Source organism: Somniosus microcephalus, unplaced genomic scaffold (genome assembly GCF_052327205.1).
Source record: "Somniosus microcephalus isolate GS21.2 unplaced genomic scaffold, FLI_Smic_1.0 unresolved_chr6, whole genome shotgun sequence".
Classification (NCBI taxonomy): Eukaryota; Metazoa; Chordata; class Chondrichthyes; order Squaliformes; family Somniosidae; genus Somniosus; species Somniosus microcephalus.
In genome coordinates this window covers 17,471,602-17,540,520 of record NW_028225184.1, presented here as the reverse complement: position 1 = coordinate 17,540,520, position 68,919 = coordinate 17,471,602, and positions in this window count along the sequence as shown.

The following is a 68,919-nucleotide window of genomic DNA, read 5'->3' as shown; positions in this document are numbered from 1 at the left end:
TTCACCTTCTCCTTCTCCTTCTTCTACTTCTTCTGATTCACCCTCCAGACTTCACCTTCTCCTTCTCCTTCTTCTGCTTCTTCTGATTCACCCTCCAGACATCACCTTCTCCTTCTCCTTATTCTGCTTCTTCTGATTCACCCTCCTGACTTCACCTTCTCCTTCTCCTTCTTCTACTTCTTCTGATTCACCCTCCTGACTTCACCTTCTCCTTCTCCTTCTTCTACTTCTTCTGCTTCACCCTCCAGACTTCACCTTCTCCTTCTCCTTCTTCTTCTTCTTCTGATTCACCCTCCAGACTTCACCTTCTCCTTCTCCTTCTTCTGCTTCTTCTGATTCACCCTCCAGACTTCACCTTCTCCTTCTCCTTATTCTGCTTCTTCTGATTCACCCTCCAGACTTCACCTTCTCCTTCTCCTTCTTCTGCTTCTTCTGATTCACCCTCCAGACTTCACCTTCTCCTTCTCCTTCTTCTGCTTCTTCTGATTCACCCTCCAGACTTCACCTTCTCCTTCTCCTTCTTCTGCTTCTTCTGATTCACCCTCCAGACTTCACCTTCTCCTTCTCCTTCTTCTACTTCTTCTGATTCACCCTCCAGACTTCACCTTCTCCTTCTCCTTCTTCTGCTTCTTCTGATTCACCCTCCTGACTTCACCTTCTCCTTCTCCTTCTTCTACATCTTCTGATTCACCCTCCTGACTTCACCTTCTCCTTCTCCTTCTTCTACTTCTTCTGCTTCACCCTCCAGACTTCACCTTCTCCTTCTCCTTCTTCTACTTCTTCTGATTCACCCTCCAGACTTCACCTTCTCCTTCTCCTTCTTCTACTTCTTCTGATTCACCCTCCAGACTTCACCTTCTCCTTCTCCTTCTTCTACTTCTTCTGATTCACCCTCCAGACTTCACCTTCTCCTTCTCCTTCTTCTGCTTCTTCTGATTCACCCTCCAGACTTCACCTTCTCCTTCTCCTTATTCTGCTTCTTCTGAATCACCCTCCAGAATTCACCTTCTCCTTCTCCTTCTTCTGCTTCTTCTGATTCACCCTCCAGACTTCACCTTCTCCTTCTCCTTCTTCTGCTTCTTCTGATTCACCCTCCAGAATTCACCTTCACCTTCTCCTTCTTCTACTTCTTCTGATTCACCCTCCAGACTTCACCTTCTCCATCTCCTTCTTCTGCTTCTTCTGATTCACCCTCCAGACTTCACCTTCTCCTTCTCCTTCGTCTGCTTCTTCTGATTCACCCTCCAGACTTCACCTTCTCCTTCTCCTTCTTCTGCTTCTTCTGATTCACCCTCCAGACTTCACCTTCTCCTTCTCCTTATTCTGCTTCTTCTGAATCACCCTCCAGACTTCACCTTCTCCTTCTCCTTCTTCTGCTTCTTCTGATTCACCCTCCAGACTTCACCTCCTCCTTCTCCTTCTTCTGCTTCTTCTGATTCACCCTCCAGACTTCACCTTCACCTTCTCCTTCTTCTACTTCTTCTGATTCACCCTCCAGACTTCACCTTCTCCATCTCCTTCTTCTGCTTCTTCTGATTCACCCTCCAGACTTCACCTTCTCCTTCTCCTTCGTCTACTTCTTCTGATTCACCCTCCAGACTTCACCTTCTCCTTCTCCTTCTTCTGCTTCTTCTGATTCACCCTCCAGACTTCACCTTCTCCTTCTCCTTCTTCTACTTCTTCTGATTCACCCTCCAGACTTCACCTTCTCCTTCTCCTTCTTCTGATTCTTCTGATTCACCCTCCAGACTTCACCTTCTCCTTCTCCTTCTTCTGCTTCTTCTGATTCACCCTCCTGACTTCACCTTCTCCTTCTCCTTCTTCTACATCTTCTGATTCACCCTCCTGACTTCACCTTCTCCTTCTCCTTCTTCTACTTCTTCTGCTTCCCCCTCCAGACTTCACCTTCTCCTTCTCCTTCTTCTACTTCTTCTGATTCACCCTCCAGACTTCACCTTCTCCTTCTCCTTCTTCTACTTCTTCTGATTCACCCTCCAGACTTCACCTTCTCCTACTCCTTCTTCTACTTCTTCTGATTCACCCTCCAGACTTCACCTTCTCCTTCTCCTTCTTCTGCTTCTTCTGATTCACCCTCCAGACATCACCTTCTCCTTCTCCTTATTCTGCTTCTTCTGATTCACCCTCCTGACTTCACCTTCTCCTTCTCCTTCTTCTACTTCTTCTGATTCACCCTCCTGACTTCACCTTCTCCTTCTCCTTCTTCTACTTCTTCTGCTTCACCCTCCAGACTTCACCTTCCCCTTCTCCTTCTTCTTCTTCTTCTGATTCACCCTCCAGACTTCACCTTCTCCTTCTCCTTCTTCTGCTTCTTCTGATTCACCCTCCAGACTTCACCTTCTCCTTCTCCTTCTTCTGCTTCTTCTGATTCACCCTCCTGACTTCACCTTCTCCTTCTCCTTCTTCTACATCTTCTGATTCACCATCCTGACTTCACCTTCTCCTTCTCCTTCTTCTACTTCTTCTGCTTCACCCTCCAGACTTCACCTTCTCCTTCTCCTTCTTCTACTTCTTCTGATTCACCCTCCAGACTTCACCTTCTCCTTCTCCTTCTTCTGCTTCTTCTGATTCACCCTCCAGACTTCACCTTCTCCTTCTCCTTATTCTGCTTCTTCTGAATCACCCTCCAGAATTCACCTTCTCCTTCTCCTTCTTCTGCTTCTTCTGGTTCACCCTCCAGACTTCACCTTCTCCTTCTCCTTCTTCTGCTTCTTCTGATTCACCCTCCAGACTTCACCTTCACCTTCTCCTTCTTCTACTTCTTCTGATTCACCCTCCAGACTTCACCTTCTCCATCTCCTTCTTCTGCTTCTTCTGATTCACCCTCCAGACTTCACCTTCTTCTTCTCCTTCGTCTGCTTCTTCTGATTCACCCTCCAGACTTCACCTTCTCCTTCTCCTTCTTCTGCTTCTTCTGATTCACCCTCCAGACTTCACCTTCTCCTTCTCCTTCTTCTACTTCTTCTGATTCACCCTCCAGACATCACCTTCTCCTTTTTTTCTTCTGCTTCTTCTGATTCACCCTCCAGACTTCACCTTCTCCTTCTCCTTCTTCTGATTCTTCTGATTCACCCTCCAGACTTCACCTTCTCCTTCTCCTTCTTCTGCTTCTTCTGATTCACCCTCCTGACTTCACCTTCTCCTTCTCCTTCTTCTACATCTTCTGATTCACCCTCCTGACTTCACCTTCTCCTTCTTCTACTTCTTCTGCTTCACCCTCCAGACTTCACCTTCTCCTTCTCCTTCTTCTACTTCTTCTGATTCACCCTCCAGACTTCACCTTCTCCTTCTCCTTCTTCTACTTCTTCTGATTCACCCTCCAGACTTCACTTTCTCCTTCTCCTTCTTCTACTTCTTCTGATTCACCCTCCAGACTTCACCTTCTCCTTCTCCTTCTTCTGCTTCTTCTGATTCACCCTCCAGACATCACCTTCTCCTTCTCCTTATTCTGCTTCTTCTGAATCACCCTCCAGACTTCACCTTCTCCTTCTCCTTCTTCTGCGTCTTCTGATTCACCCTCCAGACTTCACCTTCAACTTCTCCTTCTTCTGCTTCTTCTGATTCACCCTCCAGACTTCACCTTCTCCTTCTCCTTCTTCTACTTCTTCTGATTCACCCTCCAGACTTCACCTTCTCCATCTCCTTCTTCTGCTTCTTCTGATTCACCCTCCAGACTTCACCTTCTCCTTCTCCTTCGTCTACTTCTTCTGATTCACCCTCCAGACTACACCTTCTCCTTCTCCTTCTTCTACTTCTTCTGATTCACCCTCCAGACTCCACCTTCTCCTTCTCCTTCTTCTGTTTCTTCTGATTCACCCTCCAGACTTCACCTTCTCCTTCTCCTTCTTCTGCTTCTTCTGATTCACCCTCCTGACTTCACCTTCTCCTTCTCCTTCTTCTACTTCTTCTGATTCACCCTCCTGACTTCACCTTCTCCTTCTCCTTCTTCTACTTCTTCTGCTTCACCCTCCAGACTTCACCTTCTCCTTCTCCTTCTTCTACTTCTTCTGATTCACCCTCCAGACTTCACCTTCTCCTTCTCCTTCTTCTGCTTCTTCTGATACACCCTCCAGACTTCACCTTCTCCTTCTCCTTATTCTGCTTCTTCTGATTCACCCTCCAGACTTCACCTTCTCCTTCTCCTTCTTCTGCTTCTTCTGATTCACCCTCCAGACTTCACCTTCTCCTTCTCCTTATTCTGCTTCTTCTGAATCACCCTCCAGAATTCACCTTCTCCTTCTCCTTCTTCTGCTTCTTCTGATTCACCCTCCAGACTTCACCTTCTCCTTCTCCTTCTTCTGCTTCTTCTGATACACCCTCCAGACTTCACCTTCTCCTTCTCCTTATTCTGCTTCTTCTGATTCACCCTCCAGACTTCACCTTCTCCTTCTCCTTCTTCTGCTTCTTCTGATTCACCCTCCAGACTTCACCTTCTCCTTCTCCTTATTCTGCTTCTTCTGAATCACCCTCCAGAATTCACCTTCTCCTTCTCCTTCTTCTGCTTCTTCTGATTCACCCTCCAGACCTCACCTTCTCCTTCTCCTTCTTCTGCTTCTTCTGATTCACCCTCCAGACTTCACCTTCACCTTCTCCTTCTTCTACTTCTTCTGATTCACCCTCCAGACTTCACCTTCTCCATCTCCTTCTTCTGCTTCTTCTGATTCACCCTCCAGACTTCACCTTCTCCTTCTCCTTCGTCTGCTTCTTCTGATTCACCCTCCAGACTTCACCTTCTCCTTCTCCTTCTTCTGCTTCTTCTAATTCACCCTCCAGACTTCACCTTCTCCTTCTCCTTCTTCTACTTCTTCTGATTCACCCTCCAGACTTCACCTTCTCCTTTTTTTCTTCTGCTTCTTCTGATTCACCCTCCAGACTTCACCTTCTCCTTCTCCTTCTTCTGATTCTTCTGATTCACCCTCCAGACTTCACCTTCTCCTTCTCCTTCTTCTGCTTCTTCTGATTCACCCTCCTGACTTCACCTTCTCCTTCTCCTTCTTCTACATCTTCTGATTCACCCTCCTGACTTCACCTTCTCCTTCTCCTTCTTCTACTTCTTCTGCTTCACCCTCCAGACTTCACCTTCTCCTTCTCCTTCTTCTACTTCTTCTGATTCACCCTCCAGACTTCACCTTCTCCTTCTCCTTCTTCTACTTCTTCTGATTCACCCTCCAGACTTCACTTTCTCCTTCTCCTTCTTCTACTTCTTCTGATTCACCCTCCAGACTTCACCTTCTCCTTCTCCTTCTTCTGCTTCTTCTGATTCACCCTCCAGACATCACCTTCTCCTTCTCCTTATTCTGCTTCTTCTGAATCACCCTCCAGACTTCACCTTCTCCTTCTCCTTCTTCTGCTTCTTCTGATTCACCCTCCAGACTTCACCTTCTCCTTCTCCTTCTTCTGCTTCTTCTGATTCACCCTCCAGACTTCACCTTCTCCTTCTCCTTCTTCTACTTCTTCTGATTCACCCTCCAGACTTCACCTTCTCCATCTCCTTCTTCTGCTTCTTCTGATTCACCCTCCAGACTTCACCTTCTCCTTCTCCTTCGTCTACTTCTTCTGATTCACCCTCCAGACTACACCTTCTCCTTCTCCTTCTTCTACTTCTTCTGATTCACCCTCCAGACTTCACCTTCTCCTTCTCCTTCTTCTGTTTCTTCTGATTCACCCTCCAGACTTCACCTTCTCCTTCTCCTTCTTCTGCTTCTTCTGATTCACCCTCCTGACTTCACCTTCTCCTTCTCCTTCTTCTACTTCTTCTGATTCACCCTCCTGACTTCACCTTCTCCTTCTCCTTCTTCTACTTCTTCTGCTTCACCCTCCAGACTTCACCTTCTCCTTCTCCTTCTTCTACTTCTTCTGATTCACCCTCCAGACTTCACCTTCTCCTTCTCCTTCTTCTGCTTCTTCTGATACACCCTCCAGACTTCACCTTCTCCTTCTCCTTATTCTGCTTCTTCTGATTCACCCTCCAGACTTCAACTTCTCCTTCTCCTTATTCTGCTTCTTCTGATTCACCCTCCAGACTTCACCTTCTCCTTCTCCTTCCTTTGCTTCTTCTGATTCACCCTCCAGACTTCACCTTCTCCTTCTCCTTCTTCTGATTCTTCTGATTCACCCTCCAGACTTCACCTTCTCCTTCTCCATCTTCTGCTTCTTCTGATTCACCCTCCTGACTTCACCTTCTCCTTCTCCTTCTTCTACTTCTTCTGATTCACCCTCCTGACTTCACCTTCTCCTTCTCCATCTTCTACTTCTTCTGCTTCACCCTCCAGACTTCAACTTCTCCTTCTCCTTCTTCTACTTCTTCTGATTCACCCTCCAGACTTCACCTTCTCCTTCTCCTTCTTCTGCTTCTTCTGATTCACCCTCCAGATTTCACCTTCTCCTTCTCCTTCTTCTGCTTCTTCTGATTCACCCTCCAGACTTCACCTTCTCCTTCTCCTTCTTCTACTTCTTCTGATTCACCCTCCAGACTTCACCTTTTCCTTCTCCTTCTTCTGCTTCTTCTGATTCACCCTCCAGACTTCACCTTCTCCTTCTCCTTCGTCTACTTCTTCAGATTCACCCTCAAGACTACACCTTCTCCTTCTCCTTCTTCTACTTCTTCTGATTCACCCTCCAGACTTCACCTTTTCCTTCTCCTTCTTCTGCTTCTTCTGATTCACCCTCCAGACTTCACCTTCTCCTTCTCCTTCGTCTACTTCTTCAGATTCACCCTCCAGACTACACCTTCTCCTTCTCCTTCTTCTGCTTCTTCTGCTTCAACCTCCAGACTTCACCTTCTCATTCTCGTTTTTCTACTTCTTCTGCTTCTCCCTCCAGACTTCACCTTCTCCTTATCCTTCTTCTGCTTCTTCTGCTTCACCCTCCAGACTTCACCTTCTCCATCTCCTTCTTCTGCTTCTTCTGATTCACCCTCCAGACTTCACCTTCTCCTTCTCCTTCTTCTGCTTCTTCTGATTCACCCTCCAGACTTCACCTTCTCCTTCTCCTTCTTCTGCTTCTTCTGATTCACCCTCCAGACTTCACCTTCTCCTTCTCCTTCTTCTGCTTCTTCTGATTCACCCTCCTGACTTCACCTTCTCCTTCTCCTTCTTCTACTTATACTGATTCACCCTCCTGACTTCACCTTTTCCTTCTCCTTCTTCTACTTCTTCTGATTCACCCTCCAGAGTTCACCTTCTCCTTTTCCTTCTTCTACTTCTTCTGATTCACCCTCCTGACTTCACCTTCTCCTTCTCCTTCTTCTGCTTCTTCTGATTCACCCTCCAGACTTCACCTTCTCCTTCTCCTTCTTCTGCTTCTTCTGATTCACCCTCCAGACTTCACCTTCGCATTCTCCTTCTTCTACTTCTTCTGCTTCACCCTTCTGACTTCACCTTCTCTTTCTCCTTCTTCTGCTTCTTCTGATTCACCTTCCAGACTTCATCTTCTCCTTCTCCTTCTTCTACTTCTTCAGATTCACCCTCCAGACTTCACCTTCTCCTTCTCCTTCTTCTACTTCGTCTGATTCACCGTCCTGACTTCACCTTCTCCTTCTCCTTTTCTGCTTCTTCTGATTCACCCTCCAGACTTCACCTTCTCCTTCTCCTTCTTCTACTTCTTCTGCCTCACCCTCCTGACTTCACCTTCTCCTTCTCCTTCTTCTGCTTCTTCTGATTCACCCTCCTGACTTCACCTTCTCCTTCTCCTTTCTCCACTTCTTCTGATTCACCCTCCAGACTTCACCTTCTCCTTCTCCTTCTTCTACTTCGTCTGATTCACCGTCCTGACTTCACCTTCTCCTTCTCCTTTTCTGCTTCTTCTGATACACCCTCCAGACTTCACCTTCTCCTTCTCCTTCTTCTACTTCTTCTGCCTCACCCTCCTGACTTCACCTTCTCCTTCTCCTTCTTCTGCTTCTTCTGATTCACCCTCCAGACTTCACCTTCTCCTTCTCCTTCTTCTGCTTCTTCTGATTCACCCTCCAGACTTCACCTTCTCCTTCTCCTTCTTCTGCTTCTTCTGATTCACCCTCCAGACTTCACCTTCTCCTTCTCCTTCTTCTACTTCTTCTGATTCACCCTCCAGTCTTCACCTTCTCCTTCTCCTTCTTCTACTTCTCCTGATTCACCCTCCAGACTTCACCTTCTCCTTCTCCTTTTCTGCTTCTTCTGATTCACCCTCCAGACTTCACCTTCTCCTTCTCCTTCTTCTACTTCTTCTGCCTCACCCTCCTGACTTCACCTTCTCCTTCTCCTTCTTCTGCTTCTTCTGATTCACCCTCCTGACTTCACCTTCTCCTTCTCCTTTCTCCACTTCTTCTGCTTCACCCTCCTGACTTCACCTTCTCCTTCCCCTTCTTCTGCTTCTTCTGATTCACCCTCCTGACTTCACCTTCTCCTTCTCCTTCTTCTGCTTCTTCTGATTCACTCTCCTGACTTCACCCTCTCCTTCTCCTTCTTCTGCTTCTTCTCCTTCAACCTCCAGACTTCACCTTCTCCTTCTCGTTTTTCTACTTCTTCTGCTTCTCCCTCCAGACTTCACCTTCTCCTTCTCCTTCTTCTACTTCTTCTGATTCACCCTCCAGACTTCACCTTCTCCTTCTCCTTCTTCTACTTCTTCTGATTCAACCTCCAGACTTCACCTTCTCCTTCTCCTTCTTCTGCTTCTTCTGCTTCACCCTCCAGACTTCACCTTCTCCTTATCCTTCTTCTGCTTCTTCTGCTTCACGCTCCAGACTTCAGCTTCTCCATCTCCTTCTTCTGCTTCTTCTGATTCACCCTCCAGACTTCACCTTCTCCTTCTCCTTCTTCTGCTTCTTCTGATTCACCCTCCAGACTTCACCTTCTCCTTCTCCTTCTTCTGCTTCTTCTGATTCACCCTCCTGACTTCACCTTCTCCTTCTCCTTCTTCTACTTATACTGATTCACCCTCCTGACTTCACCTTCTCCTTCTCCTTCTTCTACTTCTTCTGATTCACCCTCCAGACTTCACCTTCTCCTTTTCCTTCTTCTACTTCTTCTGATTCACCCTCCTGACTTCACCTTCTCCTACTCCTTCTTCTGCTTCTTCTGCCTCAACCTCCAGACTTCACCTTCTCCTTCTCGTTTTTCTACTTCTTCTGCTTCTCCCTCCATACTTCACCTTCTCCTTCTCCTTCTTCTCCTTCTTCTGATTCACCCTCCAGACTTCACCTTCTCCTTCTCCTTCTTCTACTTCTTCTGATTCACCCTCCAGACTTCACCGTCTCCTTCTCCTTCTTCTGCTTCTTCTGCTTCACCCTCCAGACTTCACCTTCTCCTTATCCTTCTTCTGCTTCTTCTGCTTCACCCTCCAGACTTCACCTTCTCCATCTCCTTCTTCTGCTTCTTCTGATTCACCCTCCAGACTTCACCTTCTCCTTCTCCTTCTTCTGCTTCTTCTGATTCACCCTCCAGACTTCACCTTCTCCTTCTCCTTCTTCTGCTTCTTCTGATTCACCCTCCTGACTTCACCTTCTCCTTCTCCTTCTTCTACTTATACTGATTCACCCTCCTGACTTCACCTTCTCCTTCTCCTTCTTCTACTTCTTCTGATTCACCCTCCAGACTTCACCTTGTCCTTTTCCTTTTTCTACTTCTTCTGATTCACCCTCCTGACTTCACCTTCTCCTTCTCCTTCTTCTGCTTCTTCTGATTCACCCTCCAGACTTCACCTTCTTCTTCTCCTTCTCCTTCTTCTGCTTCTTCTGATTCACCCTCCTGACTTCACCTTCGCCTTCTCCTTCTTCTACTTCTTCTGCTTCACCCTCCTGACTTCACCTTCTCCTTCTCCTTCTTCTGCTTCTTCTGATTCACCTTCCAGACTTCATCTTCTCCTTCTCCTTCTTCTACTTCTTCTGATTCACCCTCCAGACTTCACCTTCTCCTTCTCCTTCTTCTGCTTCGTCTGATTCACCGTCCTGACATCACCTTCTCCTTCTCCTTTTCTGCTTCTTCTGATTCACCCTCCAGACTTCACCTTCTCCTTCTCCTTCTTCTACTTCTTCTGCCTCACCCTCCTGACTTCACCTTCTCTTTCTCCTTCTTCTGCTTCTTCTGATTCACCCTCCAGACTTCACCGTCTCCTTCTCCTTCTTCTGCTTCTTCTGCTTCACCCTCCAGACTTCACCTTCTCCTTATCCTTCTTCTGCTTCTTCTGCTTCACCCTCCAGACTTCACCTTCTCCATCTCCTTCTTCTGCTTCTTCTGATTCACCCTCCAGACTTCACCTTCTCCTTCTCCTTCTTCTGCTTCTTCTGATTCACCCTCCAGACTTCACCTTCTCCTTCTCCTTCTTCTACTTCGTCTGATTCACCGTCCTGACTTCACCTTCTCCTTCTCCTTTTCTGCTTCTTCTGATTCACCCTCCAGACTTCACCTTCTCCTTCTCCTTCTTCTACTTCTTCTGCCTCACCCTCCTGACTTCACCTTCTCCTTCTCCTTCTTCTGCTTCTTCTGATTCACCCTCCTGACTTCACCTTCTCCTTCTCCTTTCTCCACTTCTTCTGATTCACCCTCCAGACTTCACCTTCTCCTTCTCCTTCTTCTACTTCGTCTGATTCACCGTCCTGACTTCACCTTCTCCTTCTCCTTTTCTGCTTCTTCTGATACACCCTCCAGACTTCACCTTCTCCTTCTCCTTCTTCTACTTCTTCTGCCTCACCCTCCTGACTTCACCTTCTCCTTCTCCTTCTTCTGCTTCTTCTGATTCACCCTCCAGACTTCACCTTCTCCTTCTCCTTCTTCTGCTTCTTCTGATTCACCCTCCAGACTTCACCTTCTCCTTCTCCTTCTTCTGCTTCTTCTGATTCACCCTCCAGACTTCACCTTCTCCTTCTCCTTCTTCTACTTCTTCTGATTCACCCTCCAGTCTTCACCTTCTCCTTCTCCTTCTTCTACTTCTCCTGATTCACCCTCCAGACTTCACCTTCTCCTTCTCCTTTTCTGCTTCTTCTGATTCACCCTCCAGACTTCACCTTCTCCTTCTCCTTCTTCTACTTCTTCTGCCTCACCCTCCTGACTTCACCTTCTCCTTCTCCTTCTTCTGCTTCTTCTGATTCACCCTCCTGACTTCACCTTCTCCTTCTCCTTTCTCCACTTCTTCTGCTTCACCCTCCTGACTTCACCTTCTCCTTCCCCTTCTTCTGCTTCTTCTGATTCACCCTCCTGACTTCACCTTCTCCTTCTCCTTCTTCTGCTTCTTCTGATTCACTCTCCTGACTTCACCCTCTCCTTCTCCTTCTTCTGCTTCTTCTCCTTCAACCTCCAGACTTCACCTTCTCCTTCTCGTTTTTCTACTTCTTCTGCTTCTCCCTCCAGACTTCACCTTCTCCTTCTCCTTCTTCTACTTCTTCTGATTCACCCTCCAGACTTCACCTTCTCCTTCTCCTTCTTCTACTTCTTCTGATTCAACCTCCAGACTTCACCTTCTCCTTCTCCTTCTTCTGCTTCTTCTGCTTCACCCTCCAGACTTCACCTTCTCCTTATCCTTCTTCTGCTTCTTCTGCTTCACCCTCCAGACTTCAGCTTCTCCATCTCCTTCTTCTGCTTCTTCTGATTCACCCTCCAGACTTCACCTTCTCCTTCTCCTTCTTCTGCTTCTTCTGATTCACCCTCCAGACTTCACCTTCTCCTTCTCCTTCTTCTGCTTCTTCTGATTCACCCTCCTGACTTCACCTTCTCCTTCTCCTTCTTCTACTTCTTCTGATTCACCCTCCAGACTTCACCTTCTCCTTTTCCTTCTTCTACTTCTTCTGATTCACCCTCCTGACTTCACCTTCTCCTACTCCTTCTTCTGCTTCTTCTGCCTCAACCTCTAGACTTCACCTTCTCCTTCTCGTTTTTCTACTTCTTCTGCTTCTCCCTCCATACTTCACCTTCTCCTTCTCCTTCTTCTCCTTCTTCTGATTCACCCTCCAGACTTCACCTTCTCCTTCTCCTTCTTCTACTTCTTCTGATTCACCCTCCAGACTTCACCGTCTCCTTCTCCTTCTTCTGCTTCTTCTGCTTCACCCTCCAGACTTCACCTTCTCCTTATCCTTCTTCTGCTTCTTCTGCTTCACCCTCCAGACTTCACCTTCTCCATCTCCTTCTTCTGCTTCTTCTGATTCACCCTCCAGACTTCACCTTCTCCTTCTCCTTCTTCTGCTTCTTCTGATTCACCCTCCAGACTTCACCTTCTCCTTCTCCTTCTTCTGCTTCTTCTGATTCACCCTCCTGACTTCACCTTCTCCTTCTCCTTCTTCTACTTATACTGATTCACCCTCCTGACTTCACCTTCTCCTTCTCCTTCTTCTACTTCTTCTGATTCACCCTCCAGACTTCACCTTGTCCTTTTCCTTTTTCTACTTCTTCTGATTCACCCTCCTGACTTCACCTTCTCCTTCTCCTTCTTCTGCTTCTTCTGATTCACCCTCCAGACTTCACCTTCTTCTTCTCCTTCTCCTTCTTCTGCTTCTTCTGATTCACCCTCCTGACTTCACCTTCGCCTTCTCCTTCTTCTACTTCTTCTGCTTCACCCTCCTGACTTCACCTTCTCCTTCTCCTTCTTCTGCTTCTTCTGATTCACCTTCCAGACTTCATCTTCTCCTTCTCCTTCTTCTACTTCTTCTGATTCACCCTCCAGACTTCACCTTCTCCTTCTCCTTCTTCTGCTTCGTCTGATTCACCGTCCTGACATCACCTTCTCCTTCTCCTTTTCTGCTTCTTCTGATTCACCCTCCAGACTTCACCTTCTCCTTCTCCTTCTTCTACTTCTTCTGCCTCACCCTCCTGACTTCACCTTCTCTTTCTCCTTCTTCTGCTTCTTCTGATTCACCCTCCAGACTTCACCGTCTCCTTCTCCTTCTTCTGCTTCTTCTGCTTCACCCTCCAGACTTCACCTTCTCCTTATCCTTCTTCTGCATCTTCTGCTTCACCCTCCAGACTTCACCTTCTCCATCTCCTTCTTCTGCTTCTTCTGATTCACCCTCCAGACTTCACCTTCTCCTTCTCCTTCTTCTGCTTCTTCTGATTCACCCTCCAGACTTCACCTTCTCCTTCTCCTTCTTCTGCTTCTTCTGATTCACCCTCCTGACTTCACCTTCTCCTTCTCCTTCTTCTACTTATACTGATTCACCCTCCTGACTTCACCTTCTCCTTCTCCTTCTTCTACTTCTTCTGATTCACCCTCCAGACTTCACCTTGTCCTTTTCCTTTTTCTACTTCTTCTGATTCACCCTCCTGACTTCACCTTCTCCTTCTCCTTCTTCTGCTTCTTCTGATTCACCCTCCAGACTTCACCTTGTCCTTTTCCTTTTTCTACTTCTTCTGATTCACCCTCTTGACTTCACCTTCTCCTTCTCCTTCTTCTGCTTCTTCTGATTCACCCTCCAGACTTCACCTTCTCCTTCTCCTTCTTCTGCTTCTTCTGATTCACCCTCCTGACTTCACCTTCGCCTTCTCCTTCTTCTACTTCTTCTGATTCACCCTCCAGACTTCACCTTCTCCTTCTCCTTCTTCTGCTTCTTCTGATTCACCCTCCTGACTTCACCTTCTCCTTCTCCTTCTTCTACTTATACTGATTCACCCTCCTGACTTCACCTTCTCCTTCTCCTTCTTCTACTTCTTCTGATTCACCCTCCAGACTTCACCTTGTCCTTTTCCTTCTTCTACTTCTTCTGCTTCACCTTCCAGACTTCATCTTCTCCTTCTCCTTCTTCTACTTCTTCTGATTCACCCTCCAGACTTCACCTTCTCCTTCTCCTTCTTCTACTTCGTCTGATTCACCGTCCTGACATCACCTTCTCCTTCTCCTTTTCTGCTTCTTCTGATTCACCCTCCAGACTTCACCTTCTCCTTCTCCTTCTTCTACTTCTTCTGCCTCACCCTCCTGACTTCACCTTCTCCTTCTCCTTCTTCTGCTTCTTCTGATTCACCCTCCTGACTTCACCTTCTCCTTCTCCTTTCTCCACTTCTTCTGATTCACCCTCCAGACTTCACCTTCTCCTTCTCCTTCTTCTGCTTCTTCTGCTTCACCCTCCAGACTTCACCTTCTCCTTATCCTTCTTCTGCTTCTTCTGCTTCACCCTCCAGGCTTCACCTTCTCCATCTCCTTCTTCTGCTTCTTCTGATTCACCCTCCAGACTTCACCTTCTCCTTCTCCTTCTTCTGCTTCTTCTGATTCACCCTCCAGACTTCACCTTCTCCTTCTCCTTCTTCTGCTTCTTCTGATTCACCCTCCAGACTTCACCTTCTCCTTCTCCTTCTTCTGCTTCTTCTGTTTCACCCTCCTGACTTCACCGTCTCCTTCTCCTTCTTCTACTTATACTGATTCACCCTCCTGACTTCACCTTCTCCTTCTCCTTCTTCTACTTCTTCTGATTCACCCTCCAGACTTCACCTTCTCCTTTTCCTTCTTCTACTTCTTCTGATTCACCCTCCTGACTTCACCTTCTCCTTCTCCTTCTTCTGCTTCTTCTGCTTCAACCTCCAGACTTCACCTTCTCCTTCTCGTTTTTCTACTTCTTCTGCTTCTCCCTCCAGACTTCACCTTCTCCTTCTCCTTCTTCTACTTCTTCTGATTCACCCTCCAGACTTCATCTTCTCCTTCTCCTTCTTCTTCTTCTTCTGATTCACCCTCCAGACTTCACCTTCTCCTTCTCCTTCTTCTGCTTCTTCTGCTTCACCCTCCAGACTTCACCTTCTCCTTATCCTTCTTCTGCTTCTTCTGCTTCACCCTCCAGACTTCACCTTCTCCATCTCCTTCTTCTGCTTCTTCTGATTCACCCTCCAGACTTCACCTTCTCCTTCTCCTTCTTCAGCTTCTTCTGATTCACCCTCCAGACCTCACCTTCTCCTTCTCCTTCTTCTGCTTCTTCTGATTCACCCTCCAGACTTCACCTTCTCCTTCTCCTTCTTCTGCTTCTTCTGATTCACCCTCCAGACTTCACCTTCTCCTTCTTCTACTTCTTCTGATTCACCCACCAGTCTTCACCTTCTCCTTCTCCTTCTTCTACTTCTTCTGATTCACCCTCCAGACTTCACCTTCTCCTTCTTCTGCTTCTTCTGATTCACCCTCCTGACTTCACCCTCTCCTTCTCCTTCTTCTGCTTCTTCTGCTTCAACCTCCAGACTTCACCTTCTCCTTCTCGTTTTTCTACTTCTTCTGCTTCTCCCTCCAGACTTCACCTTCTCCTTCTCCTTCTTCTACTTCTTCTGATTCACCCTCCAGACTTCACCTTCTCCTTCTCCTTCTTCTACTTCTTCTGATTCACCCTCCAGACTTCACCTTCTCCTTCTCCTTCTTCTGCTACTTCTGCTTCACCCTCCAGACTTCACCTTCTCCTTATCCTTCTTCTGCTTCTTCTGCTTCACCCTCCAGACTTCACATTCTCCATCTCCTTCTTCTGCTTCTTCTGATTCACCCTCCAGACATCACCTTCTCCTTCTCCTTCTTCTGCTTCTTCTGATTCACCCTCCAGACTTCACCTTCTCCTTCTCCTTCTTCTGCTTCTTCTGATTCACCCTCCAGACTTCTCCTTCTCCTTCTCCTTCTTCTACTTCTTCTGCTTCACCCTCCTGACTTCACCTTCTCCTTCTCCTTCTTCTACTTCTTCTGATTCACCCTCAAGTCTTCACCTTCTCCTGCTCCTTCTTCTACTTCTTCTGATTCACCCTCCAGACTTCACCTTCTCCTTCTCATTCTTCTACTTCCTCTGATTCACCCTACTGACTTCACCATCTCCTTCTCCTTCTTCTGCTTCATCTGATTCACCCTCCAGACTTCACCTTCTCCTTCTCCTTCTTCTACTTCTTCTGCTTCACACTCCTGACTTCACCTTCTCCTTCTCCTTCTTCTTCTTCTTCTGATTCACCCTCCAGACTTCACCTTCTCCTTCTCCTTCTTCTGCTTCTACTGATTCACCCTCCAGTCTTCACCTTCTCCTTCTCCTTCTTCTACTTCTTCTGCTTCACCCTCCTGACATAACCTTCGCCTTCTCCTTCTTCTACTTCTTCTGCTTCACCCTCCTGACTTCACCTTCTTCTTCTCCTTCTTCTGCTTCTTCTGATTCACCCTCCAGACTTCACCTTCTCCTTCTCCTTCTTCTGCTTCTTCTGATTCACCCTCCAGACTTCACCTTCTCCTTCTCCTTCTTCTACTTCTTCTGTTTCACCCTCCAGACTTCATCCTCTCCTTCTCCTTTTTCTGCTTCTTCTGATTCACCCTCCAGACTTCTCCTTCTCCTTCTCCTTCTTCTACTTCTTCTGCTTCACCCTCCTGACTTCACCTTCTCCTTCTCCTTCTTCTACTTCTTCTGATTCACCCTCAAGTCTTCACCTTCTCCTGCTCCTTCTTCTACTTCTTCTGATTCACCCTCCAGACTTAACCTTCTCCTTCTCATTCTTCTACTTCCTCTGATTCACCCTACTGACTTCACCTTCTCCTTCTCCTTCTTCTGCTTCATCTGATTCACCCTCCAGACTTCACCTTCTCCTTCTCCTTCTTCTACTTCTTCTGCTTCACACTCCTGACTTCACCTTCTCCTTCTCCTTCTTCTGCTTCTTCTGATTCACCCTCCAGACTTCACCTTCTCCTTCTCCTTCTTCTGCTTCTACTGATTCACCCTCCAGGCTTCACCTTCTCCTTCTCCTTCTTCTACTTCTTCTGCTTCACCCTCCTGACTTCACGTTCTCCTTCTCCTTCTTCTGCTTCTTCTGATTCACCCTCCAGTCATCACCTTCTCCTTCTCCTTCTTCTACTTTTTCTGCTTCTCCCTCCAGACTTCACCTTCTCCTTCTCCTTCTTCTGCTGCTTCTGATTCACCCTCCAGACTTCACCTTCTCCTTCTCCTTCTTCTACTTCTTCTGCTTCACCCTCCTGACTTCACCTTCTCCTTCTCCTTCTTCTACTTCTTCTGATTCACCCTCAAGTCTTCACCTTCTCCTGCTCCTTCTTCTACTTCTTCTGATTCACCCTCCAGACTTCACCTTCTCCTTCTCATTCTTCTACTTCCTCTGATTCACCCTACTGACTTCACCTTCTCCTTCTCCTTCTTCTGCTTCATCTGATTCACCCTCCTGACTTCACCTTCTCCTTCTCCTTCTGCTTCTTCTGATTCACCCTCCTGACTTCACCTTCTCCTTCTCCTTCTTCTGCTTCTTCTGATTCACCCTCCTGACTTCACCCTCTCCTTCTCCTTCTTCTGCTTCTTCTGCTTCAAACTCCAGACTTCAACTTCTCATTCTCGTTTTTCTACTTCTTCTGCTTCTCCCTCCAGACTTCACCTTCTCCTTCTCCTTCTTCTACTTCTTCTGATTCACCCTCCAGACTTCACCTACTCCTTCTCCTTCTTCTACTTCTTCTGATTCACCCTCCAGACTTCACCTTCTCCTTCTCCTTCTTCTGCTTCTTCTGCTTCACCCTCCAGACTTCACCTTCTCCTTATCCTTCTTCTGCTTCTTCTGCTTCACCCTCCAGACTTCACCTTCTCCATCTCCTTCTTCTGCTTCTTCTGATTCACCCTCCAGACTTCACCTTCTGCTTCTTCTGATTCACCCTCCAGACTTCACCTTCTCCATCTCCTTCTTCTGCTTCTTCTGATTCACCCTCCAGACTTCACCTTCTGCTTCTTCTGATTCACCCTCCAGACTTCACCTTCTCCTTCTCCTTCTTCTGCTTCTTCTGATTCACCCTCCAGACTTCACCTTCTCCTTCTCCTTCTTCTGCTTCTTCTGCTTCACCCTCCAGACTTCACCTTCTCCATCTCCTTCTTCTGCTTCTTCTGATTCACCCTCCAGACTTCACCTTCTGCTTCTTCTGATTCACCCTCCAGACTTCACCTTCTCCTTCTCCTTCTTCTACTTATACTGATTCACCCTCCAGACTTCACCTTCTTCTTCTCCTTCTTCTACTTCTTCTGCCTCACCCTCCTGACTTCACCTTCTCCTTCTCCTTCTTCTGCTTCTTCTGATTCACCCTCCTGACTTCACCTTCTCCTTCTCCTTTCTCCACTTCTTCTGATTCACCCTCCAGACTTCACCTTCTCCTTCTCCTTCTTCTACTTCGTCTGATTCACCGTCCTGACTTCACCTTCTCCTTCTCCTTTTCTGCTTCTTCTGATTCACCCTCCAGACTTCACCTTCTCCTTCTCCTTCTTCTACTTCTTCTGCCTCACCCTCCTGACTTCACCTTCTCCTTCTCCTTCTTCTGCTTCTTCTGATTCACCCTCCAGACTTCACCTTCTCCTTCTCCTGCTTCTGCTTCTTCTGATTCACCCTCCAGACTTCACCTTCTCCTTCTTTTTCTTCTGCTTCTTCTGATTCACCCTCCAGACTTCACCTTCTCCTTCTCCTTCTTCTACTTCTTCTGATTCACCCTCCAGTCTTCACCTTCTCCTTCTCCTTCTTCTACTTCTCCTGATTCACCCTCCAGACTTCACCTTCTCCTTCTCCTTCTTCTACTTCGTCTGATTCACCGTCCTGACCTCACCTTCTCCTTCTCCTTTTCTGCTTCTTCTGATTCACCCTCCAGACTTCAGCTTCTCCTTCTCCTTCTTCTACTTCTTCTGCCTCACCCTCCTGACTTCACCTTCTCCTTCTCCTTCTTCTGCTTCTTCTGATTCACCCTCCTGACTTCACCTTCTCCTTCTCCTTTCTCCACTTCTTCTGCTTCACCCTCCTGACTTCACCTTCTCCTTCCCCTTCTTCTGCTTCTTCTGATTCACCCTCCTGACTTCACCTTCTCCTTCTCCTTCTTCTGCTTCTTCTGATTCACTCTCCTGACTTCACCCTCTCCTTCTCCTTCTTCTGCTTCTTCTCCTTCAACCTCCAGACTTCACCTTCTCCTTCTCGTTTTTCTGCTTCTTCTGCTTCACCCTCCAGACTTCACCTTCTCCTTATCCTTCTTCTGCTTCTTCTGCTTCACCCTCCAGACTTCAGCTTCTCCATCTCCTTCTTCTGCTTCTTCTGATTCACCCTCCAGACTTCACCTTCTCCTTCTCCTTCTTCTGCTTCTTCTGATTCACCCTCCAGACTTCACCTTCTCCTTCTCCTTCTTCTGCTTCTTCTGATTCACCCTCCTGACTTCACCTTCTCCTTCTCCTTCTTCTACTTATACTGATTCACCCTCCTGACTTCACCTTCCCCTTCTCCTTCTTCTACTTCTTCTGATTCACCCTCCAGACTTCACCTTCTCCTTTTCCTTCTTCTACTTCTTCTGATTCACCCTCCTGACTTCACCTTCTCCTACTCCTTCTTCTGCTTCTTCTGCTTCAACCTCCAGACTTCACCTTCTCCTTCTCGTTTTTCTACTTCTTCTGCTTCTCCCTCCATACTTCACCTTCTCCTTCTCCTTCTTCTCCTTCTTCTGATTCACCCTCCAGACTTCACCTTCTCCTTCTCCTTCTTCTACTTCTTCTGATTCACCCTCCAGACTTCACCGTCTCCTTCTCCTTCTTCTTCTTCTTCTGCTTCACCCTCCAGACTTCACCTTCTCCTTATCCTTCTTCTGCTTCTTCTGCTTCACCCTCCAGACTTCACCTTCTCCATCTCCTTCTTCTGCTTCTTCTGATTCACCCTCCAGACTTCACCTTCTCCTTCTCCTTCTTCTGCTTCTTCTGATTCACCCTCCAGACTTCACCTTCTCCTTCTCCTTCTTCTGCTTCTTCTGATTCACCCTCCTGACTTCACCTTCTCCTTCTCCTTCTTCTACTTATACTGATTCACCCTCCTGACTTCACCTTCTCCTTCTCCTTCTTCTACTTCTTCTGATTCACCCTCCAGACTTCACCTTGTCCTTTTCCTTTTTCTACTTCTTCTGATTCACCCTCCTGACTTCACCTTCTCCTTCTCCTTCTTCTGCTTCTTCTGATTCACCATCCAGACTTCACCTTCTCCTTCTCCTTCTTCTGCTTCTTCTGCTTCAACCTCCAGACTTCACCTTCTCCTTCTCGTTTTTCTACTTCTTCTGCTTCTCCCTCCAGACTTCACCTTCTCCTTCTCCTTCTTCTACTTCTTCTGATTCACCCTCCAGACTTCATCTTCTCCTTCTCCTTCTTCTTCTTCTTCTGATTCACCCTCCTGACTTCACCTTCTCCTTCTCCTTCTTCTACTTATACTGATTCACCCTCCTGACTTCACCTTCTCCTTCTCCTTCTTCTACTTCTTCTGATTCACCCCCCAGACTTCATCTTCTCCTTCTCCTTCTTCTACTTCTTCTGATACACCCTCCAGACTTCACCTTCTCCTTCTGCTTCTTCTACTTCGTCTGATTCACCGTCCTGACTTCACCTTCTCCTTCTCCTTTTCTGCTTCTTCTGATTCACCCTCCAGACTTCACGTTCTCCTTCTCCTTCTTCTACTTCTTCTGCCTCACCCTCCTGACTTCACCTTCTCCTTCTCCTTCTTCTGCTTCTTCTGATTCACCCTCCTGACTTCACCTTCTCCTTCTCCTTTCTCCACTTCTTCTGCTTCACCCTCCTGACTTCACCTTCTTCTTCTCCTTCTTCTGCTTCTTCTGATTCACCCTCCTGACTTCACCTTCTCCTTCTCCTTCTTCTGCTTCTTCTGATTCACCCTCCTGACTTCAACCTCTCCTTCTCCTTCTTCTGCTTCTTCTGTTTCAACCTCCAGACTTCACCTTCTCCTTCTCGTTTTTCTACTTCTTCTGCTTCTCCCTCCAGACTTCACCTTCTCCTTCTCCTTCTTCTACTTCTTCTGATTCACCCTCCAGACTTCACCTTCTCCTTCTCCTTCTTCTACTTCTTCTGATTCACCCTCCAGACTTCAACTTCTCCTTATCCTTCTTCTGCTTCTTCTGCTTCACCCTCCAGACTTCACCTTCTCCATCTCCTTCTTCTGCTTCTTCTGATTCACCCTCCAGACTTCACCTTCTTCTTCTCCTTCTTCTGCTTCTTCTGATTCACCCTCCAGACTTCACCTTCTCCTTCTTCTGCTTCTTCTGATTCACCCTCCAGACTTCACCTTCTCCTTCTCCTTCTTCTGCTTCTTCTGATTCACCGTCCTGACTTCACCTTCTCCTTCTCCTTCTTCTACTTATACTGAATCACCCTCCTGACTTCACCTTCTCCTTCTCCTTCTTCTGCTTCTTCTGATTCACCCTCCAGACTTCACCTTCTCCTTCTCCTTCTTCTGCTTCTTCTGATTCACCCTCCTGACTTCACCTTCGCCTTCTCCTTCTTCTACTTCTTCTGCTTCACCCTCCTGACTTCACCTTCTCCTTCTCCTTCTTCTACTTCTTCTGATTCACCGTCCTGACTTCACCTTCTCCTTCTACTTCTTCTGCTTCTTCTGATTCACCCTCCTGACTTCACCTTCTTCTTCTCCTTCTTCTGCTTCTTCTGATTCACACTCCAGACTTCACCTTCTCCTTCTCCTTCTTCTGCTTCTTATGCTTCACCTTCCAGACTTCACCTTCTCCTTCTCCTTCTTCTACTTCTTCTGCTTCACCCTCCAGACTTCACCTTCTCCTTCTCCTTCTTCTGCTTCTGCTGATTCACCCTCCAGACTTCACCTTCTCCTTCTCCTTCTTCTGCTTCTTCTGATTCACCCTCCAGACTTCACCTTCTCCTTCTCTTTCTTCTGCTTCTTCTGATACACCCTCCAGACTTCACCTTCTCCTTCTACTTTTCTGCTTCTTCTGATTCACCCTCCAGACTTCACCTTCTCCTTCTCCTTCTTCTGCTTCTTATGCTTCACCCTCCAGACTTCACCTTCTCCTTCTCCTTCTTCTACTTCTTCTGCTTCACCCTCCAGACTTCACCTTCTCCTTCTCCTTCTTCTGCTTCTGCTGATTCACCCTCCAGACTTCACCTTCTCCTTCTCCTTCTTCTGCTTCTTCTGATTCACCCTCCAGACTTCACCTTCTCCTTCTCTTTCTTCTGCTTCTTCTGATTCACCCTCCAGACTTCACCTTCTCCTTCTCCTTCTTCTACTTCTTCTGATTCACCCTCCAGACTTCACCTTCTCCTTCTCCTTCTTCTGCTTCTTCTGCTTCACCCTCCTGACTTCACCTTCTCCTTCCCCTTTTCTACTTCTTCTGATTCACTCTCCAGACTTCACCTTCGACTTCTCCTTCTTCTACTTCAACTGCTTCACCCTCCAGACTTCACCTTCGCCTTCTCCTTCTTCTACTTCTTCTGATTCACCCTCCAGACTTCACCTTCTCCTTCTCCTTCTTCTGCTTCTTCTGATTCCCCCTCCAGACTTCACCTTCTCCTTCTCCTTCTTCTGCTTCTGCTGCTTCTCCCTCCAGACTTCTGCTTCTCCTTCTCCTTCTTCTGCTTCTTCTGATTCACGCTCCAGAATTCACCTTCTCCTTCTCCTTCTTCTACTTCTTCTGCTTCACCCTCCAGAAGTCACCTTTTCCTTCTCCTTCTTCTTCTTCTTCTGCTTCACCCTCCAGACTTCACCTTCTCCTTCTCCTCCTTCTGCTTCTGCTGATTCACCCTCCAGACTTCACCTTCTCCTTCTCCTTCTTCTGCTTCTTCTGATCCACCCTCCAGACTTCACCTTCTCCTTCTCCTTCTTCTGCTTCTTCTGATTCACCCTCCTGACTTCACCTACTCCATCTCATTCTTCTGCTTCTTCTGATTCACCCTCCAGACTTCACCTTCTCCTTCTCCTTCTTCTGCTTCTTCTGATTCACCCTCCAGACTTCACCTTCTCCTTCTCCTTCTTCTACTTCTTCTGCTACACTCTCCAGACTTCAACTTCTCCTTCTCCTTCTTCTGCTTTTTCTGATTCACCCTCCAGACTTCACCTTCTCCTTCTCCTTCTTCTGCTTCTTCTGATTCACCGTCCTGACTTCACCTTCTCCTTCTCCTTCTTCTACTTATACTGATTCACCCTCCTGACTTCACCATCTCCTTCTCCTTCTTCTGCTTCTTCTGATTCACCCTCCAGACTTCACCTTCTCCTTCTCCTTCTTCTGCTTCTTCTGATTCACCCTCCTGACTTCACCTTCGCCTTCTCCTTCTTCTACTTCTTCTGCTTCACCCTCCTGACTTCACCTTCTCCTTCTCCTTCTTCTACTTCTTCTGATTCACCGTCCTGACTTCACCTTCTCCTTCTACTTCTTCTGCTTCTTCTGATTCACCCTCCTGACTTCACCTTCTTCTTCTCCTTCTTCTGCTTCTTCTGATTCACACTCCAGACTTCACCTTCTCCTTCTCCTTCTTCTGCTTCTTATGCTTCACCTTCCAGACTTCACCTTCTCCTTCTCCTTCTTCTACTTCTTCTGCTTCACCCTCCAGACTTCACCTTCTCCTTCTCCTTCTTCTGCTTCTGCTGATTCACCCTCCAGACTTCACCTTCTCCTTCTCCTTCTTCTGCTTCTTCTGATTCACCCTCCAGACTTCACCTTCTCCTTCTCTTTCTTCTGCTTCTTCTGATACACCCTCCAGACTTCACCTTCTCCTTCTACTTCTTCTGCTTCTTCTGATTCACCCTCCAGACTTCACCTTCTCCTTCTCCTTCTTCTGCTTCTTATGCTTCACCCTCCAGACTTCACCTTCTCCTTCTCCTTCTTCTACTTCTTCTGCTTCACCCTCCAGACTTCACCTTCTCCTTCTCCTTCTTCTGCTTCTGCTGATTCACCCTCCAGACTTCACCTTCTCCTTCTCCTTCTTCTGCTTCTTCTGATTCACCCTCCAGACTTCACCTTCTCCTTCTCTTTCTTCTGCTTCTTCTGATTCACCCTCCAGACTTCACCTTCTCCTTCTCCTTCTTCTACTTCTTCTGATTCACCCTCCAGACTTCACCTTCTCCTTCTCCTTCTTCTGCTTCTTCTGCTTCACCCTCCTGACTTCAACTTCTCCTTCCCCTTTTCTACTTCTTCTGATTCACTCTCCAGACTTCACCTTCGACTTCTCCTTCTTCTACTTCAACTGCTTCACCCTCCAGACTTCACCTTCGCCTTCTCCTTCTTCTACTTCTTCTGATTCACCCTCCAGACTTCACCTTCTCCTTCTCCTTCTTCTGCTTCTTCTGATTCACCCTCCAGACTTCACCTTCTCCTTCTCCTTCTTCTGCTTCTGCTGCTTCTCCCTCCAGACTTCTGCTTCTCCTTCTCCTTCTTCTGCTTCTTCTGATTCACGCTCCAGAATTCACCTTCTCCTTCTCCTTCTTCTACTTCTTCTGCTTCACCCTCCAGAAGTCACCTTTTCCTTCTCCTTCTTCTTCTTCTTCTGCTTCACCCTCCAGACTTCACCTTCTCCTTCTCCTCCTTCTGCTTCTGCTGATTCACCCTCCAGACTTCACCTTCTCCTTCTCCTTCTTCTGCTTCTTCTGATCCACCCTCCAGACTTCACCTTCTCCTTCTCCTTCTTCTGCTTCTTCTGATTCACCCTCCTGACTTCACCTTCTCCATCTCATTCTTCTGCTTCTTCTGATTCACCCTCCAGACTTCACCTTCTCCTTCTCCTTCTTCTGCTTCTTCTGATTCACCCTCCAGACTTCACCTTCTCCTTCTCCTTCTTCTACTTCTTCTGCTACACTCTCCAGACTTCAACTTCTCCTTCTCCTTCTTCTGCTTCTTCTGATTCACCCTCCAGACTTCACCTTCTCCTTCTCCTTCTTCTACTTCTGATTCACCCTCCAGACTTCACCTTCTCCTTCTCCTTCTTCTACTTCTTCTGCTTCACTCTCCATACTTCACCTTCTCCTTCTCCTTCTTCTGCTTCTTCTGCTTCACCCTTCAGACTTCACCTTCTCCTTCTCCTTCTTCTGCTTCTTCTGATTCACCCTCCAGACTTCACCTTCTCCATCTCCTCCTTCTGCTTCTTCTGATTCACCCTCCAGACTTCACCTTCTCCTTCTCCTTCTTCTGCTTCTTCTGATTCACCCTCCAGACTTCACCTCTCCTTCTCCTTCTTCTGCTTCTTCTGCTTCACCATCCTGACTTCACCTTCTCCTTCTCCATCTTCTACTTCTTCTGATTCACCCTCCAGACTTCACTTTCGCCTTCTCCTTCTTCTACTTCTTCTGATTCAACCTCCAGACTTCACCTTCTCCTTCTCCTTCATCTGCTTCTTTTGATTCACCCTCCAGACTTCACCTTCTCCTTCTCCTTCTTCTGCTTCTGCTGCTTCACCCTCCAGACTTCAGATTCTCCTTCTCCTTCTTCTGCTTCTTCTAATTCACCCTCCAGACTTCACCTTCTCCTTCTCCATCTTCTACTTCTTCTGATTCACCCTTCTGACTTCACCTTCTCCATCTCCTTCTTCTACTTCTTCTGCTTCACCCTCCAGACTTCAGCTTCTCCTTCTCCTTCTTCTGCTTCTTCTGATTCACCCTCCAGACTTCACCTTCTCCTTCTCCTTCTTCAACTTCTTCTGATTCACCCTCCAGACTTCACCTTCGCCTTCTCCTTCTTCTACTTCTTCTGCTTCACCCTCCAGACTTCACCTTCGCCTTCTCCTTCTTCTACTTCTTCTGATACACCCTCCTGACTTCACCTTCTCCATCTCCTTCTTCTACTTCTGCTGCTTCACCCTCCAGACTTCAGCTTCTCCTTCTCCTTCTTATGCTTCTTCTGATTCACCCTCCAGACTTCACCTTCTCCTTCTCCTTCTTCTGCTTCTGCTGCTTCACCCTCCAGACTTCAGCTTCTTTTTCTCCTTCTTCTGCTTCATCTGATTCACCCTTCTGACATCACCTTCTCCTTCTCCTTCTTCTACTTCTTCTGATTCACCCTCCAGACTTCACCTTCTCCTTCTCCTTCTTCTGCTACTTCTGCTTCACCCTCCGGACTTCACCTTCTCCTTATCCTTCTTCTGCTTCTTCTGCTTCACCCTCCAGACTTCACATTCTCCATCTCCTTCTTCTGCTTCTTCTGATTCACCCTCCTGACTTCACATTCTCCTTCTCCTTCTTCTACTTATACTGATTCACCCTCCTGACTTCACCTTCTCCTTCTCCTTCTTCTACTTCTTCTGATTCACCCCCCAGACTTCACCTTCTCCTTTTCCTTCTTCTACTTCTTCTGATTCACCCTCCTGACTTCACCTTCTCCTTCTCCTTCTTCTGCTTCTTCTGATTCACCCTCCAGACTTCACCTTCTCCTTCTCCTTCTTCTGCTTCTTCTGATTCACCCTCCTGACTTCACCTTCGCCTTCTCCTTCTTCTACTTCTTCTGCTTCACCCTCCTGACTTCACCTTCTCCTTCTCCATCTTCTGCTTCTTCTGATTCACCTTCCAGACTTCATCTTCTCCTTCTCCTTCTTCTACTTCTTCTGATACACCCTCCAGACTTCACCTTCTCCTTCTGCTTCTTCTACTTCGTCTGATTCACCGTCCTGACTTCACCTTCTCCTTCTCCTTTTCTGCTTCTTCTGATTCACCCTCCAGACTTCACGTTCTCCTTCTCCTTCTTCTACTTCTTCTGCCTCACCCTCCTGACTTCACCTTCTCCTTCTCCTTCTTCTGCTTCTTCTGATTCACCCTCCTGACTTCACCTTCTCCTTCTCCTTTCTCCACTTCTTCTGCTTCACCCTCCTGACTTCACCTTCTTCTTCTCCTTCTTCTGCTTCTTCTGATTCACCCTCCTGACTTCACCTTCTCCTTCTCCTTCTTCTGCTTCTTCTGATTCACCCTCCTGACTTCAACCTCTCCTTCTCCTTCTTCTGCTTCTTCTGTTTCAACCTCCAGACTTCACCTTCTCCTTCTCGTTTTTCTACTTTTTCTGCTTCTCCCTCCAGACTTCACCTTCTCCTTCTCCTTCTTCTACTTCTTCTGATTCACCCTCCAGACTTCACCTTCTCCTTCTCCTTCTTCTACTTCTTCTGATTCACCCTCCAGACTTCAACTTCTCCTTATCCTTCTTCTGCTTCTTCTGCTTCACCCTCCAGACTTCACCTTCTCCATCTCCTTCTTCTGCTTCTTCTGATTCACCCTCCAGACTTCACCTTCTTCTTCTCCTTCTTCTGCTTCTTCTGATTCACCCTCCAGACTTCACCTTCTCCTTCTTCTGCTTCTTCTGATTCACCCTCCAGACTTCACCTTCTCCTTCTCCTTCTTCTGCTTCTTCTGATTCACCGTCCTGACTTCACCTTCTCCTTCTCCTTCTTCTACTTATACTGATTCACCCTCCTGACTTCACCTTCTCCTTCTCCTTCTTCTGCTTCTTCTGATTCACCCTCCAGACTTCACCTTCTCCTTCTCCTTCTTCTGCTTCTTCTGATTCACCCTCCTGACTTCACCTTCGCCTTCTCCTTCTTCTACTTCTTCTGCTTCACCCTCCTGACTTCACCTTCTCCTTCTCCTTCTTCTACTTCTTCTGATTCACCGTCCTGACTTCACCTTCTCCTTCTACTTCTTCTGCTTCTTCTGATTCACCCTCCTGACTTCACCTTCTTCTTCTCCTTCTTCTGCTTCTTCTGATTCACACTCCAGACTTCACCTTCTCCTTCTCCTTCTTCTGCTTCTTATGCTTCACCTTCCAGACTTCACCTTCTCCTTCTCCTTCTTCTACTTCTTCTGCTTCACCCTCCAGACTTCACCTTATCCTTCTCCTTCTTCTGCTTCTGCTGATTCACCCTCCAGACTTCACCTTCTCCTTCTCCTTCTTCTGCTTCTTCTGATTCACCCTCCAGACTTCACCTTCACCTTCTCTTTCTTCTGCTTCTTCTGATACACCCTCCAGACTTCACCTTCTCCTTCTACTTCTTCTGCTTCTTCTGATTCACCCTCCAGACTTCACCTTCTCCTTCTCCTTCTTCTGCTTCTTATGCTTCACCCTCCAGACTTCACCTTCTCCTTCTCCTTCTTCTACTTCTTCTGCTTCACCCTCCAGACTTCACCTTCTCCTTCTCCTTCTTCTGCTTCTGCTGATTCACCCTCCAGACTTCACCTTCTCCTTCTCCTTCTTCTGCTTCTTCTGATTCACCCTCCAGACTTCACCTTCTCCTACTCTTTCTTCTGCTTCTTCTGATTCACCCTCCAGACTTCACCTTCTCCTTCTCCTTCTTCTACTTCTTCTGATTCACCCTCCAGACTTCACCTTCTCCTTCTCCTTCTTCTGCTTCTTCTGCTTCACCCTCCTGACTTCACCTTCTCCTTCCCCTTTTCTACTTCTTCTGATTCACTCTCCAGACTTCACCTTCGACTTCTCCTTCTTCTACTTCAACTGCTTCACTCTCCAGACTTCACCTTCGCCTTCTCCTTCTTCTACTTCTTCTGATTCACCCTTAGACTTCACCTTCTCCTTCTCCTTCTTCTGCTTCTTCTGATTCACCCTCCAGACTTCACCTTCTCCTTCTCCTTCTTCTGCTTCTGCTGCTTCACCCTCCAGACTTCTGCTTCTCCTTCTCCTTCTTCTGCTTCTTCTGATTCACGCTCCAGAATTCACCTTCTCCTTCTCCTTCTTCTACTTATTCTGCTTCACCCTCCAGAAGTCACCTTTTCCTTCTCCTTCTTCTTCTTCTTCTGCTTCACCCTCCAGACTTCACCTTCTCCTTCTCCTCCTTCTGCTTCTGCTGATTCACCCTCCAGACTTCACCTTCTCCTTCTCCTTCTTCTGCTTCTTCTGATCCACCCTCCAGACTTCACCTTCTCCTTCTCCTTCTTCTGCTTCTTCTGATTCACCCTCCTGACTTCACCTTCTCCATCTCCTTCTTCTGCTTCTTCTGATTCACCCTCCAGACTTCACCTTCTCCTTCTCCTTCTTCTGCTTCTTCTGATTCACCCTCCAGACTTCACCTTCTTCTTCTCCTTCTTCTACTTCTTCTGCTACACTCTCCAGACTTCAACTTCTCCTTCTCCTTCTTCTGCTTCTTCTGATTCACCCTCCAGACTTCACCTTCTCCTTCTCCTTCTTCTCCTTCTGATTCACCCTCCAGACTTCACCTTCTCCTTCTCCTTCTTCTACTTCTTCTGCTTCACTCTCCATACTTCACCTTCTCCTTCTCCTTCTTCTGCTTCTTCTGCTTCACCCTTCAGACTTCACCTTCTCCTTCTCCTTCTTCTGCTTCTTCTGATTCACCCTCCAGACTTCACCTTCTCCATCTCCTCCTTCTGCTTCTTCTGATTCACCCTCCAGACTTCACCTTCTCCTTCTCCTTCTTCTGCTTCTTCTGATTCACCCTCCAGACTTCACCTCTCCTTCTCCTTCTTCTGCTTCTTCTGCTTCACCATCCTGACTTCACCTTCTCCTTCTCCATCTTCTACTTCTTCTGATTCACCCTCCAGACTTCACCTTCGCCTTCTCCTTCTTCTACTTCTTCTGATTCAACCTCCAGACTTCACCTTCTCCTTCTCCTTCATCTGCTTCTTTTGATTCACCCTCCAGACTTCACCTTCTCCTTCTCCTTCTTCTGCTTCTGCTGCTTCACCCTCCAGACTTCAGATTCTCCTTCTCCTTCTTCTGCTTCTTCTAATTCACCCTCCAGACTTCACCTTCTCCTTCTCCATCTTCTACTTCTTCTGATTCACCCTTCTGACTTCACCTTCTCCATCTCCTTCTTCTACTTCTTCTGCTTCACCCTCCAGACTTCAGCTTCTCCTTCTCCTTCTTCTGCTTCTTCTGATTCACCCTCCAGACTTCACCTTCTCCTTCTCCTTCTTCTACTTCTTCTGATTCACCCTCCAGACTTCACCTTCGCCTTCTCCTTCTTCTACTTCTTCTGCTTCACCCTCCAGACTTCACCTTCGCCTTCTCCTTCTTCTACTTCTTCTGATACACCCTCCTGACTTCACCTTCTCCATCTCCTTCTTCTACTTCTGCTGCTTCACCCTCCAGACTTCAGCTTCTCCTTCTCCTTCTTATGCTTCTTCTGATTCACCCTCCAGACTTCACCTTCTCCTTCTCCTTCTTCTGCTTCTGCTGCTTCACCCTCCAGACTTCAGCTTCTTTTTCTCCTTCTTCTGCTTCATCTGATTCACCCTTCTGACATCACCTTCTCCTTCTCCTTCTTCTCCTTCTTCTGATTCACCCTCCTGACTTCACCTACTCCATCTCCTTCTTCTACTTCTGCTGCTTCACCCTCCAGACTGCAACTTCTCCTTCTCCTTCTTCTGCTTCTTCTGATTCACCCTCCAGACTTCACCTTCTCCTTCTCCTTCTTCTACTTCTTCTGATTCACCCTCCAGACTTCACCTTCGCCTTCTCCTTCTGCTACTTCTTCTGCTTCACCCTCCAGACTTCATCTTCGCTTTCTACTTCTTCTACTTCTTCTGATTCACCCTCCAGACTTCACCTTCGCCTTCTCCTTCTTCTACTTCTGCTGCTTCACCCTCCAGACTGCAACTTCTCCTTCTCCTTCTTCTGCTTCTTCTGATTCACCCTCCTGACTTCACCTTCTCCTTCTCCTTCATCTACTTCTTCTGATTCACCCTCCTGACTTCTCCTTCTCCTTCTACTTCTTCTGCTTCTTCTGATTCACCCTCCTGACTTCACCTTCTTCTTCTCCTTCTTCTGCTTCTTCTGATTCACCCTCCAGACTTCACCTTCTCCTTCTCCTTCTTCTGGTTCTTCTGATTCACCCTCCAGACTTCACCTTCTCCTTCTCCTTCTTCTACTTCTTCTGCTTCACCCTCTTGACTTCACCTTCTCCTTCTCCTTCTTCTGCTTCTTCTGATTCACCCTCCTGACTTCACCTTCTCCATCTCCTTCATCTACTTCTTCTGATTCACCCTCCTGACTTCTCCTTCTCCTTCTACTTCTTCTGCTTCTTCTGATTCACCCTCCTGACTTCACCTTCTTCTTCTCCTTCTTCTGCTTTTTCTGCTTCACCCTCCAGACTTCACCTTCTCCATCTCCTTCTTCTGCTTCTTCTGATTCACCCTCCAGACTTCACCTTCTCCTTCTCCTTCTTCTACTTCTTCTGCTTCACCCTCTTGACTTCACCTTCTCCTTCTCCTTCTTCTGCTTCTTCTGATTCACCCTCCTGACTTCACCTTCTCCATCTCCTTCTTCTACTTCTGCTGCTTCACCCTCCAGACTTCAGCTTCTCCTTCTCCTTCTTCTGCTTCTTCTGATTCACCCTCCAGACTTCACCTTCTCCTTCTCCAAATTCTACTTCTTCTGATTCACCCTACAGACTTCACCTTCGCCTTCTCCTTCTTCTACTTCTTCTGCTTCACCCTCCAGACTTCACCTTCTCCTTCTCCTTCTTCTCCTTCTTCTGATTCACCCTCCAGTCTTCATCTTCTCCTTCTCCTTCTTCTGCTTCTTCTGCTTCACCCTCCAGACTTCACCTTCTCCATCTCCTTCTTCTGCTTCTTCTGATTCACCCTCCAGGCTCCACCTTCTCCTTCTCCTTCTTCTGCTTCTTCTGATTCGCCCTCCAGACTTCACCTTCTCCTTCTCCTTCTTCTACTTCTTCTGATTCCCCCTCCAGACTTCACCTTCTCCTTCTCCTTCTTCTGCTTCTTCTGCTTCACCCTCCAGACTTCACCTTCTCCATCTCCTTCTTCTGCTTCTTCTGATTCACCCTCCAGAATTCAGCTTCTCCTTCTCCTTCTTCTGCTTCTTCTGATTCACCCTCCAGACTTCACCTTCTCCTTCTCCTTCTTCTACTTCTTCTGCTTCACCCTGCTGACTTCACCTTCTCCTTCTCCTTCTTCTGCTTCTTCTGATTCACCCTCCAGACTTCACCTTCTCCTTCTCTTTCTTCTGCTTCTTCTGCTTCACCCTCCAGACTTCACCTTCACCTTCTCCTTCTTCTACTACTTCTGTTTCACCTACCTGACTTCACCATCTCCTTCTCCTTCTTCTGCTTCTTCTGCTTCACCCTCCAGACTTCACCTTCGCCTTCTCCTTCTTCTACTTCTTCTGCTTCACCCTCCAGACTTCACCTTCGCCTTCTCCTTCTTCTACTTCTTCTGATTCACCCTCCTGACTTCACCTTCTCCATCTCCTTCTTCTACTTCTGCTGCTTCACTCTCCAGACTTCAGCTTCTCCTTCTCCTTCTTCTGCTTCTTCTGATTCACCCTCCAGACTTCACCTTCTCCTTCTCCTTCTTCTGCTTCTGCTGCTTCACCCTCCAGACTTCAGCGTCTCCTTCTCCTTCTTCTGCTTCTTCTGATTCACCCTCCAGACATCACCTTCTCCTTCTCCTTCTTCTACTTCTTCTGATTCACCCTCCTGACTTCACCTTCTCCATCTCCTTCTTCTACTTCTGCTGCTTCACCCTCCAGACTTCAGCTTCTCCTTCTCCTTCTTCTGCTTCTTCTGATTCACCCTCCAGACTTCACCTTCTCCTTCTCCTTCTTCTACTTCTTCTGATTCACCCTCCAGACTTCACCTTCGCCTTCTCCTTCTTCTACTTCTTCTGCTTCACCCTCCAGACTTCACCTTCTCCTTCTCCTTCTTCTACTTCTTCTGATTCACCCTGCAGACTTCACCTTCTCCTTCTCCTTCATCTGCTTCTTCTGATTCACCCTTCTGACTTCACCTTCTCCATCTCCTTCTTCTACTTCTTCTGCTTCACCCTCCAGACTTCAGCTTCTCCTTCTCCTTCTTCTGCTTCTTCTGATTCACCCTCCAGACTTCACCTTCTCCTTCTCCTTCTTCTACTTCTTCTGATTCACCCTCCAGACTTCACCTTCGCCTTCTCCTTCTTCTACTTCTTCTGCTTCACCCTCCAGACTTCACCTTCGCCTTCTCCTTCTTCTACTTCTTCTGATTCACCCTCCTGACTTCACCTTCTCCATCTCCTTCTTCTACTTCTGCTGCTTCACCCTTCAGACTTCAGCTTCTCCTTCTCCTTCTTCTGCTTCTTCTGATTCACCCTCCAGACTTCACCTTCTCCTTCTCCTTCTTCTACTTCTTCTGATTCACCCTCCAGACTTCACCTTCGCCTTCTACTTCTTCGACTTCTCCTGATTCACCCTCCAGACTTCACCTTCGCCTTCTCCTTCTTCTACTTCTTCTGATTCACCCTGCAGACTTCACCTTCTCCTTCTCCTTCTTCTGCTTCTTCTGATTCAGCCTCCAGACTTCACCTTCTCCTTCTCCTTCTTCTGCTTCTTCTGATTCACCCTCCTGACTTCACCTTCTCCTTCTCCTTCATCTACTTCTTCTGATTCACCCTCCTGACTTCTCCTTCTCCTTCTACTTCTTCTGCTTCTTCTGATTCACCCTCCTGACTTCACCTTCTTCTTCTCCTTCTTCTGCTTCTTCTGATTCACCCTCCAGACTTCACCTTCTCCTTCTCCTTCTTCTGGTTCTTCTGATTCACCCTCCAGACATCACCTTCTCCTTCTCCTTCTTCTACTTCTTCTGATTCACCCTCCTGACTTCACCTTCTCCATCTCCTTCTTCTACTTCTGCTGCTTCACCCTTCAGACTTCAGCTTCTCCTTCTCCTTCTTCTGCTTCTTCTGATTCACCCTCCAGACTTCACCTTCTCCTTCTCCTTCTTCTACTTCTTCTGATTCACCCTCCAGACTTCACCTTCGCCTTCTACTTCTTCGACTTCTCCTGATTCACCCTCCAGACTTCACCTTCGCCTTCTCCTTCTTCTACTTCTTCTGATTCACCCTGCAGACTTCACCTTCTCCTTCTCCTCCTTCTGCTTCTTCTGATTCAGCCTCCAGTCTTCACCTTCTCCTTCTCCTTCTTCTGCTTCTTCTGATTCACCCTCCTGACTTCTCCTTCTCCTTCTACTTCTTCTGCTTCTTCTGATTCACCCTCCTGACTTCACCTTCTTCTTCTCCTTCTTCTGCTTCTTCTGATTCACCCTCCAGACTTCACCTTCTCCTTCTCCTTCTTCTGCTTCTTCTGATTCACCCTCCAGACTTCACCTTCTCCTTCTCCTTCTTCTGCTTCTTCTGATTCACCCTCCAGACTTCACCTTCTCCTTCTCCTTCTTCTACAATTCTGATTCACCCTCCAGACTTCACCTTCTCCTTCTCCATCTTCTGCTTTTTCTGCTTCACCCTCCAGACTTCACCTTCTCCATCTCCTTCTTCTGCTTCTTCTGATTCACCCTCCAGACTTCACCTTCTCCTTCTCCTTCTTCTACTTCTTGTGCTTCACCCTCTTGACTTCCCCTTCTCCTTCTCCTTCATCTGCTTCTTCTGATTCACCCTCCTGACTTCACCTTCTCCATCTCCTTCTTCTACTTCTGCTGCTTCACCCTCCAGACTTCAGCTTCTCCTTCTCCTTCTTCTGCTTCTTCTGATTCCCCCTCCAGACTTCACCTTCTCCTTCTCCAACTTCTACTTCTTCTGATTCACCCTCCAGACTTCACCTTCGCCTTCTCCTTCTGCTACTTCTTCTGCTTCACCCTCCAGACTTCACCATCGCCTTCTCCTTCTTCTACTTCTTCTGATACACCCTACAGACTTCACCTTCGCCTTCTCCTTCTTCTACTTCTTCTGCTTCACCCTCCAGACTTCACCTTCTCCTTCTCCTTCTTCTACTTCTTCTGATTCACCCTCCTGACTTCACCTTCTCCATCTCCTTCTTTTCCTTCTGCTGCTTCACCCTTCAGACTTCAGCTTCTCCTTCTCCTTCTTCTGCTTCTTCTGATTCACCCTCCAGACTTCACCTTCTCCTTCTCCTTCTTCTACTTCTTCTGATTCACCCTCCAGACTTCACCTTCGCCTTCTACTTCTTCGACTTCTCCTGATTCACCCTCCAGACTTCACCTTCGCCTTCTCCTTCTTCTACTTCTTCTGATTCACTCTGCAGACTTCACCTTCTCCTTCTCCTTCTTCTGCTTCTTCTGATTCAGCCTCCAGACTTCACCTTCTCCTTCTCCTTCTTCTGCTTCTTCTGATTCACCCTCCTGACTTCACCTTCTCCTTCTCCTTCATCTACTTCTTCTGATTCACCCTCCTGACTTCTCCTTCTCCTTCTACTTCTTCTGCTTCTTCTGATTCACCCTCCTGACTTCACCTTCTTCTTCTCCTTCTTCTGCTTCTTCTGATTCACCCTCCAGACTTCACCTTCTCCTTCTCCTTCTTCTGGTTCTTCTGATTCACCCTCCAGACTTCACCTTCTCCTTCTCCTTCTTCTGCTTCTTCTGATTCACCCTCCAGACTTCACCTTCTCCTTCTCCTTCTTCTACTTCTTCTGATTCACCCTCCAGACTTCACCTTCTCCTTCTCCATCTTCTGCTTTTTCTGCTTCACCCTCCAGACTTCACCTTCTCCATCTCCTTCTTCTGCTTCTTCTGATTCACCCTCCAGACTTCACCTTCTCCTTCTCCTTCTTCTACTTCTTGTGCTTCACCCTCTTGACTTCCCCTTCTCCTTCTCCTTCATCTGCTTCTTCTGATTCACCCTCCTGACTTCACCTTCTCCATCTCCTTCTTCTACTTCTGCTGCTTCACCCTCCAGACTTCAGCTTCTCCTTCTCCTTCTTCTGCTTCTTCTGATTCACCCTCCAGACTTCACCTTCTCCTTCTCCAACTTCTACTTCTTCTGATTCACCCTCCAGACTTCACCTTCGCCTTCTCCTTCTGCTACTTCTTCTGCTTCACCCTCCAGACTTCACCATCGCCTTCTCCTTCTTCTACTTCTTCTGATTCACCCTACAGACTTCACCTTCGCCTTCTCCTTCTTCTACTTCTTCTGCTTCACCCTCCAGACTTCACCTTCTCCTTCTCCTTCTTCTACTTCTTCTGATTCACCCTCCAGACTTCATCTTCTCCTTCTCCTTCTTCTGCTTCTTCTGCTTCACCCTCCAGACTTCACCTTCTCCATCTCCTTCTTCTGCTTCTTCTGATTCACCCTCCAGGCTTCACCTTCTCCTTCTCCTTCTTCTACTTCTTCTGATTCACCCTCCAGACTTCACCTTCTCCTTCTCCTTCTTCTACTTCTTCTGCTTCACCCTCCAGACTTCACCATCTCCATCTCCTTCTTCTGCTTCTTCTGATTCACCCTCCAGACTTCACCTTCTCCTTCTCCTTCTTCTACTTCTTCTGCTTCACCCTCTTGACTTCACCTTCTCCTTCTCCTTCTTCTGCTTCATCTGATTCACCCTCCTGACTTCACCTTCTCCATCTCCTTCTTCTACTTCTGCTGCTTCACCCTCCAGACTTCAGCTTCTCCTTCTTCTGCTTCTTCTGATTCACCCTCCAGACTTCACCTTCTCCTTCTCCTTCTTCTACTTCTTCTGGTTCACCCTCCAGACTTCACCATCGCCTTCTCCTTCTGCTACTTCTTCTGCTTCACCCTCCAGACTTCACCATCGCCTTCTCCTTCTTCTACTTCTTCTGATTCACCCTACAGACTTCACCTTCTCCTTCTCCTTCTTCTACTTCTTCTGATTCACCCTCCAGGCTTCACCTTCGCCTTCTCCTTCTCCTTCTTCTTCTGCTTCAACCTCCAGACTTCACCTTCGCCTTCTCCTTCTTCTACTTCTTCTGATTCACCCTCCAGACTTCACCTTCGCCTGCTCCTTCGTCTACTTCTTCTGCTTCACCCTCCAGACTTCACCTTCTCCTTCTCCTTCTTCTACTTCTTCTGATTCACCCTCCAGACTTCACCATTTGCTTCTCCTTCTTCTGCTTCTTCTGATTCACCCTCCAGACTTCACCTTCTCCTTCTCCTTCTTCTGCTTCTTCTGATTCAGCCACCTGACTTCACCTTCTCCTTCTCCTTCATCTACTTCTTCTGATTCACCCTCCTGACTTCACCTTCTCCTTCTACTTCTTCTGCTTCTTCTGATTCACCCTCCTGACTTCACCTTCTTCTTCTCCTTCTTCTGCTTCTTCTGATTCACCCTCCAGACTTCACCTTCTCCTTCTCCTTCTTCTGCTTCTTCTGCTTCACCCTCCAGACTTCACCTTCTCCTTCTCCTTCTTCTACGTCTTCTGATTCACCCTCCAGACTTCACCTTCTGCTTCTCCTTCATCTACTTCTTCTGATTCACCCTCCTGACTTCACCTTCTCCTTCTACTTCTTCTGCTTCTTCTGATTCAGCCTCCAGACTTCACCTTCTCCTTCTCCTTCTTCTGCTTCTTCTTATTCACCCTCCTGACTTCACCTTCTCCTTCTCCTTCATCTACTTCTTCTGATTCACCCTCCTGACTTCTCCTTCTCCTTCTACTTCTTCTGCTTCTTCTGATTCACCCTCCTGACTTCACCTTCTTCTTCTCCTTCTTCTGCTTCTTCTGATTCACCCTCCAGACTTCACCTTCTCCTTCTCCTTCTTCTGGTTCTTCTGATTCACCTTCCAGACTTCACCTTCTCCTTCTCCTTCTTCTGCTTCTTCTGATTCACCCTCCAGACTTCACCTTCTCCTTCTCCTTCTTCTACTTCTTCTGATTCACCCTCCAGACTTCACCTTCTCCTTCTCCATCTTCTGCTTTTTCTGCTTCACCCTCCAGACTTCACCTTCTCCATCTCCTTCTTCTGCTTCTTCTGATTCACCCTCCAGACTTCACCTTCTCCTTCTCCTTCTTCTACTTCTTGTGCTTCACCCTCTTGACTTCCCCTTCTCCTTCTCCTTCATCTGCTTCTTCTGATTCACCCTCCTGACTTCACCTTCTCCATCTCCTTCTTCTACTTCTGCTGCTTCACCCTCCAGACTTCAGCTTCTCCTTCTCCTTCTTCTGCTTCTTCTGATTCACCCTCCAGACTTCACCTTCTCCTTCTCCAACTTCTACTTCTTCTGATTCACCCTCCAGACTTCACCTTCGCCTTCTCCTTCTGCTACTTCTTCTGCTTCACCCTCCAGACTTCACCATCGCCTTCTCCTTCTTCTACTTCTTCTGATTCACCCTACAGACTTCACCTTCGCCTTCTCCTTCTTCTGCTTCTTCTGATAAACCCTCCAGACTTCACCTTCTCCTTCTCCTTCTTCTACTTCTTGTGCTTCACCCTCTTGACTTCCCCTTCTCCTTCTCCTTCTTCTACTTCTTCTGATTCACCCTCCAGACTTCATCTTCTCCTTCTCCTTTTTCTGCATCTTCTGCTTCACCCTCCAGACTTCACCTTCTCCATCTCCTTCTTCTGCTTCTTCTGATTCACCCTCCAGGCTTCACCTTCTCCTTCTCCTTCTTCTGCTTCTTCTGATTCACCCTCCAGACTTCACCTTCTCCTTCTCCTTCTTCTACTTCTTCTGATTCACCCTCCAGACTTCACCTTCTCCTTCTCCTTCTTCTGCTTCTTCTGCTTCACCCTCCAGACTTCACCTTCTCCATCTCCTTCTTCTGCTTCTTCTGATTCACCCTCCAGAATTCAGCTTCTCCTTCTCCTTCTTCTGCTTCTTCTGATTCACCCTCCAGACTTCACCTTCTCCTTCTCCTTCTTCTACTTCTTCTGCTTCACCCTGCTGACTTCACCTTCTCCTTCTCCTTCTTCTGCTTCTTCTGATTCACCCTCCAGACTTCACCTTCTCCTTCTCTTACTTCTGCTTCTTCTGCTTCACCCTCCAGACTTCACCTTCGCCTTCTCCTTCTTCTACTTCTTCTGCTTCACCCTCCAGACTTCACCTTCGCCTTCTCCTTCTTCTACTACTTCTGATTCAATCTCCTGACTTCACCTTCTCCATCTCCTTCTTGTACTTCTGCTGCATCACTCTCCAGACTTCAGCTTCTCCTTCTCCTTCTTCTACTTCTTCTGATTCACCCTCCTGACTCCACCTTCTCCATCTCCTTCTTCTACTTCTGCTGCTTCACCCTCCAGACTTCAGCTTCTCCTTCTCCTTCTTCTGCTTCTTCTGATTCACCCTCCAGACTTCACCTTCTCCTTCTCCTTCTACTTCTTCTGATTCACCCTCCAGACTTCACCTTCGCCTTCTCCTTCTGCTACTTCTTCTGCTTCACCCTCCAGACTTCACCTTCGCCTTCTACTTCTTCTACTTCTTCTGATTCACCCTCCAGACTTCACCTTCGCCTTCTCCTTCTTCTACTTCTTCTGCTTCACCCTCCGGACTTCACCTTCACCTTCTCCTTCTTCTACTTCTTCTGATTCACCCTGCAGACTTCACCTTCTCCTTCTCCTTCTTCTGCTTCTTCTGATTCAGCCTCCAGACTTCACCTTCTCCTTCTCCTTCTTCTGCTTCTTCTGATTCACCCTCCTGACTTCACCTTCTCCTTCTCCTTCATCTACTTCTTCTGATTCAACCTCCTGACTTCTCCTTCTCCTTCTACTTCTTCTGCTTCTTCTGATTCACCCTCCTGACTTCACCGTCTTCTTCTCCTTCTTCTGCTTCTTCTGATTCACCCTTCAGACTTCACCTTCTCCTTCTCCTTCTTCTGGTTCTTCTGATTCACCCTCCAGACTTCACCTTCTCCTTCTCCTTCTTCTGCTACTTCTGATTCACCCTCCAGACTTCACCTACTCCTTCTCCTTCTTCTACTTCTTCTGTTTCACCTTCCAGACTTCACCTTCTCCTTCTCCTTCTTCTGCTTCTTCTGCTTCACCCTCCAGACTTCACCATCTCCATCTCCTTCTTCTGCTTCTTCTGATTCACCCTCCAGACTTCACCTTCTCCTTCTCCTTCTTCTACTTCTTCTGCTTCACCCTCCAGACTTCACCTTCTCCATCTCCTTCTTCTGCTTCTTCTGATTCACCCTGCAGACTTCACCTTCTCCTTCTCCTTCTTCTGCTTCTTCTGATTCACCCTCCAGACCTCACCTTCTCCATCTCCTTCTTCTGCTTCTTCTGATTCACCCTCCAGAATTCACCTTCTCCTTCTCCTTCTTCTGCTTCTTCTGATTCACCCTCCAGACTTCACCTTCTCCTTCTCCTTCTTCTGCTTCTTCTGCTTCACCCTCCAGACTTCACCTTCACCTTCTCCTTCTTCTACTACTTCTGATTCACCCAGCTGACTTCACCATCTCCTTCTCCTTCTTCTACTTCTGCTGCTTGACCCTCCAGACTTCAGCTTCTCCTTCTCCTTCTTCTGCTTCTTCTGATTCACCCTCCAGACTTCACCTTCTCCTTCTCCTTCTTCTACTTCTTCTGATTCACCCTCCAGGCTTCACCTTCGCCTTCTCCTTCTCCTTCTTCTTCTGCTTCAACCTCCAGACTTCACCTTCGCCTTCTCCTTCTTCTACTTCTTCTGATTCACCCTCCAGACTTCACCTTCGCCTGCTACTTCTTCTACTTCTTCTGCTTCACCCTCCAGACTTCACCTTCTCCTTCTCCTTCTTCTACTTCTTCTGATTCACCCTCCAGACTTCACCTTTTGCTTCTCCTTCTTCTGCTTCTTCTGATTCACCCTCCAGACTTCACCTTCTCCTTCTCCTTCTTCTGCTTCTTCTGATTCAGCCACCTGACTTCACCTTCTCCTTCTCCTTCATCTACTTCTTCTGATTCACCCTCCTGACTTCACCTTCTCCTTCTACTTCTTCTGCTTCTTCTGATTCACCCTCCTGACTTCACCTTCTTCTTCTCCTTCTTCTGCTTCTTCTGATTCACCCTCCAGACTTCACCTTCTCCTTCTCCTTCTTCTGCTTCTTCTGCTTCACCCTCCAGACTTCACCTTCTCCTTCTCCTTCTTCTACGTCTTCTGATTCACCCTCCAGACTTCACCTTCTGCTTCTCCTTCATCTACTTCTTCTGATTCACCCTCCTGACTTCACCTTCTCCTTCTACTTCTTCTGCTTCTTCTGATTCACCCTCCAGACTTCACCTTCTCCTTCTCCTTCATCTGCTTCTTCTGCTTCACCCTCCAGACTTCACCTTCTCCTTCTTCTACTTCTTCTGATTCACCCTCCAGACTTCACCTTCTCCTTCTCCTTGTTCTGCTTCTTCTGCTTCACCCTCCAGACTTCACCTTCTCCATCTCCTTCTTCTGCTTCTTCTGATTCACTCTCCAGAATTCACCTTCTCCTTCTCCTTCTTCTGCTTCTTCTGATTCACCCTCCAGACTTCACCTCCTCCTTCTCCTTCGTCTACTTCTTCTGCTTCACCCTCCTGACTTCACCTTCTCCTTCTCCTTCTTCTGCTTCTTGTGATTCACCCTCCAGACTTCACCTTCTCCTTCTCCTTCTTCTGCTCCTTCTGCTTCACCCTCCAGACTTCACCTTCACCTTCTCCTTCTTCTACTCCTTCTGATTCACCCACCTGACTTCACCATCTCCTTCTCCTTCTTCTGCTTCTTCTGCTTCACCCTCCAGACTTCAGCTTCTCCATCTCCTTCTTCTGCTTCATCTGATTCACCCTCCAGACTTCACCTTCTCCTTCTCCTTCTTCTACTTCTTCTGATTCACCCTCCAGACTTCACCTTCTCCATCTCCTTCTTCAACTTCTTCTGATTCACCCTCCAGACTTCACCTTCTCCTTCTCCTTCTTCTGCTTCTTCTGATTCACCCTTTAGACTTCACCTTCTCCTTCTCCTTCTTCTGCTTCTTCGGATTCACCCTCGAGACTTCACCTTCTCCTTCTCCTTCTTCTGATTCACCCTCCTGACTTCACCTTCTCCTTCTCCTTCTTCTGCTTCTTCTGATTCACCCTCCAGACTTCACCTTCTCCTTCTCCTTCTTCTGCTTCTTCTGATTCACCCTCCAGACTTCACCTTCTCCTTCTCATTCTTCTGCTTCTTCTGATTCACACTCCAGACTTCACCTTCTCCTTCTCCTTCTTCTGCCTCTGCTGCTTCACCCTCCAGACGTCACCTTCTCCTTCTCCTTCTTCTCCTTCTTCTGATTCACCCTCCAGACTTCCCCTTCTCCTTCTTCTACTTCTTCTGCTTCACCCTCCAGACATCACCTTCTCCTTCTCCTTCTTCTGCTTCTTCTGCTTCAGCCTCCAGACATCACCTTCTCCTTCTCCTTCTTCTGCTTCTGCTGATTCACCCTCCAGACTTCACCTCCTCCTTCGCCTTCTTCTGCTTCTTCTGATTCACCCTCCAGACTTCACCTTCTCCATCTCCTTCTTCTGCTTCTTCTGATTCACCCTCCAGACTTCACCTTCTCCTTCTCCTTCTTCTGCTTCTTCTGATTCACCCTCCAGACTTCGCCTTCTCCTTCTCCTTCTTCTGCTTCTCCTGCTTCACCCTCCTGATTTCGAGGAGCAGCCCGGGGGGAGGTTTCGAGGAGCTGCCCGGGGGGGTGTTTCGAAGAGCAGCCCAGGGGGGTGTTTCGCGGAGCAGCCCGGGAGGGTGTTTTGAGGAGCAGCCCGGGGATTGTTTCGAGGAGCAGCCCGGGGGGTGTTACACGGAGCAGCCCGGCGGGGGTGTTTCGAGCAGCAGCCCGGGGTGGTGTTTCGAGTAGCAGCCCGTGGGGCTGTTTCGAGGAGCAGCCCGGGGGGGTGTTTCGTGGAGCAGACGGGAGGTTGTTTCGTGGAGCAGCCCGGGGGGGTGTTTCGCGGAGCAGCCCGGGTGTGTGTTTCGCGGCGCAGCCCGGGGGGGGTTTTCGCGGAGCAGCCTGTGGGAGTGTTTCGAGGAGAAGCCCGGGGGGGTGTTTCGCGGAGCAGCCCGGGGGGTGTTTCGCGGAGCAGCCGGGGGGCTGTTTTGTGGAGCAGCCCGGGGGGGCGTTTCGCGGAGCAGCCCGGGGGGTGTGTTTCGAGGAGCAGCCCGGGGTGGTGTTCCGAGGAGCAGCCCGGGGGGGAGTGTTTCGGGGAGCAGCCCTGGGGGGTGTTTCGCGGAGCAGCCCGGGGGAGTGTTTCGAGGAGCAGCCCGGGGGGGTGTTTCGAGGAGCAGCCCGGGGGGGTGTATCGAGGAGCAGCCCGGGGGGGTGTATCGAGGAGCAGCCCCGGGGGGTGGGTTTTCGAGGAGAAGCCCGGGGGGGTATTTCGAGGAGCAACCCGGGGGGGTGTTTTGCGGAGCAGCCCGGGGGGCTGTTTTGCGGAGCAGCCGGGGGGGTGTTTCGCGGAGCAGCCCGGGGGGGTATTTTGAGGAGCAGCCCGGGGGAGTGTTTCGATGAGCAGCCCGGTGGGGTGTTTTGCGGAGCAGCCCATAGGGGGGTTTCGAGCAGCGGCCCGGGGGGGTGTGTTGCGGACCAGCCCCAGGGGGTGTTTCGAGGAGCAGCCCGGGTGGGGTGTTTCGATGAGCAGCCCGGGGGGGAGTTTTGCGGAGCAGCCGGGGGGGGCTGTTTCGAGGAGCAGCCCGGGGGGGTGTTTCGCGGAGCTGGCCGAGGGGATGTTTCGCGGAGCAGCCCGGAGGGGTGTTTTGCGGAGCAGCCCGGGGGGTGATTCGCGGAGCAGCCCGGGGGGGGTGTTTCGCGGAGAAGCCTGGGGGGGGGTTTCGAGGAGCGGCCCGGGGGAGGAGTTTCGCGGAGCAGCCCGGGGGGGTGTTTCGAGGAGCAGCCCGGGAGGTTGTTTCGATGAGCAGCCCGGATGGGTGTTTCGCGGAGCAGCCCGGGGGGGGTTTTCGAGGAGCAGCCCGTTGGGGGGTTTCGAGGAGCAGCCCGGGGGGGTGTTTCGCGGAGCAGCACGGGGGGTTGTTTCGAGGAGCAGCCCGGGTGGGTGTTTTGAGGAGCAGCCCGGGGGGGTGTTACGCGGAGCAGCCCGGGGGGGTGTTTCGAGGAGCAGCCCGGGGGGGTGTTTCGAGGAGAAGCCCGGGGGGGTGTTTCGCGGAGCAGCCCAGGGGGCTGTTTCGCGGAGCAGCCCGGGGGGGGATTTCGAGGAGCAGCCCGGCGGGGGGTTTCGAGGAGCTGCCCGGGTGTCTGTTTCGCGGAGCTGACCGGGGGGGTGTTTCGCGGAGCAGCCCGGGGGGGTGTTTTGCGGAGCAGCCCGGGGGGGTGTTTCGAGGAGCAGCCCGGGGGGGTGTTTCGAGGAGCAGCCCGGGGGGGTGTTTCGCGGGGCAGCATGGGGGGGTGTTTTGAGGAGCAGCCCGGGGGTGTGTTACGCGGAGCAGCCCGGGGTGGTGTATCGAGGAGCAGCCCGGGGGGGTGTTTCGAGGAGCAGCCGGGGGGCGGTGTTTTGAGGAGCAGCCCGGGTGGTGGTGTTTCGAGGAGCCGCCCGTGGGGGTGTTTTGCGGAGCAGCCCGGGGGGCTGTTTAACGAAGCAGCCCATGGGGGTGTTTTGCGGAGCAGCCCGGGGGGCTGTTTAATGAAGCAGCCCAGGGGGGTGTTTCGCGGAGCAGCCCGGGGGGGTGTTTCGCGGAGCAGCCCGGGGGGTGTATCACGGAGCAGCCCGGGGGTGTGTTTCGCAGAGCAGCCCTGGTGTGTGTTTCGAGGAGAAGCCCGGGGGGGTGTTTCGCGGAGCAGCCCAGGGGGGTGTTTCACGGAGCAGCCCGGGGGGGTGTTTCGAGGAGCAGCCCAGGGGGGTGTTTCGAGGAGCAGCCCGGGGGGTTGTTTCGAGGAGCAGCCCGGGGGGGTGTTTCGGGGAGCAACACGGGGGGGGTGTTTCGCGGAGCAGCCCGGGGCGGGTGTTTCGCGGAGCAGCCCAGGGGGGTGTTTTGAGTAGCAGCCCGGGGTGGTTTTTCGAGGAGCAGCCCGGGGGGCTGTTTCGAGGAGCAGCCTGGAGGGTTGTTTCGAGGAGCAGCCCGGGGGGGTGTTTCGAGGAGCAGCCCGGGGGCGTGTCTCGAGGAGCAGCCCGGGGGGGTGTTTCAAGGAGCAGCCCAGGGGGGTGTTTCGAGGAGCAGCCCGGGGTGGGGTTTCGAGGAGCTGCCAGGGGGGCTGTTTCGAGGAGCAGCCCGGGTGTGTGTTTCACGGAAATGCCCGGGGGGGTTTTTCGCGGAGCAGCCCGGGGTGGGTGTTTCGCGGAGCAGCCCGGGGGGGTGTTTTGAGGAGCAGCCCGGGGGGGTGTTTCGAGGAGCAGCCCGGGGGGCTGTTACGCGGAGCAGCCCGGGGGGGTGTTTTGAGGTGCAGCCCGGGGGGCTGTTACGCAGAGCAGCCCGGGGGGGGTGTTTCGCGGAGCAGCCCGGGGGGGTGGTTTGAGGAGCAGCCCGGGGGGGTGCTTCGCGGAGCAGCCCGGGAGTGTGTTTCGAGGAGCAGCCTGGGGGGGTGTTTCGAGGAGCAGCCCGGGGGGCTGTTACGCGGAGCAGCCCGGGGGGGTGTTTTGAGGAGCAGCCCGGGGGGCTGTTACGCGGAGCAGCCCGGGGGTGTGTTTCGAGTTGCAGCCCGGGGGGGTGTTTTGAGCAGCAGCCCGGGGTGTGTTTCGAGGAGCAGCCCGGGGGGGTGTTTCGCGGAGCAGCCTGGGGGGGTGTTTCAAGGAGCAGCCTGGGGGTGTGTTTCGAGGAGCAGCCCGGGGGGTGTTTCGCGGAGCAGCCCGGGGGGGTGTTTTGAGGAGCAGCCCGGTGTTGTGATTCGCGGAGCAGCCCGGGGGGGGTGTTTCGCGGAGCAGCCCGGGGGGGTGTTTCGAGGAGCAGCCCGGGGGGGTGTTTCGAGGAGCAGCCCGGATGGGTGTTTCGCGGAGCAGCCCGGGGGGGTGTTTCGAGGAGCAGCCCGGGAGGGTGTTTCGAGGAGCAGCCCGTTGGGGGGTTTTGAGGAGCAGCCCGGGGGGGTGTTTCGAGGAGCAGCCCGGGCGGGTGATTTGAGGAGCAGCCCGGAGGGGTGTATCGAGGAGCAGCCCGGGGGGGTGTTACGCGGAGCAGCCCGGGGGGGTGTATCGAGGAGCAGCCCGGGGGGTATTTCGAGGAGCAGCCGGGGGGCGGTGTTTCGAGGAGCAGCCCGGGGGGTGGTGTTTCGAGGAGCAGCCCGGGGGTTGTTTTGTGGAGCAGCCCGGGGGGCTGTTTATCGAAGCAGACCAGGGGGGTGTTTCGCGGAGCAGCCCAGGGGGGTGTTTCGCGGAGCAGCCCGGGGGGGTGTTTCGCGGAGCAGCCCGGGGGTGTGTTTCGCAGAGCAGCCCGGGGGCGTGTTTCGAGGAGAAGCCCGGGGGGGTGTTTCGCGGAGCAGCCCGGGGGGGTGTTTCACGGAGCAGCCCGGGGGGGGTTTTTCGAGGAGCAGCCCAGGGGGTTGTTTCGGGGAGCAGCCCGGGGGGGGTGTTTCGCGGAGCAGCTGGGGGCGGGTGTTTCGCGGAGCAGCCCAGGGAGGTGTTTTGAGGAGCAGCCCGGGGGGGTGTTTCGAGGAGCAGTCCAGGGGGGTGTTTCGAGGAGCAGCCCGGGGGGGTGTTTCGTGGAGCAGCCCGGGGGTTGTTTCGAGCGGGCAGCCCGGGGGGGTGTTTCGTCCGAGGAGCCCGCGGGGGTGTTTCGTCCGGGCAGGCCATGGGGGTGTTTTGTCCGGGGAGCCCGGGGGGGTGTTTCGTCCGGGGAGCCCGGCGGGGTGTTTCTTCCGGGGAGCCCGGTGGGGTGTTTCGTCCGGGGAGCCTGGGGTGGTGTTTTGTCCGGTGAGCCCAGGGGGGTGTTTCGTCCGGGGAGCCCTGGGGGGTGTTTCGTCCGAGGAGCCAGGGGGGTTGTTTCGTCCATGGAGCCCGGGGTGGTGTTTCGTCAGAGGAGCCCGGGGGGCTGTTTCGTACGAGGAGCCCGGGGGGGTGTTTCGTCCGAGGAGCCCGGGGGGGTGTTTCGTCCGGGGAGCCCGGGGGGTTGTTTCGTCCGAGGAGCCCGGGGGGGTGTTTCGTCGGAGGAGCCCGGGGGGGTGTTTCGTCCAGGGAGCCCGGGGGGGTGATTCGTCCGAGGAGCCCGGGGGGGTGTTTCGTCCGGGGAGCCCGGGGTGGGTGTTTCGTCCGAGGAGCCGGGGGGGGGTTTTGTCCATGGAGCACGGGGGGTGTTTCGTCCGAGGAGCCCGGGGGGGTGTTTCGAGGAGCAGCCCGGGGGGGTGCTTCGCGGAGCAGCCCGGGGGTGTGTTTCGCGGAGCAGCCCGGGGGGTGTTTCGAGGAGCAGCCCGGGGGGGTGTTTCGAGGAGCAGCCCGGGGGGTGTTTCGAGGAGCAGCCCGGGGGTGTCTTTTGAGCAGCAGACCGGGGGGGTGTTTCGAGGAGCAGCCCGGGGGGGTGTTTCGAGGAGCAGCCCGGGGGTGTGTTTCGAGTTGCAGCCCGGGGGGGTGTTTCGAGCAGCAGCCCGGGGTGTGTTTCGAGGAGCAGCCCGGGGGGGTGTTTCGCGGAGCAGCCCGGGGGGGTGTTTCAAGGAGCAGCCCGGGGGTGTGTTTCGAGGTGCAGCCCGGGGGGGTGTTTCGCGGAGCAGCCCGGGGGTGTGTTTCGAGGAGCAGCCCGGGGGGTGTTTCGCGGAGCAGCCCGGGGGGGTGTTTCGAGGAGCAGCCCGAGGGAGGGGGGTTCGTGGAGCAGCCCGGGGGTGTTTCGCGGAGCAGCCCGGGGGGGTGTTTCAAGGAGCAGCCCGGGGGGGTATTTCGCGTAGCAGCCCGGGGGGGGTGTTTCGAGGAGCAGCCCGTTGGGGGGTTTTGAGGAGCAGCCCGGGGGGGTGTTTCGAGGAGCAGCCCGGGCGGGTGTTTTGAGGAGCAGCCCGGGGTGGTGTATCGAGGAGCAGCCCGGGGGGGTGTTTTGAGGATCAGCCCGGGGGGGTGTTACGCGGAGCAACCCGGGGTGTTGTATCGAGGAGCAGCCCGGGGGGGTGTTTCGAGGAGCAGCCGGGGGGCGGTGTTTCGAGGAGCAGCCCGGGGGGTGGTGTTTCGAGGAGCAGCCCGGGGGGTTTTGTGGAGCAGCTCGGGGGGCTGTTTATCGAAGCAGACCAGGGGGGTGTTTCGCGGAGCAGCCCAGGGGAGTGTTTCGCGGAGCAGCCTGGGGGGGTGTTTCGCGGAGCAGCCCGGGGGTGTGTTTCGCAGAGCAGCCCGGGGGCGTGTTTCGAGGAGAAGCCCGGGGGGGTGATTCGCGGAGCAGCCCGGGGGGATGTTTCACGGAGCAGCCCGGGGGGGGTGTTTCGAGGAGCAGCCCAGGGGGTGTTTCGAGGAGCAGCCCGGGGGGGGGGTGTTTCGCGGAGCAGCAAGGGGCGGGTGTTTCGCGGAGCAGCCCAGGGGGGTGTTTTGAGGAGCAGCCCGGGGGTGTGTTTCGAGGAGCAGTCCAGGGGGGTGTTTCGAGGAGCAGCCCGGGGGGGTGTTTCATTGTGCAGCCCGGGGGTTGTTTCGAGCGGGGAGCCCGGGGGGGTGTTCCGTCCGGGGAGCCCGCGGGGGTGTTTTGTCCGGGCAGGCCATGGGGTTGTTTTGTCCGTAGAGCCCGGGGGGTGTTTCGTCCGGGGAGCCCGGGGGGGTGTTTCTTCCGGGGAGCCCGGGGGGGTGTTTCGTCCGGGGAGCCCGGGGGGGTGTTTCGTCCGGGGAGCCCGGGGGGGTGTTTCGTCCGGGGAGCCCAGGGGGGTGTTTCGTCCGAGGAGCCAGGGGGGGTGTTTCGTCCATGGAGCCCGGGGTGGTATTTCGTCCGAGGAGCCTGGGGGGGTGTTTCGTACGAGGAGCCCGGGGGTGTGTTTCGTCCGAGGAGCCCGGGGGGGTGTTTCATCCGGGGAGCCCGGGGGGTTGTTTCGTCCGAGGAGCCCGGGGGGGTGTTTCGTCGGAGGAGCCCGGGGGGCTGTTTCGTCCAGGGAGCCCATGGGGGTGATTCGTCCGAGGAGCCCGGGGGGGTGTTTCGTCCGGGGAGCCCGGGGGGGTGTTTCTTCCGGGGAGCCCGGGGGGGGTTTCTTCCGGGAGCCCGGCGGGGTGTTTCTTCCGGGGAGCCCGAGGGGGGTGTTTCGTCCGGGGTGCCCGGGTGGGGTGTTTCATCTGAGGAGCCCGGGGGGGTGTTTCATCCGAGGAGCCCGGGGGGGTGTTTCGTCCGGGGAGCCCGGGGGGTTGTTTCGTCCGAGGAGCCCGGGGGGTGTTTCGTCGGAGGAGCCCGGGGGGCTGTTTCGTCCAGGGAGCCCATGGGGGTGATTCGTCCGAGGAGCCCGGGGTGGTGTTTCGTCCGGGGAGCCCGGGGGGGTGTTTCTTCTGGTGAGCCCGGGGGGGGTTTCGTCCGGGGAGCCCGGCGGGGTGTTTCATCCGGGGAGCCCGGCGGGGTGTTTCATCCGGGGAGCCCGGCGGGGTGTTTCTTCCGGGGAGCCCGAGGGGGGTGTTTTGTCCGGGGTGCCCGGGTGGGGGGTTTCGTCCGAGGAGCCCGGGGGGGTGTTTCGTCCGGGGAGCCCGGGGGGGTGTTTCGTCCTGGGAGCCCGGGGGGGTGATTCATCTGAGGAGCCCGGGGGGGTGTTTCGTCCGGGGAGCCCGGGGGAGTGATTCGTCCGAGGAGCCCGGGGGGGTGTTTCCTCCGGGGAGCCCGGGGCGGTGTTTCGTCCGGGTAGGCTGCGGGGGTGTTTCGTCTGAGGAGCCGGGGGGGTGTTTCGTCCATGGAGCCCGGGGGGGTGTTTCGTCCGAGGAGCCCGGGGGGGTGTTTCGTACGAGGAGCCCGGGGGGGTGTTTCGTCCGGGGAGCCCGGGGGGGTGTTTCGTCCGAGGAGCCAGGGGGGGTGTTTCGTCGGAGGAGCCCGGGGGGATGTTTCGTCCAAGGAGCCCGGGGGGTGTTTCGCGGAGCAGCCCGGGGGGGTGTTTCGAGGAGCAGCCCGGGGGGGGTGATTCGCGGAGCAGCCCGGGGGGGCTGTTTCGCGGAGCAGCCCGGGGGGGTGTTTCGAGGAGCAGCCCGGGGGGGTGTTTCGAGGAGCAGCCCGGATGGGTGTTTCGCGGAGCAGCCCGGGGGGGTGTCTCGAGGAGCAGCCCGGGGGGGTGTTTCAAGGAGCAGCCCAGGGGGGTGTTTCGAGGAGCAGCCTGGGGGGGGGGTTTCGAGGAGTTGCCAGGGGGGGTGTTTCGAGGAGCAGTCCGGGGTGGTGTTTCGCGGAAATGCCCGGGGGGGTGTTTCGCGGAGCAGCAAGGGGTGGGTGTTTCACGGAGCAGCCCAGGGGGGTGTTTTGAGGAGCAGCCCGGGGGGGTGTTTCGAGGAGCAGCCCGGGGGGGTGTTACGCGGAGCAGCCCGGGGGGGGTGTTTCGAGGAGCAGCCCGGGGGGTTGTTTCGAGGAGCAGTCCGGGGGGGTGTTTCGAGGAGCAGCCCGGGGGGGTGTTTCGAGGAGCAGCCCGGATGGGTGTTTCGCGGAGCAGCCCGGGGGGGTGTTTCGAGTTGCAGCCCGGGGGGGTGTTTCGAGGAGCAGCCCGGGGTGTGTTTCGAGGAGCTGCCCGGAGGGGTGTATCGCGGAGCAGCCCGGGGGGGTGTTTTGCGGAGCAGCCCGGGGGGTGTATCACGGAGCAGCCCGGAGGTGTGTTTCGCAGAGCAGCCCGGGGGTGTGTTTCGAGGAGAAGCCCGTGGGGGTGTTTCGCGGAGCAGCCCAGGGGGGTGTTTCACGGAGCAGCCCGGGGGGGTGTTTCGAGGAGCAGCCCAGGGGGGTGTTTCGAGGAGCAGCCCGGGGGGGTGTTTCGAGGAGCAGCCCGGGGGGGTGTTTTGGAGAGCAGCACGGGGGGGGGTGTTTCGCGGAGCAGCCTGGGGCGGGTGTTTCGAGGAGCAGCCCAGGGTGGTGTTTTGAGGAGCAGCTCGGGGGGGGTTTTCGAGGAGCAGCCCGGGGGGGTGTTTCGAGGAGCAGCCTGGAGGGTTGTTTCGTGGAGCAGCCCGGGGGGGTGTTTCGAGGAGCAGCCCGGGGGCGTGTCTCGAGGAGCAGCCCGGGGGGGTGTTTCAAGGAGCAGCCCAGGGGGGTGTTTCGAGGAGCAGCCCGGGGGGGGGTTTCGAGGAGCTGCCAGGGGGGGTGTTTCGAGGAGCAGCCCGGGGGTGTGTTTCACGGAAATGCCCGGGGGGGTTTTTCGCGGAGCAGCCCGGGGTGGGTGTTTCGCGGAGCAGCCCGGGGGGGTGTTTTGAGGAGCAGCCCGGGGGGGTGTTTCGAGGAGCAGCCCGGGGGGCTGTTACGCGGAGCAGCCCGGGGGGGTGTTTTGAGGAGCAGGCCGGGTGGCTGTTACGCGGAGCAGCCCGGGGGGGGTGTTTCGTGGAGCAGCCCGGGAGTGTGTTTCGAGGAGCAGCCCGGGGGGGTGTTTCGAGGAGCTGCCCGGGGGGTGTTTCGAGGAGCAGCCCGGGGGGGTCTTTTGAGCAGAAGACCGGGGGGGTGCTTCGAGGAGCAGCCCGGGGGGGTGTTTCGAGGAGCAGCCCGGGGGTGTGTTTCGAGTTGCAGCCCGGGGGTGTGTTTTGAGCAGCAGCCCGGGGTGTGTTTCGAGGAGCAGCCCGGGGGGGTGTTTCGCGGAGCAGCCTGGGGGTGTTTTTCAAGGAGCAGCCCGGGGGTGTGTTTCGAGGAGCAGCCCGGGGGGGTGTTTCGCGGAGCAGCCCGGGGGGGTGTTTCGAGGAGCAGCCCGGGGGGTGTTTCGCGGAGCAGCCCGGGGTGGTGTTTCGAGGAGCAGCCCGGTGTTGTGATTCGCGGAGCAGCCCGGGGGGGGTGTTTCGCGGAGCAGCCCGGGAGGGTGTTTCGAGGAGCAGCCCGGGGGGGTGTTTTGAGGAGCAGCCCGGGGGGGTGTTTCGAGGAGCAGCCCGGGGGGGTGTTTCGAGGAGCAGCCCGTTGGGGGGTTTTGAGGAGCAGCCCGGGGGGGTGTTTCGAGGAGCAGCCCGGGCGGGTGATTTGAGGAGCAGCCCGGGGGGGTGTATCGAGGAGCAGCCCGGGGGGGTATTTCGAGGAGCAGCCGGGGGGCGGTGTTTCGAGGAGCAGCCCGGGGGGGTGGTGTTTTGAGGAGCAGCCCGGGGGGTTGTTTTGTGGAGCAGCCCGGGGGGCTGTTTATCGAAGCAGACCAGGGGGGTGTTTCGCGGAGCAGCCCAGGGGGGTGTTTCGCGGAGCAGCCCGGGGGGGTGTTTCGCGGAGCAGCCCGGGGTTGTGTTTCGCAGAGCAGCCCGGGGGCGTGTTTCGAGGAGAAGCCCGGGGGGGTGTTTCGCGGAGCAGCCCGGGGGGGTGTTTCACGGAGCAGCCCGGGGGGGGTGTTTCGAGGAGCAGCCCAGGGGGGTGTTTCGAGGAGCAGCCCGGGGGGGTGTTTCGAGGAGCAGTCCAGGGGGGTGTTTCGAGGAGCAGCCCGGGGGGGTGATTCGTCCGGGGAGCCCGCGGGGGTGTTTCGTCCGGGCAGGCCATGGGGGTGTTTTGTCCGGGGAGCCCGGGGGGGTGTTTCGTCCGGGGAGCCCGGCGTGGTGTTTCTTCCGGGGAGCCCGGGGGGGTGTTTCGTCCGGGGAGCCCGGGGTGGTGTTTCGTCCGGGGAGCCCGGGGGGGTGTTTCGTCTGGGGAGCCCGGGGTGGTGTTTCGTCCGAGGAGCCCGGGGGGGTGTTTCGTACGAGGAGCCCGGGGGGGTGTTTCGTCCGAGGAGCCCGGGGGGGTGTTTCGTCCGGGGAGCCCGGGGGGTTGTTTCGTCCGAGGAGCCCGGGGGGGTGTTTCGTCGGAGGAGCCCGGGGGGTGTTTCGTCCAGGGAGCCCGGGGGGGTGATTCGTCCGAGGAGCCCTGGGGTGTGCTTCGTCCGGGGAGCCCGGGGGGGGTGTTTCGTCCGGGGCGCCCGGGTGGGGTGTTTCGTCCGAGGAGCCCGGGGGGGTGTTTTGTCCGAGGAGCCCAGGGGGGTGTTTCGTCCTGGGAGCCCGGGGGGGTGTTTCGTCCTGGGAGCCCGGGGGGGTCATTCGTCTGAGGAGCCCGGGGGGGGGGAGCCCGGGGGGGTGATTCGTCCGAGGAGCCCGGGGGGGTGTTTCGTCGGGGAGCCCGGGGCGGTGTTTCGTCCGGGTAGGCCGCGGGGGTGTTTCATCCGGGGAGCCCAGGGGGGTGTTTCGTCCGGGAAGCCCGGGGGGGTGTTTCGTCCGAGGAGCCGGGGGGGTGTTTCGTCGGGGAGCCCGGGCGGGTGTTTCGTCCGAGGTGCCCGGGGGGGTGTCTCGTCCAGGAGCCCGGGGGGGTGATTCGTCCGTGGAGCCCGGGGGCGTGTTTCGTCTGGGGAGCCCAGGGGGGGTTTCGTCCGGGGAGCCGGGGGGGTGTTTTGTCCGAGGAGCCGGGGTGGGGTTTCGTCCTGGAGCACGGGGGGGTGTTTCGTCCGAGGAGCCCGGGGGGGTGTTTCGTACGAGGAGCCCGGGGGGTGTTTCGTCCGAGAAGCCCGGGGGGTTGTTTCGTCCGGGCAGCCCGTGGGGTGTTTCGCGGAGCAGCCCGGGGGGTGTTCGAGGAGCAGTCCGGGGGCGTGTTTCGAGGAGCAGCCCGGGGGGGTGTTTCGAGGAGCAGGTCGGATGGGTGTTTCGAGGAGCAGCCCGTTGGGGGATTTCGAGGGAGCAGCCCGGGGGGGTGTTTCGAGGTGCAGCCCGGGGGGGTGTTTTGAGGAGCAGCCCGAGCGGGTGTTTTGAGGAGCAGCCCGGGGGGGTGTTATGCGGAGCAGCCCGGGGGGGTGTTTCGAGGAGCAGCCCGGGGGGGTGTTTCGAGGAGCAGCCCGGGGGGGTGTTTCGAGGAGCAGCCCGGGGGGTTGCTTCGCGGAGCAACCCGGGAGTGTGTTTCGCGGAGCAGCCCGGGGGGGTGTTTCGAGCAGCAGCCCGGGGGGGTGTTTCGAGGAGCAGCCCGGGGGTGTTTCGAGGAGCAGCCCGGGGGTGTCTTTTGAGCAGCAGACTGGGGGGGTGTTTCGAGGAGCAGCCCGGGGGGGTGTTTCGAGGAGCAGCCCGGGGGTGTGTTTCGAGTTGCAGTCCGGGGGGGTGTTTCGAGCAGCAGCCCGGGTGTGTTCCGAGGAGCAGCCCGGGGCGGTGTTTCGTCCGGGGAGCCCGGGGGGGTGATTCGTCCGAGGAGCCCGGGGGGGTGTTTCGTCCGGGGAGCCCGGGGCGGTGTTTCGTCCGGGTAGGCCGCGGGGTGTTTCATCCGGGGAGCCCAGGGGGGTGTTTCGTCCGGGAAGCCCGGGGGGGTGTTTCGTCCGAGGAGCCGGGGGGGGTGTTTCGTCCGGGGAGCCCGGGGGGGTGTTTCGTCCGAGGAGCCCGGGGGGGTGTCTCGTCCAGGGAGCCCGGGGGGGTGATTCGTCCGTGGAGCCCGGGGGGGTGTTTTGTCTGGGGAGCCCGGGGGGGGTTTCGTCCGGGAGCCCGGGGGGGTGTTTTGTCCGAGGAGCCGGGGGGGGTTTCGTCCATGGAGCACGGGGGGGTGTTTCATCGAGGAGCCCGGGGGGTGTTTCGTACGAGGAGCCCGGGGGGGTGTTTCGTCCGAGAAGCCCGGGGGGGTGTTTCGTCCGGGCAGCCCTGGGGGTGTTTCGCGGAGCAGCCCGGGGGGGTGTTTCGAGGAGCAGCCCGGGGGGGTGTTTCGAGGAGCAGGTCGGATGGGTGTTTCGAGGAGCAGCCCGTTGGGGGATTTCGAGGAGCAGCCCGGGGGGGTGTTTCGAGGTGCAGCCCGGGGGGTGTTTCGAGGAGCAGCCTGGGCGGGTGTTTTGAGGAGCAGCCCGGGGGGGTGTTATGTGGAGCAGCCCGGGGTGTGTTTCGAGGAGCAGCCCGGGGGGTTGTTTCGAGGAGCAGCCCGGGGGGGTGCTTCGCGGAGCAGCCCGGGGGTGTGTTTCGCGGAGCAGCCCGGGGGGTGTTTCGAGGAGCAGCCCGGGGGGTGTTTCGAGGAGCAGCCCGGGGGGTGTTTCGAGGAGCAGCCCGGGGTGTCTTTTGAGCAGCAGACCGGGGGGGTGTTTCGAGGAGCAGCCCGGGGGGGTGTTTCGAGGAGCAGCCCGGGGGTGTGTTTCGAGTTGCAGCCCGGGGGGGTGTTTCGAGCAGCAGCCCGGGGTGTGTTTCGAGGAGCAGCCCGGGGGGGTCTTTCGCGGAGGAGCCCGGGGGGCTGTTTCGTCCAGGGAGCCCATGGGGGTGATTCGTCCGAGGAGCCCGGGGGGGGTGTTTCGTCCGGGGAGCCCGGGGGGGTGTTTCTTCCGGTTAGCCCGGGGGGGGGTTTCGTCCGGGGAGCCGGCGGGGTGTTTCATCCGGGGAGCCCGGCGGGGGTGTTTTCTTCCGGGGAGCCCGAGGGGGGTGTTTCGTCCGGGGCGCCCGGGTGGGGTGTTTCATCCGAGGAGCCCGGGGGGTGTTTCGTCCGAGGAGCCCGGGGGGGTGTTTCGTCCGGGGAGCCCGGGGGGGTGTTTCGTCCTGGGAGCCCGGGGGGGTGATTCGTCTGAGGAGCCCGGGGGGGTGTTTCGTCCGGGGAGCCCGGGGGAGTGATTCGTCGAGGAGCCCGGCGGGGTGTTTCTTCCGGGAGCCCGAGGGGGGTGTTTCGTCCGGGGCGCCCGGGTGGGGTGTTTCATCCGAGGAGCCCGGGGGGGTGTTTCGTCCGAGGAGCCGGGGGGGTGTTTCGTCCATGGAGCCCGGGGGGGTGTTTCGTCCGAGGAGCCCGGGGGGGTGTTTCGTACGAGGAGCCCGGGGGGGTGTTTCATCCGGGGAGCCCGGGGCGGTGTTTCGTCCGGGTAGGCCGCGGGGGTGTTTCATCCGGGGAGCCCAGGGGGGTGTTTCGTCCGGGAAGCCCGGGGGGGTGTTTCGTCCGAGGAGCCGGGGGGGTGTTTCGTCCGGAGAGCCCGGGGGGGTGTTTCGTCCGAGGAGCCCGGGGGGGTGTCTCGTCCAGGGAGCCCGGGGGGGTGATTCGTCCGTGGAGCCCGGGGGGGTGTTTTGTCTGGGGAGCCCGGGGGGGGGTTTCGTCCGGGGAGCCCGGGGGGGTGTTTCGTCCGAGGAGCCGGGGGGGGGTTTCGTCCATCGAGCACGGGGGGGTGTTTCGTCCGAGGAGCCCGGGGGGGTGTTTCGTACGAGGAGCCCGGGGGGGTGTTTCGTCCGAGAAGCCTGGGGGGGTGTTTCGTCCGGGCAGCCCGGGGGGTGTTTCGCGGAGCAGCCCGGGGGGTGTTTCGAGGAGCAGGTCGGATGGGTGTTTCGAGGAGCAGCCCGTTGGGGGATTTCGAGGAGCAGCCCGGGGGGGTGTTTCGAGGTGCAGCCCGGGGGGGTGTTTCGAGGAGCAGCCCGGGCGGGTGTTTTGAGGAGCAGCCGGGGGGGTGTTATGCGGAGCAGCCCGGGGGGGTGTTTCGAGGAGCAGCCCGGGGGGGTGTTTCGAGGAGCAGCCCGGGGGGGTGCTTCGCGGAGCAGCCCGGGGTTGTGTTTCGCGGAGCAGCCCGGGGGGGTGTTTCGAGGAGCAGCCCGGGGGGGTGTTTCGAGGAGCAGACCGGGGGGTGTTTCGAGGAGCAGCCCGGGGGTGTCTTTTGAGCAGCAGACCGGGGGGGTGTTTCGAGGAGCAGCCCGGGGGAGTGTTTCGAGGAGCAGCCCGGGGGTGTGTTTCGAGTTGCAGCCCGGGGGGGTGTTTCGAGCAGCAGCCCGGGGTGTGTTTCGAGGAGCAGCCCGGGGGGGTGTTTCACGGAGCAGCCCGGGGGGGTGTTTCAAGGAGCAGCCCGGGGGTGTGTTTCGAGGTGCAGCCCGGGGGGGTGTTTCGCGGAGCAGCCCGGGGGTGTGTTTCGAGGAGCAGCCCGGGGGGTGTTTCGCGGAGCAGCCCGGGGGGGTGTTTCGAGGAGCAGCCCGAGGGTGGGGGTTCGTGGAGCAGCCCGGCGGGGTGTTTCGAGGAGCAGCCCGGTGTTGTGATTCGCGGAGCAGCCCGGGGGGGGTGTTTCGTGGAGCAGCCCGGGGGGGTGTTTCAAGGAGCAGCCCGGGGGGGTGTTTCGAGGAGCAGCCTTCTCCTTCTTCTACTTCTTCTGATTCACCCTACAGACTTCACCTTCGCCTTCTCCTTCTTCTGCTTCTTCTGATTCACCCTCCAGACTTCACCTTCTCCTTCTCCTTCTTCTACTTCTTGTGCTTCACCCTCTTGACTTCCCCTTCTCCTTCTCCTTCTTCTACTTCTTCTGATTCACCCTCCAGACTTCATCTTCTCCTTCTCCTTCTTCTGCTTCTTCTGCTTCACCCTCCAGACTTCACCTTCTCCATCTCCTTCTTCTGCTTCTTCTGATTCACCCTCCAGGCTTCACCTTCTCCTTCTCCTTCTTCTGCTTCTTCTGATTCACCCTCCAGACTTCACCTTCTCCTTCTCCTTCTTCTACTTCTTCTGATTCACCCTCCAGACTTCACCTTCTCCTTCTCCTTCTTCTGCTTCTTCTGCTTCACCCTCCAGACTTCACCTTCTCCATCTCCTTCTTCTGCTTCTTCTGATTCACCCTCCAGAATTCAGCTTCTCCTTCTCCTTCTTCTGCTTCTTCTGATTCACCCTCCAGACTTCACCTTCTCCTTCTCCTTCTTCTACTTCTTCTGCTTCACCCTGCTGACTTCACCTTCTCCTTCTCCATCTGCTTCTTCTGATTCACCCTCCAGACTTCACCTTCTCCTTCTCTTACTTCTGCTTCTTCTGCTTCACCCTCCAGACTTCACCTTCGCCTTCTCCTTCTTCTACTTCTTTTGCTTCACCCTCCAGACTTCACCTTCGCCTTCTCCTTCTTCTACTACTTCTGATTCAATCTCCTGACTTCACCTTCTCCATCTCCTTCTTGTACTTCTGCTGCATCACTCTCCAGACTTCAGCTTCTCCTTCTCCTTCTTCTGCTTCTTCTGATTCACCCTCCAGACTTCACCTTCTCCTTCTCCTTCTTCTGCTTCTGCTGCTTCACCCTCCAGACTTCAGCTTCTCCTTCTCCTTCTTCTGCTTCTTCTGATTCACCCTCCAGACATCACCTTCTCCTTCTCCTTCTTCTACTTCTTCTGATTCACCCTCCTGACTCCACCTTCTCCATCTCCTTCTTCTACTTCTGCTGCTTCACCCTCCAGACTTCAGCTTCTCCTTCTCCTTCTTCTGCTTCTTCTGATTCACCCTCCAGACTTCACCTTCTCCTTCTCCTTCTTCTACTTCTTCTGATTCACCCTCCAGACTTCACCTTCGCCTTCTCCTTCTGCTACTTCTTCTGCTTCACCCTCCAGACTTCACCTTCGCCTTCTACTTCTTCTACTTCTTCTGATTCACCCTCCAGACTTCACCTTCGCCTTCTCCTTCTTCTACTTCTTCTGCTTCACCCTCCAGACTTCACCTTCTCCTTCTCCTTCTTCTACTTCTTCTGATTCACCCTGCAGACTTCACCTTCTCCTTCTCCTTCTTCTGCTTCTTCTGATTCAGCCTCCAGACCTCACCTTCTCCTTCTCCTTCTTCTGCTTCTTCTGATTCACCCTCCTGACTTCACCTTCTCCTTCTCCTTCATCTACTTCTTCTGATTCAACCTCCGGACTTCTCCTTCTCCTTCTACTTCTTCTGCTTCTTCTGATTCACCCTCCTGACTTCACCGTCTTCTTCTCCTTCTTCTGCTTCTTCTGATTCACCCTGCAGACTTCACCTTCTCCTTCTCCTTCTTCTGGTTCTTCTGATTCACCCTCCAGACTTCACCTTCTCCTTCTCCTTCTTCTGCTACTTCTGATTCACCCTCCAGACTTCACCTACTCCTTCTCCTTCTTCTACTTCTTCTGTTTCACCCTCCAGACTTCACCTTCTCCTTCTCCTTCTTCTGCTTCTTCTGCTTCACCCTCCAGACTTCACCATCTCCATCTCCTTCTTCTGCTTCTTCTGATTCACCCTCCAGACTTCACCTTCTCCTTCTCCTTCTTCTACTTCTTCTGCTTCACCCTCTTGACTTCACCTTCTCCTTCTCCTTCTTCTGCTTCATCTGATTCACCCTCCTGACTTCACCTTCTCCATCTCCTTCTTCTACTTCTGCTGCTTCACCCTCCAGACTTCAGCTTCTCCTTCTCCTTCTTCTGCTTCTTCTGATTCACCCTCCAGACTTCACCTTCTCCTTCTCCTTCTTCTACTTCTTCTGGTTCACCCTCCAGACTTCACCTTCGCCTTCTCCTTCTGCTACTTCTTCTGCTTCACCCTCCAGACTTCACCATCGCCTTCTCCTTCTTCTACTTCTTCTGATTCACCCTACAGACTTCACCTTCGCCTTCTCCTTCTTCTATTTCTTCTGCTTCACCCTCCAGACTTCACCTTCTCCTTCTCCTTCTTCTACTTCTTCTGATTCACCCTCCAGACTTCACCTTCTCCTTCTCCTTCTTCTGCTTCCTCTGCTTCACCCTCCAGACTTCACCTTCTTCATCTCCTTCTTCTGCTTCTTCTGATTCACCCTGCAGACTTCACCTTCTCCTTCTCCTTCTTCTGCTTCTTCTGATTCACCCTCCAGACTTCACCTTCTCCTTCTCCTTCTTCTACTTCTTCTGATTCACCCTCCAGACTTCACCTTCTCCTTCTCCTTCTTCTGCTTCTTCTGCTTCACCCTCCAGACCTCACCTTCTCCATCTCCTTCTTCTGCTTCTTCTGATTCACCCTCCAGTATTCACCTTCTCCTTCTCCTTCTTCTGCTTCTTCTGATTCACCCTCCAGACTTCACCTTCTCCTTCTCCTTCTTCTGCTTCTTCTGCTTCACCCTCCAGACTTCACCTTCACCTTCTCCTTCTTCTACTACTTCTGATTCACCCAGCTGACTTCACCATCTCCTTCTCCTTCTTCTACTTCTGCTGCTTGACCCTCCAGACTTCAGCTTCTCCTTCTCCTTCTTCTGCTTCTTCTGATTCACCCTCCAGACTTCACCTTCTCCTTCTCCTTCTTCTACTTCTTCTGATTCACCCTCCAGGCTTCACCTTCGCCTTCTCCTTCTCCTTCTTCTTCTGCTTCAACCTCCAGACTTCACCTTCGCCTTCTCCTTCTTCTACTTCTTCTGATTCACCCTCCAGACTTCACCTTCGCCTGCTCCTTCTTCTACTTCTTCTGCTTCACCCTCCAGACTTCACCTTCTCCTTCTCCTTCTTCTACTTCTTCTGATTCACCCTCCAGACTTCACCTTTTGCTTCTCCTTCTTCTGCTTCTTCTGATTCACCCTCCAGACTTCACCTTCTCCTTCTCCTTCTTCTGCTTCTTCTGATTCAGCCACCTGACTTCACCTTCTCCTTCTCCTTCATCTACTTCTTCTGATTCACCCTCCTGACTTCACCTTCTCCTTCTACTTCTTCTGCTTCTTCTGATTCACCCTCCTGACTTCACCTTCTTCTTCTCCTTCTTCTGCTTCTTCTGATTCACCCTCCAGACTTCACCTTCTCCTTCTCCTTCTTCTGCTTCTTCTGCTTCACCCTCCAGACTTCACCTTCTCCTTCTCCTTCTTCTACGTCTTCTGATTCACCCTCCAGACTTCACCTTCTGCTTCTCCTTCATCTACTTCTTCTGATTCACCCTCCTGACTTCACCTTCTCCTTCTACTTCTTCTGCTTCTTCTGATTCACCCTCCAGACTTCACCTTCTCCTTCTCCTTCATCTGCTTCTTCTGCTTCACCCTCCAGACTTCACCTTCTCCTTCTTCTACTTCTTCTGATTCACCCTCCAGACTTCACCTTCTCCTTCTCCTTGTTCTGCTTCTTCTGCTTCACCCTCCAGACTTCACCTTCTCCATCTCCTTCTTCTGCTTCTTCTGATTCACCCTCCAGAATTCACCTTCTCCTTCTCCTTCTTCTGCTTCTTCTGATTCACCCTCCAGACTTCACCTCCTCCTTCTCCTTCGTCTACTTCTTCTGCTTCACCCTCCTGACTTCACCTTCTCCTTCTCCTTCTTCTGCTTCTTGTGATTCACCCTCCAGACTTCACCTTCTCCTTCTCCTTCTTCTGCTCCTTCTGCTTCACCCTCCAGACTTCACCTTCACCTTCTCCTTCTTCTACTCCTTCTGATTCACCCACCTGACTTCACCATCTCCTTCTCCTTCTTCTGCTTCTTCTGCTTCACCCTCCAGACTTCAGCTTCTCCATCTCCTTCTTCTGCTTCATCTGATTCACCCTCCAGACTTCACCTTCTCCTTCTCCTTCTTCTACTTCTTCTGATTCACCCTCCAGACTTCACCTTCTCCATCTCCTTCTTCAACTTCTTCTGATTCACCCTCCAGACTTCACCTTCTCCTTCTCCTTCTTCTGCTTCTTCTGATTCACCCTTTAGACTTCACCTTCTCCTTCTCCTTCTTCTGCTTCTTCGGATTCACCCTCGAGACTTCACCTTCTCCTTCTCCTTCTTCTGCTTCTTCTGATTCACCCTCCTGACTTCACCTTCTCCTTCTCCTTCTTCTGCTTCTTCTGATTCACCCTCCAGACTTCACCTTCTCCTTCTCCTTCTTCTGCTTCTTCTGATTCACCCTCCAGACTTCACCTTCTCCTTCTCATTCTTCTGCTTCTTCTGATTCACACTCCAGACTTCACCTTCTCCTTCTCCTTCTTCTGCCTCTGCTGCTTCACCCTCCAGACTTCACCTTCTCCTTCTCCTTCTTCTCCTTCTTCTGATTCACCCTCCAGACTTCCCCTTCTCCTTCTTCTACTTCTTCTGCTTCACCCTCCAGACATCACCTTCTCCTTCTCCTTCTTCTGCTTCTTCTGCTTCAGCCTCCAGACATCACCTTCTCCTTCTCCTTCTTCTGCTTCTGCTGATTCACCCTCCAGACTTCACCTCCTCCTTCGCCTTCTTCTGCTTCTTCTGATTCACCCTCCAGACTTCACCTTCTCCATCTCCTTCTTCTGCTTCTTCTGATTCACCCTCCAGACTTCACCTTCTCCTTCTCCTTCTTCTGCTTCTTCTGATTCACCCTCCAGACTTCGCCTTCTCCTTCTCCTTCTTCTGCTTCTCCTGCTTCACCCTCCTGATTTCGAGGAGCAGCCCGGGGGGAGGTTTCGAGGAGCTGCCCGGGGGGGTGTTTCGAAGAGCAGCCCAGCGGGGTGTTTCGCGGAGCAGCCCGGGAGGGTGTTTTGAGGAGCAGCCCGGGTGGTTGTTTCGAGGAGCAGCCCGGGGGGTGTTACACGGAGCAGCCCGGCGGGGGTGTTTCGAGCAGCAGCCCGGGGTGGTGTTTCGAGTAGCAGCCCGGGGGGCCGTTTCGAGGAGCAGCCCGGGGGGGTGTTTCGTGGAGCAGACGGCAGGTTGTTTCGTGGAGCAGCCCGGGGGGGTGTTTCGCGGAGCAGCCCGGGTGTGTGTTTCGCGGCGCAGCCCGGGGGTGTTTTTCGCGGAGCAGCCTGTGGGAGTGTTTCGAGGAGAAGCCCGGGGGGGTGTTTCGCGGAGCAGCCCGGGGGGCTGTTTTGTGGAGCAGCCCGGGGGGGCGTTTCGCGGAGCAGCCTGGGGGGTGTGTTTCGAGGAGCAGCCCGGGGTGGTGTTCCGAGGAGCAGCCCGGGGGGGAGTGTTTCGGGGAGCAGCCCTGGGGGGTGTTTCGCGGAGCAGCCCGGGGGAGTGTTTCGAGGAGCAGCCCGGGGGGGTGTTTCGAGGAGCAGCCCGGGGGGGGTGTATCGAGGAGCAGCCCGGGGGGGTGTATCGAGGAGCAGCCCGGGGGGGGGGTTTTCGAGGAGAAGCCCGGGGGGGTATTTCGAGGAGCAGCCCGCGGGGGTGTTTTGCGGAGCAGCCCGGGGGGCTGTTTTGCGGAGCAGCCCGGGGGGGTGTTTCGCGGTGCAGCCCGGGGGGGTATTTTGAGGAGCAGCCCGGGGGAGTGTTTCGATGAGCAGCCCGGTGGGGTGTTTTGCGGAGCAGCCCATAGGGGGGTTTCGAGCAGCGGCCCGGGGGGGTGTGTTGCGGACCAGCCCCAGGGGGTGTTTCGAGGAGCAGCCCGGGTGGGGTGTTTCGATGAGCAGCCCAGGGGGGAGTTTTGCGGAGCAGCCGGGGGGGGCTGTTTCAAAGAGCAGCCCGGGGGGGGTGTTTCGCGGAGCTGGCCGAGGGGATGTTTCGCGGAGCAGCCCGGAGGGGTGTTTTGCGGAGCAGCCCGGGGGGTGATTCGCGGAGCAGCCCGGGGGGGGTGTTTCGCGGAGCAGCCTGGGGGGGTGTTTCGAGGAGCAGCCCGGGGGGGGAGTTTCGCGGAGCAGCCCGGGGGGGTGTTTCGAGGAGCAGCCCGGGAGGTTGTTTCGATGAGCAGCCCGGATGGGTGTTTCGCGGAGCAGCCCGGGGGGGGTTTTCGAGGAGCAGCCCGTTGGGGGGTTTCGAGGAGCAGCCCGGGGGGGTTTTTCGCGGAGCAGCACGGGGGGTTGTTTCGAGGAGCAGCCCGGGTGGGTGTTTTGAGGAGCAGCCCGGGGGGGTGTTACGCGGAGCAGCCCGGGGGGGTGTTACGAGGAGCAGCCCGGGGGGGTGTTTCGAGGAGAAGCCCGGGGGGGTATTTCGCGGAGCAGCCCAGGGGGCTGTTTCGCGGAGCAGCCCGGGGGGGGATTTCGAGGAGCAGCCCGGCGGGGGGTTTCGAGGAGCTGCCCGGGTGTCTGTTTCGCGGAGCTGACCGGGGGGGTGTTTCGCGGAGCAGCCCGGGGGGGTGTTTTGCGGAGCAGCCCGGGGGGGTGTTTCGAGGAGCAGCCCGGGGGGGTGTTTCGAGGAGCAGCCCGGGGGGGTGTTTCGCGGGGCAGCACGGGGGGGTGTTTTGAGGAGCAGCCCGGGGGTGTGTTACGCGGAGCAGCCCGGGGTGGTGTATCGAGGAGCAGCCCGGGGGGGTGTTTCGAGGAGCAGCCGGGGGGCGGTGTTTTGAGGAGCAGCCCGGGTGGTGGTGTTTCGAGGAGCCGCCCGGGGGGGTGTTTTGCGGAGCAGCCCGGGGGGCTGTTTAACGAAGCAGCCCATGGGGGTGTTTCGCGGAGCAGCCCAGGGAGGTGTTTCGCGGAGCAGCCCCGGGGGATGTTTCATGGAGCAGCCCGGGGGGTGTATCACGGAGCAGCCCGGGGTTGTGTTTCGCAGAGCAGCCCGGGGGTGTGTATCGAGGAGAAGCCCGGGGGGGTGTTTCACGGAGCAGCCCAGGGGGGTGTTTCACGGAGCAGCCCGGGGGGGTGTTTCGAGGAGCAGCCCAGGGGGGTGTTTCGAGGAGCAGCCCGGCGGGGGGTTTCGAGGAGCTGCCCGGGTGTCTGTTTCGCGGAGCTGACCGGGGGGGTGTTTCGCGGAGCAGCCCGGGGGGGTGTTTTGCGGAGCAGCCCGGGGGGGTGTTTCGAGGAGCAGCCCGGGGGGGTGTTTCGCGGGGCAGCACGGGGGGGTGTTTTGAGGAGCAGCCCGGGGGTGTGTTACGCGGAGCAGCCCGGGGTGGTGTATCGAGGAGCAGCCCGGGGGGGTGTTTCGAGGAGCAGCCGGGGGGCGGTGTTTTGAGGAGCAGCCCGGGTGGTGGTGTTTCGAGGAGCCGCCCGGGGGGGTGTTTTGCGGAGCAGCCCGGGGGGCTGTTTAACGAAGCAGCCCATGGGGGTGTTTCGCGGAGCAGCCCAGGGGGGTGTTTCGCGGAGCAGCCCCGGGGGATGTTTCATGGAGCAGCCCGGGGGGTGTATCACGGAGCAGCCCGGGGTTGTGTTTCGCAGAGCAGCCCGGGGGTGTGTATCGAGGAGAAGCCCGGGGGGGTGTTTCGCGGAGCAGCCCAGGGGGGTGTTTCACGGAGCAGCCCGGGGGGGTGTTTCGAGGAGCAGCCCAGGGGGGTGTTTCGAGGAGCAGCCCGGGGGGGTGTTTCGAGGAGCAGCCCGGGGGAGTGTTTCGGGGAGCAGCACGGGGGGGGTGTTTCGCGGAGCAGCCCGGGGCGGGTGTTTCGCGGAGCAGCGCAGGGGGGTGTTTTGAGGAGCAGCCCGGGGGGGTTTTTCGAGGAGCAGCCCGGGGGGCTGTTTCGAGGAGCAGCCTGGAGGGTTGTTTCGAGGAGCAGCCCGGGGGGGTGTTTCGAGGAGCAGCCCGGGGGCGTGTCTCGAGGAGCAGCCCGGGGGGGTGTTTCAAGGAGCAGCCCAGGGGGGTGTTTCGAGGAGCAGCCCGGGGGGGGGTTTCGAGGAGCTGCCAGGGGGGGTGTTTCGAGGAGCAGCCCGGGGGTGTGTTTCACGGAAATGCCCGGGGGGGTTTTTCGCGGAGCAGCCCGGGGTGGGTGTTGCGCGGAGCAGCCCGGGGGGGTGTTTTGAGGAGCAGCCCGGGGGGATGTTTCGAGGAGCAGCCCGGGGGGCTGTTACGCGGAGCAGCCCGGGGGGGTGTTTTGAGGAGCAGCCCGGGGGGCTGTTACGCGGAGCAGCCCGGGGGGGGTGTTTCGCGGAGCAGCCCGGGGGGGTGGTTTGAGGAGCAGCCCGGGGGGGTGCTTCGCGGAGCAGCCCGGGAGTGTGTTTCGAGGAGCAGCCCGGGGGGGTGTTTCGAGGAGCTGCCCGGGGGGTGTTTCGAGGAGCAGCCCGGGGGGGTCTTTTGAGCAGCAGACCGGGGGGGTATTTCGAGGAGCAGTCCGGGGGGGTGTTTCGAGGAGCAGCCCGGGGGTGTGTTTCGAGTTGCAGCCCGGGGGGGTGTTTTGAGCAGCAGCCCGGGGTGTGTTTCGAGGAGCAGCCCGGGGGGGTGTTTCGCGGAGCAGCCTGGGGGGGTGTTTCAAGGAGCAGCCTGGGGGTGTGTTTCGAGGAGCAGCCCGGGGGGGTGTTTCGCGGAGCAGCCCGGGGGGGTGTTTCGAGGAGCAGACCGGGGGGTGTTTCGCGGAGCAGCCCGGGGGGGTGTTTCGAGGAGCAGCCCCGTGTTGTGATTCGCGGAGCAGCCCGGGGGGGGTGTTTCGCGGAGCAGCCCGGGGGGGTGTTTCGAGGAGCAGCCCGGGGGGGTGTTTCGAGGAGCAGCCCGGATGGGTGTTTCGCGGAGCAGCCCGGGGGGGTGTTTCGTGGAGCAGCCCGGGGGGGTGTTTCGAGGAGCAGCCCATTGGGGGGTTTTGAGGAGCAGCCCGGGGGGGTGTTTCGAGGAGCAGCCCGGGCGGGTGATTTGAGGAGCAGCCCGGGGGTGTGTATCGAGGAGCTGCCCGGGGGGGTATTTCGAGGAGCAGCCGGGGGGCGGTGTTTCGAGGAGCAGCCCGGGGGGTGGTGTTTCGAGGAGCAGCCCGGGGGGTTGTTTTGTGGAGCAGCCCGGGGGGCTGTTTATCGAAGCAGACCAGGGGGGTGTTTCGCGGAGCAGCCCAGGGGGGTGTTTCGCGGAGCAGCCCGGGGGGGTGTTTCGCGGAGCAGCCCGGGGGTGTGTTTCGCAGAGCAACCCGGGGGCGTGTTTCGAGGAGAAGCCCGGGGGGGTGTTTCGCGGAGCAGCCCAAGGGGGTGTTTCACGGAGCAGCCCGGGGGGGGTGTTTCGAGGAGCAGCCCAGGGGGGTGTTTCGAGGAGCAGCCCGGGGGGTTGTTTCGGGGAGCAGCCCGGGGGGGGTGTTTCGCGGAGCAGCCGGGGGCGGGTGTTTCGCGGAGCAGCCCAGGGAGGTGTTTTGAGGAGCAGCCCGGGGGGGTGTTTCGAGGAGCAGTCCAGGGGGGTGTTTCGAGGAGCAGCCCGGGGGGGTGTTTCGTGGAGCAGCCCGGGGGTTGTTTCGAGCGGGGAGCCCGGGGGGGTGTTTCGTCCGGGGAGCCCGCGGGGGTGTTTCGTCCGGGCAGGCCATGGGGGTGTTTTGTCCGGGGAGCCCGGGGGGGTGTTTCGTCCGGGGAGCCCGGCGGGGTGTTTCTTCCGGGGAGCCCAGTGGGGTGTTTCGTCCGGGGAGCCTGGGGTGGTGTTTTGTCCGGTGAGCCCGGGGGGGTGTTTCGTCCGGGGAGCCCTGGGGGGTGTTTCGTCCGAGGAGCCAGGGGGGGTGTTTCGTCCATGGAGCCCGGGGTGGTGTTTCGTCCGAGGAGCCCGGGGGGCTGTTTCGTACGAGGAGCCCGGGGGGGTGTTTCGTCCGAGGAGCCCGGGGGGGTGTTTCGTCCGGGGAGCCCGGGGGGTTGTTTTGTCCGAGGAGCCCGGGGGGGTGTTTCGTCGGAGGAGCCCGGGGGGGTGTTTCGTCCAGGGAGCCCGGGGGGGTGAATCGTCCGAGGAGCCCGGGGGGGTGTTTCGTCCGAGGAGCCCAGGGGGGTGTTTCGTCCGGGGAGCCCGGGGGGGTGTTTCATCCTGGGAGCCCGGGGGGGTCATTCGTCTGAGGAGCCCGGGGGGGTGTTTCGTCCGGGGAGCCCGGGGTGGTGTTTCGTCCGGGTAGGCCGCGGGGGTGTTTCATCCGGGGAGCCCAGGGGGGTGTTTCGTCTGGGAAGCCCGGGGGGGTGTTTCGTCCGAGGAGCCGGGGGGGTGTTTCGTCCGGGGAGCCCGGGGGGGTGTTTCGTCCGAGGAGCCCGGGGGGGTGTCTCGTCCAGGGAGCCCGGGTGGGTGATTCGTCCGTGGAGCCCGGGGGGGTGTTTTGTCTGGGGAGCCCGGGGGGGGGGTTTCGTCCGGGGATCCCGGGGGGGTGTTTCGTCCGAGGAGCCGGGGGGGGTTTTCGTCCATGGAGCACGGGGGGGGTGTTTCGTCCGAGGAGCCCGGGGGGGTGTTTCGTACGAGGAGCCCGGGGGGTTGTTTCGTCCGAGAAGCCCGGGGGGGTGTTTCGTCCGGGCAGCCCGGGGGGTGTTTCGCGGAGCAGCCCGAGGGGTGTTTCGAGGAGCAGTCCGGGGGGGGTGTGCGAGGAGCAGCCCGGGGGTGTGTTTCGAGGAGCAGGTCGGATGGGTGTTTCGAGGAGCAGCCCGTTGGGGGATTTCGAGGAGCAGCCCGGGGGGGTGTTTCGAGGTGCAGCCCGGGGGGGTGTTTCGAGGAGCAGCCCGGGCGGGTGTTTTGAGGAGCAGCCCGGTGGGGTGTTACGCGGAGCAGCCCGGGGGGGTGTTTCGAGGAGCAGCCTGGGGGGGTGTTTCGAGGAGCAGCCCGGGGGGGTGCTTCGCGGAGCAGCCCGGGGGTATGTTTCACGGAGCAGCCCGGGGGGGTGTTTCGAGGAGCAGCCTGGGGGGGTGTTTCGAGGAGCAGCCCGGGGGGTGTTTCGAGGAGCAGCCCGGGGGTGTCTTTTGAGCAGCAGACCGGGGGGGGTGTTTCGAGGAGCAGCCCGGGGGGCTGTATCGAGGAGCAGCCCGGGGGTGTGTTTCGAGTTGCAGCCCGGGGGGGTGTTTCGAGCAGCAGCCCGGGGTGTGTTTCGAGGAGCAGCCCGGGGGGGTGTTTCGCGGAGCAGCCCGGGGGGGTGTTTCAAGGAGCAGCCCGGGGGTGTGTTTCGAGGTGCAGCCCGGGGGGGTGTTTCGCGGAGCAGCCCGGGGGTGTGTTTCGAGGAGCAGCCCGGGGGGTGTTTCGCGGAGCAGCCCGGGGGGGTGTTTCGAGGAGCAGCCCGAGGGAGGGGGGTTCGTGGAGCAGCCCGGGGGTGTTTCGCGGAGCAGCCCGGGGGGGTGTTTCAAGGAGCAGCCCGGGGGGGTGTTTCGCGTAGCAGCCCGGGGGGGGTGTTTCGAGGAGCAGCCCGTTGGGGGGTTTTGAGGAGCAGCCCGGGGGGGTGTTTCGAGGAGCAGCCCGGGCGGGTGTTTTGAGGAGCAGCCCGGGGGGGTGTTTCGCGGGGCAGCCCGGGGTGGTGTATCGAGGAGCAGCCCGGGGGGGTGTTTTGAGGATCAGCCCGGGGGGGTGTTACGCGGAGCAGCCCGGGGTGGTGTATCGAGGAGCAGCCCGGGGGGGTGTTTCGAGGAGCAGCCGGGGGGCGGTGTTTCGAGGAGCAGCCCGGGGGGTGGTGTTTCAAGGAGCAGCCCGGGGGGTTTTGTGGAGCAGCTCGGGGGGCTGTTTATCGAAGCAGACCAGGGGGGTGTTTCGCGGAGCAGCCCAGGGGAGTGTTTCGCGGAGCAGCCTGGGGGGGTGTTTCGTGGAGCAGCCCGGGGGTGTGTTTCGCAGAGCAGCCCGGGGGCGTGTTTCGAGGAGAAGCCCGGGGGGGTGATTCGCGGAGCAGCCCGGGGGGGTGTTTCACGTAGCAGCCCGGGGGGGGTGTTTCGAGGAGCAGCCCAGGGGGGTGTTTCGAGGAGCAGCCCGGGGGGCTGTTTCGAGGAGCAGCCCGGGGGCGTGTTTCGGGGAGCAGCCCGGGGGGGGTGTTTCGCGGAGCAGCCGGGGGCGGGTGTTTCGCGGAGCAGCCCAGGGGGGTGTTTTGAGGAGCAGCCCGGGGGTGTGTTTCGAGGAGCAGTCCAGGGGGGTGTTTCGAGGAGCAGCCCGGGGGGGTGTTTCGTTGTGCAGCCCGGGGGTTGTTTCGAGCGGGGAGCCCGGGGGGGTGTTCCGTCCGGGGAGCCCGCGGGGGTGTTTTGTCCGGGCAGGCCATGGGGTTGTTTTGTCCGTAGAGCCCGGGGGGTGTTTCGTCCGGGGAGCCCGGGGGGGTGTTTCTTCCGGGGAGCCCGGGGGGGTGTTTCGTCCGGGGAGCCCGGGGGGGTGTTTCGTCCGGGGAGCCCGGGGGCGTGTATCACGGAGCAGCCCGGGGGTGTGTTTCGCAGAGCAGCCCGGGGGTGTGTTTCGAGGAGAAGCCCGTGGGGGTGTTTTGCGGAGCAGCCCAGGGGGGTGTTTCACGGAGCAGCCCGGGGGGGTGTTTCGAGGAGCAGCCCAGGGGGGTGTTTCGGAGAGCAGCA